Raw genomic sequence first — 72,089 nt, 5'->3', positions numbered from 1 at the left:
GTTGTAAGCCCAAGAACGCAAAGGTAAGTGCTTCTCACCTGCAGTAGGAGTAGTTTCGGACCTTTGTTCTTCTTGCATTCGAAGCATGAGAAGCGCTTATAGTGCAGATTTTTAATTAAGCCTATAGTGCAGATTTTTAATTAAGCTTATAGTGCAGATTTTTATATAGGCTTATAGTGCAGATTTTAATTAAGCTTGTAGTGCAGATTTTTAATTAAGCCTATAGTGCAGATTTTTAATTAAGCTTATAGTGCAGATTTTTATATAGACTTAAAGTGCAGATTGTAATTAAGCTTGTAGTGCAGATTTTTAATTAAGCCTATAGTGCAGATTTTAATTAAGCTTATAGTGCAGATTTTTATGTAGGCTTATAGAGCAGATTTTAATTAAACTTATAGTACAGATTTTTTATGTAGGCTTATAGTGCAGATTTTGATTAAGTTTGTAGGCAGATTTGATTAAGCTTATAGTGCAGATTTGATTAAGCTTATAGTGGAGAATTTTGATTAAACTTATAGTGCAGAATTTTGATTAAGCTTATAGTGCAGAATTTTGATTAAGTTTATAGTGTAGAATTTTGATTAAGTTTGTAGGCAGATTTGATTAAGCTTATAGTGCAAAATTTTGATTAAACTTATAGTGCAGAATTTTGATTAAACTTATAGTGCAGAATTTTGATTAAGTTTGTAGGCAGATTTGATTAAGCTTATAGTGCAGAATTTTGATTAAGTTTGTAGGCAGATTTGATTAAGCTTATAGTATAGAATTTTGATTAAGTTTGTAGGCAGATTTGATTACGCTTGTATGCATATTTAGTTTTAGTGCAGTTTCAATAAGCATTTCAGTACAGTTCTATTAAGTATTTCCATGCAATTCTGTTAAGCATTTTAGTGCAGAGTTAATAAGCATTTTAGTGCAGTTTTGTATGAGACACCTTTTTAATAGAGGTATTAACAAGTATAAGCAAGATAAAGAAAAGAAAGAAAAAGGCCAAGGCCTTAAGTAGATCCCAAAGTCAAGACTTTAGGGATTTTGGCACACAAGGTGCTTAAAGAAAATGCCAAGGCATTATATATTAAAAGTAATAAAAGATAACAAGTATTTTACTTTATTTGAAGAGGCTAGTACCCGACGTCCGAAGTTGTCGTTAAACAAATCTAGGTGTCCAATTCCGAGGTCTTGGCCCTGGTAGACCGAGGTCTGCTCTTTTAGGATTGGTGGCTCGCTACCCCAACCTATTAGGGAACGCGTATAAGATGGTACTATGCCTGGGCCCAAGAAGAAAGTTGATTATTATTTTGAAGTATTAAAGTATAAGTTTTTAAACAAGTGAAATAACTTTCAAAAAGTGTTTAAAATTTAGCAAGATTATGCTAGCATGATTGTATAGATTTGTTTTACACGTTTAGCATTTCAGTATGTTTCTTTTGCTTGTAGATGAGCATGAGTAGTTTTCCTTTTAAGCATTCAGCTTTTAGATTTCAGTATATTCACATGCATATTCGAGTTTTGTGAGTTAGATAGTGCTTACTAAGCAATTTTGCTTATAGATGCATTTTCCTCTTATTGCAGATAAAGGAAAGGAAAAGTTATAGCAAAGGAAGGCGACAAGGAGGTGCGGATGGATGTGTGATGCCCGGACTATAGAAGCCTTGGGACCTAGCATAAGAATTTATTAAGATTGTCATTTATTAAGAATGTATTAGATGAGTCATTTAGTTTTCCGCTGCTAGTTAATTGTAAGTTTTGAGTTCTCCGTGTAAAATACCGGAAATAGGCGAATATGATTAAGGGAATTTTCCGGAATTTTTGGAAATTTTTCGGGAATTTTTTGGAGCTCGTACGGATAAGTTCACGGGGATAAAAACAGGGTCCGGAAAAGCCTGTTTTGGCTACCCCAATTAAGTGAGGAAAAGTTGAATTTTTCTTAATTCTTTTCCTTTATTTATTTATTTTCTTTTTCCTGCATTTTTCGCCGTTTCCTCATTTCTTCTCCCCGACGCCGATCGCGCGCCGTCTCCTTGCCCTAACTGCCGGCGGCGGTTTCTCCTCGCCAAAGCTTTAAAACCCTCGGCCCAAGCTCGCTTTCTTCTTCTTCTCCTCTGCCCGAGCCTCACCCGACGCCACCACAGCGCCCGACGCCTCTGCCCTAGATCGGAGTTGAAGCCCTAGCCGCCGGCGACGCAATCGGCCACTTTCTCTTCCTTTCTCCCCTCCACCCGAAGCTGTTGCCTATTATCTTCTTCTCCAAGCGCCGGCGACTCTGCCACCGCCGATTTTCCCTTGTGCCCTAGCACTATCGCCGGCACAGTGGGTGCATCCCAGCCGCTGCCGCACCTTTGCATTCCGACCACCAGGTTCTGCCGAGCCCTAGTCCTGGTCTTCTTCTTGATATGTTTGATTTCAGCAGTGAGGGTTTATTTAACAGGATTGTGTGCTGTGGGTTGATACTGTGGTGTTGGAATTTTGATCGTGAGATGAAGTAGGACTTGTTGTGGGATTGCTTTTGGTTTCCAGCAGCTACTTCATCCTGTAGCAATCAGCTTTGACTGTGAATTGAGGTAAGATTTAGGGATTTGATGCATGATGTAGAGGATGGTTAGATAGGTAAATACATTGAATTAGGTTGGAATTGGATTATTATGATGATGGATATGAAATAGGTTTATGGGTTGATATTGGAATTAAGGATGAACTTATTATTTAATTGGATTAGAATTTAGTTTGGCTAATTGTTGTATGATAGAATTAGCTAAACTAGACATTATGTTGGATACAGGACTTTGACACGAGACGAGTATCTCGACGTCGTGTTCGGACCGGATTGGACCATTTTGTCGGAGGCGGGTACTTTTGACTTTTGTTGTCTTTGATATGCTTAGTAATGGAATTAACATGTTTCATTAATTATGTTTCTTATCTATCCTGGTTAATCACTACCCAAATCTTGGTACATGTTTGATTGATTGATTTGCTTTACATCCCATGTATACTTTACCTGTCTATACATGCTTATAGGGGGTAGTGATATACCATGTTTCACCATGTTCAGGACCTAGGTTTTATACCTTCTGTATACCTTTGGATTGTTTTGGATTCGTTGACCTTTGATGCATTTTTATATATATGTGGATTAGGTCAGGATATTCTTGTGGTTAGTGTCATGCACCATTTGCATGATTGCATGCTGTGCGATAGTCCGCTCCATTATTGTTGAGCACATCGCCAGTTACATGAATCTGCACACACCACCACTCATGGTTTAGTGGTCGATTCAGGCTGAGTGTGTTGCAGCAGGGACTCTGTTAGGCACCGTTGGTCCGCTCATGGGTAGTGTGACACAACGTGTTATCCGGCAGGGATTCCTCCTCGTCTTTGAGTCCCGGGAGTTGAGAGCATTGCGCTCCCCCATCTATGATTTGGGGTAGGAGGATAGGTGTACTCCGACAGCATCCCATCCACTCGGTCACTCATCAGGAGTAGTGACGACAGAGTGCACGGTTGTCACAGCCCTACCCACTCGGCCTCACTTTTGTATGAGATGATCGACTGGCGTCAGGGGTGACCAGGACGCATCATTGGCATCATATGCATGATGCATTTATTGCTTGTGTTTGTGTTTGCTGCATTTATATGCTGCATATTGTTTGGATACCTATGTTTGACATGCATACAGGATTTCCTTATCCCTCGGACTGTTTGACCTTATACTCAGGACCTGGTTAGTACAGTATTCTCCTGTTTATTTCAGATGCATTCTTATCTTTCTTATCAGGAGACTGTACGCATGATTAGTGCTAGGTGTTGTTTCTTTACTTTGCATATCAACTGTACCTGCTGAGTGTTGGACTCACCCCGCCTCCATTGTTGATATTTTCAGGTTGATGCTGTCAGGAGGGAGTTCCAGTCGCTAGTCCTCACTGCACGTAGTGCTGGTCCTGCAGACCTTCAGGATATGTTTGGTTTTCTTTGGTTTCTTTCTGTTCTAGACTGTTTGAACTCGTTATGTTCTGGATTTATTTGCTTATGGACATGATATAGATTTTATTATATTGATGGATTTGAATTTGGTTTTTATTCTACCACATGCCTGCCTGGATGGCAGAAGAGGTGAGTTCGTCGGTTTTGAGCTTTATGAGTGTAGATGAGTAGGGTGGTTTTTTGAGTCAGAGTATTATTACTGCGTAGTTGTGTCAGCCAGAGGCTGAATATATATATAAACTGCGTGGTGATTGATTTTTATTATTGTTATGATTCCAGCCGCCTGTGGCTGAGTATTTAGTGCTTGTAGAAAATTTTTGATTGTCCGCCGTACAGGGGAGATGCTGCCGAAATTTTCTCGGACAGGGACTCTTCTGGGGGCGTGACAATTTAGTGGTATCAGAGCCAGGTTATACGATCTTTTGTTTTCGTAATTTGGATGTTTGGGATAACCTGATACCAATTTATTTACTTGGTATCAGAGCGCCAAGTTTGACGATACTTGTTGGATTTTTGTATTATGGATTTTTGGGATTTATCTGATACCAATTTATTTGGTTTCAGAGCGGGTTATGATACCTGCTTTTGGTGTTCTGGAGATTTATCGGATACCTGTTGTTGGTATTCTGGATATTTGGGTTAGCCAGGTTTGCGAGTCAAACTGGGCATTATCGGATTTTCGATATGGTTATGTTTCGGATTTCCGTTTCGGATTTATTTGGATTTCCGGCGATATGTACGTTCGGAATTTTGAGGTCAAATTTGGGGACTGGACAGAGACGGAACATCTCCAGACGACAAATAGGTATGTTGTTATTTTATGTTGGTTATATTGGTATTGATATCTGTAATTTAATTTAACAAATATGAGACGATCTACTCGTATTGCTGCAAGACGTGGTGCTGGACGACCACGTGCGAGGACCACGGGATCTCTGGATATGCCAGAGATGCCCGCTGTTAGTGAGCCTGTCAGTCAGGGACAGACTCAGGATGCAGCGGGAGCATCGGGCTCTCAAATCCCGATAGCTCCTGTAGAGATACCTACTTTGGCCACACCGACGGTATCCACGCCTACCCTGTTTACAGTACCATCAGGGGTACCATTGGTGTACCCGACATCCGCCTCAGCAGCCTCACGACGATTGCCACCACCACTGGATCTACAAGGTATCCTATACCAAGGCACCCTGCCTCAAAGGCTCATAGAGCAACAATGCCCACATCCGTACCTTTTCCTACTGCACTCCAGCCACCACTTTTATTCCCTGTGCAATACCACCGACGCTTATGCTCCGATATATACAGCACACCGGGAGTTCTTCCTCCGGTTTATTCCGGTACCACCTGTAGTATCAGCCCAGAGAGCCTCAGTCCCGACATACCATCGATATTGTCGCACGAGCTAGGATTCCAAAGACCGCCGAGTCGATGAAGACTCGTTTCACTCTTTTCCGCGGAGATCTCGATCCGAGTATGGCTCTGTCATGGATAGAGACTATGGAGCAGACTTTCTTCTATATGGCTTGCTCCGAGTGGGAGAAAGCAGAGCTGGCTGCTTACCATTTACGGGATGAAGCTAATGCCTGGTGGGTTACTCAGCGTTCTATTATTGGTGAGCGCAACGTCACATGGATCAGGTTCAGAGAGGCTTTTGAGAGTCGTTTCTTTCCACTGTCCTATCAGATGGCTCGCCGACAGGATTTTATGAGTCTGAGGCAGAATAATCGCTCAGTGACCGAGTATAATACTGAATTCCTCCGGTTGGCTCAGTTTTGTCCAGAGTTAGTTGCGGAGGACAGAACTCGCATGATGCAGTTTATACAGGGATTGGATGGTTATCTGCATGTACAGCTTGCCGGATTAGGGATTTCATCTTACTCTGATGCATTGAATCGAGCTTTGATGATAGAGTTAGCTCGGCAGACAGCATATCCGGACAGGAAAAGGAAGCATACGGGTCAGACATCGGGGCAGGTCCAGCAGACTCAGGCGACAGGACAGCCTCAGAGTAGTCGCAGACAGTCAGGTCAGAGTTCTTCTGGGGCGTCTCGTAGGCCTCAGAAATCAGGGCGGTCTTCTTCAGGACGTTCCCGGTTTTCTCAGCAGAACCGGCAACCACCTTCCAGTGATACACATTGTTTCAGATGTGGATCCAGAGATCACCTCACCTCAGCTTGCTCTCTGGGACAGTCAGTTTGCTTTTATTGCAAACTGCCGGGGCACCAGAGCCGAGATTGTCAGCTGAAGGCTCAGCACACGGCTTCCGGAGGGTCAGGTCAAAGGGGACAGTCTAGTCAGTCAGGGGCATATCGAGGAGGGCAGAAAGCCCAATCTTCACAGCGTCAGCAGGGAGCAGCTCCCTCCGCAGCAGCATTTGGCATGCTTGGACAGGAGTACTCCAGTGCTTCTGTAGCACCCCAGAGTTTTGCTCCAGGACCTTATTATCCGACTCAGGGGCAGTATCAGACTCAGTCCCAGCCAGCTGCACAGTATCAGTCACCATCCTCTCAGTCTGCCTAGCCGCAGCAGCCGCAGCAGCCGCTGGCAGCATTACCACCTCCTCCTCCGCCAGAGACTGGTCGTGTTCATGCTATTACCAGAGAGGATGCTCAGCGGGCCGACGGATCCGTTTTCCGCGGTACGATTTCCATTTATGCATTTACTGCTGATATTTTGATTGATACTGGTAGTTCGCACTCTTTTATATCCCGTACCTTTATGCGGGAGATTGGTAGATTACCTACTGTTAGACTGCAGCGGTTGACGGTCTCCCTACCGTCCGGTGATACTTTAGACGTCACCCAAGAGATCAGAGGTTGCCCGTTAGACTTTGGCAACATGATACTTACGGTAGATCTTCTAGTATTGGAGATGGTCGAGTTTGATATCATTCTTGGTATGGATTGGCTATCAGTATATCATGCTACCGTTGATTGCCAGACGAGGGTGGTCACCTTTCGGCCTCCGAACCAACCCTCGTGGAGTTTCACCGCATCGAGACGACTGCATCTCGATTATTTCGCGATTCAGCGCAGGTGCCTCACTACCGTCATGGTTTTCTTGTCGCTGATCGACCGAGGATGAGTAGTTCGCAGCCTCCGACGCTCTGTCCGGAATACCGGATGTATTTCGAGGAGTCGCCAGTTTGCCTCCCAAGGCGATGGAGTTCGCTATTGAGTCGATTCCGGAACCGCACCGACATCGAAAGCTCCGTATCGATGGCACCAAAAGAGTTGAACGAGTTGAAGGTTCAACTCCGGGAGCTTTTAGACAGGGATTTATTCGCCTAGTGTTTCACCATGGGGTTCTCCATTCTTGTTTGTCAAGAAAAGGATGGTACCATGAGGTTGTGTATTGACTACAAACAGTTGACCGTCATAAATAAATATCCATTACCACGGATTGAGGATTTGTTTGATCACCTCGAGGTACTTCAGGTATTCTAAGATTGATCGCGATCCGGATATCATCGATTGAGAGTCGAGATTCGATATCCGTAAGAGCGACTTTCCGTACTCGGATACTGTTATTATGAGTTTTTGGTAATGCCATTTGGGCTTACCAATGCTCCAGCTGTTTATGGACTTGATGAACCGCATCTTTCCGAGTATCTGGATCAATTTGTTATCGCTTTCATTGATGACATATTGGTCTACTGCCCGAGGAGGAGCATGCACAGCATCTTCGCACAGCCTTGGAGATTCTTCGACGACATCAGCTGTACGTAAGTGTGCATTCTGGTTATCCTCAGTTGGTTTTCTGGGACACGTGGTTTCTAGCAGAGGTATTTCAGTTGATCCTCATAAGATCGAGGCTGTCACCGGTTGGGAGCAGCCGAAGTCAATTCAGGAGATCCGCAGTTTTCTGGGATTGGCCGGATTTGTCGAGGGCTTCTCGCGTATTGCTATGCCACTGACACGTCTTACCCGGAAAGGCGTGAAGTTCATATGGTCCGAGGATTGCGAGACCAGCTTCCAGGAGCTGAAGCGGAGATTAGTGTCGGCTCCTGTTTTGGTTTTACCTTCTGGAGAGGATGGATTTGTACTTTACACCGACGCGTCTCTACAGGGTTTGAGTGCTGTTCTGATGCAGCACGGCAGAGTAGTCTCTTATGCTTCTTGTCAGTTGAAGGAGCATGAGAAGAACTACCCAGTTCATGACTTGGAGTTAGCTGCCATCATCTTTGCTCTGAAGCTTTGGCGTCATCATTTATACGGTATCACATTTGAGATTCTCACTGATCATAAGAGTCTCAAATACATTTTTACTCAGAAGGAACTTAATCTCCGACAGAGGAGATGGATGGAGTTCCTGAAGGACTACGATTGTACCATTAGCTACCACCCGGGAAAAGCTAATGTGGTTGCCGATGCGCTCAGCAGGAAGTCCAGAGGGACTTTAGCTTGCCACCGGATTTCGGTTACGGATTTGATTCAGAGTTTTTCTGAGTTAGATCTTGAGGAGCAGGGACCGACAGAGCAGGGTATTCTGGTTACCATGGTTGCTCAGTCGTCGATCAGGACGAGGATCCGAGAGGCTCAGGCTGGTGATCAGCATTTGCAGTTCATTGGTAGTCAGATAGCTTCCGGGCAACAAACCGAGTTTACACGAGACGAGGAGGGTATCATATACTTCCGAGGCAGATTATGCGTACCTCAGTCTCATCCGGTCTTACAGGAGCTACTTCAGGAGGCACATCGTTCTCGATTTGCGATCCATCCAGGCGGGACCCGTATGTATTGAGACTTGAGACGTTCCTATTGGTGGAACGGTATGAAGAAAGACATCGCGGATTTCGTAGCTAGATGTCTTGTTTGTCAGCAGGTGAAGGCTGAGCACTAGAGACCTGCAAGATTACTTCAGCGGATTCCTATTCCTGAGTGGAAGTGGGATCACATTACCATGGACTTTGTGGTAGGGTTGCCGAGGACACGACGAGGCCATGACGCGATTTGGGTAATCGTTGATCGATTAACCAAATCAGCGCACTTCTTAGCGATTCGGAGGACTGATTCCCTGGATCGATTGGTAGATTTGTATTGCCGAGAGATTATCAGACTACATGGTGTTCCATTGAGTATCATTTCGGATAGAGATCCACGGTTCACGTCTCGTTTCTGGCAGAGTCTGCAGCAGGCCTTGGGCACACAGTTCCGTTTCAGTACAGCTTTCCATCCACAGATAGATGGACAGTCAGAGCGGACCATTCAGACTTTAGAGGACCTGCTGAGGTCATGTGTTATGAATTTTGGGAGAAGCTGGGAGGACCACCTGCCATTAGTAGAGTTTGCCTACAACAATGGCTATTATTCGGCTATCCAGATGGCACCGTTTGAAGTGTTGTATGGTAGACCTTGTCGGACACCCACCCTATGGGATGAGGTTGGAGAGGCTCAATTGTTAGAACCTCATAGAGTTCGGAGGATGCAGAGTTGGTCCTACTATCGACGGAGGATGTCGAGGCGCAGGATCGCCAGAAGAGTATGTTGATCGGAGACGCAGACCACTAGAGTTCTCTACTGGCGACCATGTATTTCTACGAGTTTTCACCCACAAAAGGGGTGAAGAGATTTGGCCTCCGAGGTAAACTAGCTCCATGATACATTGAGTCCTTCGAGATCTTGGAGAGGATCGAAGCGATAGCTTACCGACTGGCACTACCACCATCCCTGTCAGGCGTGCACGATGTATTTTATGTATCCATGCTGAGGAGATATGTACCCGATCCGACGCATGTGCTGGCAGATATCCCAGTTCCAGTTCAGCCTGACATTACCTATGAGGAGGTTCCGGTACGGATTCTCGACCGGAAGGAGCGTCAGTTGCGGAACAAGACCATCCGGCTGATAAAAGTTGGATGGCAGCATCATTCGGACGAGGAGGCTACTTGGGAGCTCGAGGACACTATCCGAGCTCGATATCCCCATCTTTTCACTTGAGGTATGTGATTTATTTACCGTTCAGCATTTATACTCTATATCTGTTGTTAGTACTTGCTGATGGTAGATAACGAAATTTGGGGACCAAATTTTTATAAGTGGGGGAGAATGTAAAATACCGGAAATAGGCGAATATGATTAAGGGAAATTTTCGAAATTTTTGGAAATTTTTCGGGAATTTTTCGGAGCTCGTACGGATAAGTTCACGGGGATAAAAACGGGGTCCGGAAAAGTCTGTTTTGGCTACCCCAATTAAGTGAGGAAAAGTTGAATTTTTCTTAATTCTTTTCCTTTATTTATTTATTTTCTTTTTCCTGCATTTTTCGCCGTTTCCTCATTTCTTCTCCCCGACGCCGATCGCGCGCCGTCTCTTTGCCCTAACCGCCGGCGGCGGTTTCTCCTCGCCAAAGCTTTAAAACCCTCGGCCCAAGCTCGCTTTCTTCTTCTTCTCCTCTGCCCGAGCCTCACCTGACGCCACCACAGCGCCCGACGCCTCTGCCCTAGATCGGAGTTGAAGCCCTAGCCGCCGGCGACGCAATCGGCCACTTTCTCTTCCTTTCTCCCCTCCACCGCCGATTTTCCCTTGTGCCCTAGCACTATTGCCGGCACAGTGGGTGCATCCCAGCCGCCGCCGCACCTTTGCATTCCGACCACCAGGTTCTGCCGAGCCCTAGTCCTGGTCTTCTTCTTGATATGTTTGATTTCAGCAGTGAGGGTTTATTTAACAGGATTGTGTGCTGTGGGTTGATACTGTGGTGTTGGAATTTTGATCGTGAGATGAAGTAGGACTTGTTGTGGGATTGCTTTTGGTTTCCAGCAGCTACTTCATCCTGTAGCAATCAGCTTTGACTGTGAATTGAGGTAAGATTTAGGGATTTGATGCATGATGTAGAGGATGGTTAGATAGGTAAATACATTGAATTAGGTTGGAATTGGATTATTATGATGATGGATATGAAATAGGTTTATGGGTTGATATTGGAATTAAGGATGAACTTATTATTTAATTGGATTAGAATTTAGTTTGGCTAATTGTTGTATGATAGAATTAGCTAAACTAGACATTATGTTGGATACAGGACTTTGACACGAGACGAGTATCTCGACGTAGTGTTCGGACCGGATTGAACATTTTGTCGGAGGCGGGTACTTTTGACTTTTGTTGTCTTTGATATGCTTAGTAATGGAATTAACATGTTTCATTAATTATGTTTCTTATCTATTCTGGTTAATCACTACCCAAATCTTGGTACATGTTTGATTGATTGATTTGCTTTACATCCCATGTATACTTTACCTGTCTATACATGCTTATAGGGGGTAGTGATATACCATGTTTCACCATGTTCAGGACCTAGGTTTTATACCTTCTGTATACCTTTGAATTATTTTGGATTCGTTGACCTTTGATGCATTTTTATATATATGTGGATTAGGTCTGGATATTCTTGTGGTTAGTGCCATGCACCATTTGCATGATTGCATGCTGTGCGATAGTCCGCTCCATTATTGTTGAGCACATCGCCAGTTACATGGATCTGCACACACCATCACTCATGGGTTAGTGGTCGATTCAGGCTGAGTGTGTTGCAGCAGGGACTCTGTTAGGCACCGTTGGTCCGCTCATGGGTAGTGTGACACAACGTGTTATCCGGCAGGGATTCCTCCCCGTCTTTGAGTACCGGGAGTTGAGAGCATTGCGCTCCCCCATCTATGATTTGGGGTAGGAGGATAGGTGTACTCCGACAGCATCCCGTCCACTCGGTCACTCATCAGGAGTAGTGACGACAGAGTGCACGGTTGTCACAGCCCTACCCACTCGGCCTCACTTTTGTATGAGATGATCGACTGGCGTCAGGGGTGACCAGGACGCATCATTGGCATCATATGCATGATGCATTTATTGCTTGTGTTTGTGTTTGCTGCATATATATGCTGCATATTGTTTGGATACCTATGTTTGACATGCATACAGGATTTCCTTATCCCTCGGACTGTTTGACCTTATACTCAGGACCTGGTTAGTACAGTATTCTCCTGTTTATTTCAGATGCATTCTTATCTTTCTTATCAGGAGACTGTACGCATGATTAGTGCTAGGTGTTGTTTCTTTACTTTGCATATCAACTGTACCTGCTGAGTGTTGGACTCACCCCGCCTCCATTGTTGTTATTTTCAGGTTGATGCTGTGTCGCTAGTCCTCACTGCACGTAGTGCTGGTCCTGCAGACCTCCAGGATATGTTTGGTTTTCTTTGGTTTCTTTCTGTTCTAGACTGTTTGAACTCGTTATGTTCTGGATTTATTTGCTTATGGACATGATATAGATTTTATTATATTGATGGATTTGAATTTGGTTTTTATTCTACCACATGCCTGCCTGGATGGCAGAAGAGGTGAGTTCGTCGGTTTTGAGCTTTACGAGTGTAGATGAGTAGGGTGGTTTCTTGAGTCAGAGTATTATTACTGCGTGGTTGTGTCAGCCAGAGGCTGAATATATATATAAACTGCGTGGTGATTGATTTTTATTATTGTTATGATTCCAGCCGCCTGTGGCTGAGTATTTAGTGCTTGTAGAAAATTTTTGATTGTCCGCCGTACAGGGGAGATGCTGCCGAAATTTTCTCGGACAGGGACTCTTCTAGGGCCTGACACTCCGTGTTAGGACCTTCGCATAGCGGCTAGAGAGGGGGGGTGTGAATAGCCAACCCCAAATTCTCGTTTCTTCCTACAATTTGAGTTAGCGCAGCGGAAATAAAGAGTAGAAACGAAAATGGAGAAGATCAAACCTCAAACACGACGATATAATGAGGTTCGGAGATGATACTCCTACTCCTCGGCGTGTCCGTAAGGTGGACGAATCCTATCTATCCGTCAGTGGATGAGACCCCGGAAAACCGGCTCATAAAAACTCCTTCTGGGTGGAGAAACCTCGCCACAATCTCTCTTGCAACATCAAAATCGGAGTACAAGAAATACAGCAAGAAGCCAAGAATAATATGAATGTAAAAACACTAGTTTGCTTGCCTTCTTGTCGACTGTTGATGAAGCAACAACTTCACGGATGCCAACCACAGCACAGCAGCAACTGTTCAGTTGGAAACTCAGCCGAGGGAAGCTCACACGAAGCTTCAGGGATGAAGAACTCAGCAAAGCTCAGATCGCAAGGAGGAAGAGTCAAGAAGCAGTCCCAACAGTAGAGGCCCTCCACCTTATATCAACCTACGAAGAAGACAACGAAGAAATCTAGCCGTTATGACTCAACGGCTAGACCTGGACCGATCAGGCTCCACCCTGATCGGTCCAGGGTGGATCTGATCGGTCAGGGGACCGATCAGGCCCTACGCTGATCGGTCCCCAGACCGATCCCAACTCTCACAGAGAGTTGGTTATGATCCCTGATCGGTCTGTGGACCGATCAGCCTTCTTACTGATCGGTCCCCAGACCGATCAGATAACTCACAGAAGCTTTCTGTGTGGTTACTGATCGGTTCATAGACCGATCAGATAACCCACAGAAGCTTTCTGTGTGGTTACTGATCGGTCCACAGACCGATCAGATAACCCAGTGTTTCACTGGATCGGTCAGCAGACCGATCCAATTACCCAGCCTTAAACCTAAAGCCTTCCTGATCTAGAGAACGAGCTACCGAGCCCTCTCTGACCTAGTCCGGAGAACGAGCTACCGATCCCTCTCCGACTTCCACGTCCGGTCTAGAGAACGAGCTACCGAGCCCTCTCCAACTTCGTCCGGTCCAGAGAACGAGCTACCGAGCCCTCTCTGACCTAGTCCGGAGAACGAGCTACCGAGCCCTCTCCAACTTCGTCTGGTCCAGAGAACGAGCTACCGAGCCCTCTCTGACCTAGTCCAGAGAACGAGCTATCGAGTCCTCTCCAACTTCGTCCGGTCCAGAGAACGAGCTACCGAGCCCTCTCTGACCTACCATGCCAAGCTTCCATACTTGTACTTTTCCCCGTGCTAAGCTCCCTGCTTGGACTTTTCCCGTGCCAAGCTCCCTGCTTGGACTTTTCCGTGCCAAGTCTCCATACTTGGACTTTTCCGTGCCAAGTCTCCATACTTGGAATTTCCCGTGCCAAGCTCCCTGCTTGGACTTTTCTCGTGCCAAGCTCCCTGCTTGGACTTTTCCGTGCCAAGTCTCCATACTTGGACTTTTCCCGAATTAGGTCAACTCAAGTCGGGTCAACCAGATCAACCTTGACCAAAGGTTACACCCACAATCCCCCAAGTTCCTATTCTTGTCAAACATCAAAATACAACTTCTCCATTCTTGTCAAACATCAAAATATACCTCGAGTCAGGTCAACTCGAGTCGGGTCACCCAGGTCAACCTTGACCTAAGGTTGCACCAACAATCTCCCCCTTTTTGATGTTTGACAAAAACCATAATCAAGTTAGGTTAACTCGATAACCTAACTCAGGTTTTCCAATAGTTCTCCAATGTTCTTCCTTGAACATTCTCCTCAAGCTCCAATGTTCTTCCTTGAACATTCTCTGGACATTCTCCCCCTTTTTGACACACATCAAAAAGAGTGAATCAAGGTCAAGAGTTTCTTTCTAATGAAAGTCCCATACCTTTCATTGAAACCCTTAATTTCCCCCTTGATACTAAAATCAACAATCAACTTAGTGATAATCCCATATCACTCATCCTCAGAAATCTTGACGAGTAAGAACTCCCCTAAAGGTCAACTCCCCCTTGACCATTAGGTAAAACTCCCCCTAAAGGTCAACTCCTCCTTGACCATTGCACCAACAATGTCTTGGAGAGTTTCAACCCTTTAGAAATTTAAAGCACCAACTTCCATAACTGAAATTTCAGACAACAGTCGAAAGTCAGCATTTTAGACACTGATCGGTCACCGACCGATCCACATTTCCTCGATCGGTCCAGGACCGATCCAGACTTCTGGACCGATCAGGATCCTCTCGATCGTCCACAACTTCGATAAGGATTTGATTTTCTCCCGAAATTCAGAAACCCCTAAAAAATCACAGAAAACTCCAAAAATTGTAAAATTTTGAGGATACATTCCTCATGACAAATATTATCATGGAAAAATAGTTTTCTATGAAAATAACTTCCATTTTTAAATCTTGATACAAAGTTCGAAAGACTTTGAAATAGCTCAAGGTTAATCCATCTTTGTATCAACTTGCTCAATGATGAATGCTATCACTAGAAAAGTTTCATCAAGGTTTTTCAAATCAATTTTGAAATGATTTTAAACCATTCAATTTAGGACCACAATCTTAGGACTAAATGTACATGACTTGTACACAAGTTTTCCCTATGGTCCTCAATTTCGAATTAGGCTCATCTAGGTACAAGAACTATGCATCTTGATCCTAACTCATCATCCTAATACCTCACACACATCTAAGGTGTATCAAACACATCCACGTCAATTTTGATGTGAGATATGGGTTTAGGTCATCTTAAGCTAAGTTCTTATGCATTTTCTAAACAACAATTTGATCTCCATATCAAATTGTGTTTCTATCCTTAAATCAATTTAATTGATCATAAATGCAAGAGATGATGACATGGCATAAAATAATATCATAAGTGAAAACATGTGTCAATGTCATGATGTCATGACATAAGGTATGAAACTTAAATAAGGCATGACATATAACTAACCTAAGCATTATCATGACATTTCAAATGATAATAAAATAAATATGATGTCATGACATGGCATATGACAAACAATATATGGCAAATAATATATAAAGGTATAGAAAATACCTAATTCTAGCCTTAGTTGTCATTTTTGATAATTTTGATCATTTTACCATAAATTCTATATTCCTAAGTGTAATAGACCTAAAGTCATATACTAAAGATTTTTAGATCAATATGTGTCAATTAGATTGACCCTAGAAAACTCCTCAAATGTGGTTGGCACATCCTAATCACCTTAGGAATAATTTTTAATTTCATTTTCAAGGCTTGATTACACCTTGAAAATTCCTAAAATGCCACATTTTGCCATGAGTAGGTTAACTACCTATCCAATTAAGGTTGGCACACTCTAAACCATCTAGCGTGAAGGAATCACGCTCCTAGGAACCCAATACCTATTTAAGCTCATTAGGTTCACTAAATATTCACTAGGGATGACTTCCGTAGCAACCCTCTTAATGACCCTCCTAGGCTTTAAAGCCTTGGTCATTTGGGACTCATCAAGATCAACTCTAGGGGTGACTCCCCTTGTGATCTTGGTGATGGTCTTCCTAGCCCTACGTCTTGTTCCATAATCGAATGGAACATTATAATACGTGGGCTTGACCACTTGAGACTTAGGTTTTTGCCATGAGTAGGTTAACTACCTATCCAATTAAGGTTGGCACACTCTAAACCATCTAGCGTGAAGGAATCACGCTCCTAGGAACCCAATACCTATTTGAGCTCATTGGGTTCACTAAATATTCACTAGGGATGACTTCCGTAGCAACCCTCTTAATGACCCTCCTAGGCTTTAAAGCCTTGGTCATTTGGGACTCATCAAGATCAACTCTAGGGGTGACTCCCCTTGTGATCTTGGTGATGGTCTTCCTAGCCCTACGTCTTGTTCCATAATCGAATGGAACATTATAATACGTGGGCTTGACCACTTGAGACTTAGGTTTATGACACAAACCTCTCATGTCCTTGGGCTTTGATTTTTGACCCTTAGACCCTAGAGTTGACTTCTCCAAATTCTTAAGAGCCTTTTCTAAAGTGTCAAGTCTTGACATTAAGACTTGATTTTCCTTCTTTAATACCTCAAGCTTTAATTTTCCATTTTTCTTTGAGGTATTCCTAGGCATATGTCTAGTTGTTTTGGGATTCCTATCTAGGTTTTCCTTAACCTTAGATGAGTTAACTCTAGGGTTGGCATTTCTAGCATTGTCCTTAGCTAGGCTAACATGTTTGGCACCTAAGCACATGTATCGATTTCTATGGTTCTCATGCTTATCATTATTGACAATTGCAATAAAACTACTAGCATGTGTCTTATTAGAATTGCAAGAATGTGCCTTAAAGGATATCTTAGGGTTTGCCATAGCTCCCCCCATAGATGAGCTTGGTCTCTTGTCCTTGTGAGGTTGCCTCCCCCTTGGACATTGACTCATATAATGTCCCCTTTGCTTGCATTGGAAGCACACCACGTGCTCCTTGCCCTTGCTATCGAGACTCCGGCTTCCTTGACTTTTGGTGCCGGTGGAGTCTTCCTAATCCTCTTTGGACATTTACTTTTGTAATGCCCATATTCCCTACACTCAAAGCACATTATATGTAATTTACTTGAAATTAAGTTGCTTGAGTTACTTAGGGTTGAGGATGGATATAAGCTCTCTCCTTCATCCCTTCCGGAGGTAGAGGCTTCTTCTTCTTGCTCCAGTCGTGAAGAAGAACTCTCCTCCTCTTTTTCCTTAGATGTTGAGTAGCCCTCAACTTCTAATTCCATACCTCTATGATGTGAGCTACTTGGCTCACTTGACTCCTCTTCATGACTTGAATTGGAGCTCTCCTCATGGAACTTAGCCAAGTTGTTCCACAACTCCTGGGCATTGTTGTATCTACCTATCTTACACAAGATATCATTAGGTAATGAAAATTCAAAGATTTTCGTTACCTCGTCGTTGATTATGGATTGGTGGATTTGTTCCTTCGTCCACTTCTTCTTTTCGAGAGGTTCTCCTTCTTTATCCACCGGAGGAATAAAACCTACTTGTACATAATTCCAATTTACTAGGTTAGTCATAAGAAAATACTTCATTCTTACCTTCCAAAACGCGAAGTCGTCGCGATCGTAGAAGGGTGGAATCGTGACGCCTTCTCCAAGTTGATCCATTCTCTAGCTCGTGCTCCCCCGGGTGTTAATCCGACGAAGAGCGACCTCGCTCTGATACCACTTGTTAGGACCTTCGGATAGCGGCTAGAGAGGGGGGGTGTGAATAGCCGACCCCAAATTCTCGTTTCTTCCTACAATTTGAGTTAGCGCAGCGGAAATAAACAGTAGAAACGAAAATGGAGAAGATCAAACCTCAAACGCGACGATATAACGAGGTTCGGAGATGATACTCCTACTCCTCGGCGTGTCCGTAAGGTGGACGAATCCTATCAATCCGTCAGTGGATGAGACCCCGGAAAATCGGCTAATAAAAACTCCTTCTGGGTGGAGAAACCTTGCCACAATCTCTCTTGCAACAGCAAGATCAGAGTACAAGAAATACAGCAAGAAGCCAAGAACAATATGAATGTAAAAACACTAGTTTGCTTGCCTTCTTGTCGACTGTTGATGAAGCAACAACTTCACGGATGTCAACCACAGCACAGCAGCAACTGTTCAGTTGGAAACTCAGCCGAGGGAAGCTCACATGAAGCTTCAGGGATGAAGAGCTCAGCAAAGCTCAGATCGCAAGGGGGAAGAGTCAAGAAGCAGTCCCAACAGTAGAGGTCCTCCACCTTATATCAACCTACGAAGAAGACAATGAAGAAATCTAGCCGTTGTGACTCAACGGCTAGACCTGGACCGATCAGGCTCCACCCTGATCGGTCAGGGGGACCGATCAGGCCCTACGCTGATCGGTCCCCAGATCGATCCCAACTCTCACAGAGAGTTGGTTGCGATCCCTGATCGGTCTGTGGACCGATCAGCCTTCTTACTGATCGGTCCCCAGACCGATCAGATAACTCACAGAAGCTTTCTGTGGATCCAGATACCCATAGTATCATTGGATCGGTCAGCAGACCGATCCAATTTCCTAGCCTTAAACCTAAAGCCTTCCTGATCTAGAGAACGAGCTACCGAGCCCTCTCTGACCTAGTCCGGAGAACGAGCTACCGAGCCCTCTCCGACTTCCACGTCCGGTCCAGAGAACGAGCTACCGAGCCCTCTCTGACCTAATCTAGAGAACGAGCTACCGAGCCCTCTCTGACCTAGTCCGGAGAACGAGCTACCGAGCCCTCTCCAACTTCGTCCGGTCCAGAGAACGAGCTACCGAGCCCTCTCTGACCTAGTCCAGAGAACGAGCTATCGAGCCCTCTCCAACTTTGTTCGGTCCAGAGAACGAGCTACCGAGCCCTCTCTGACCTACCATGCCAAGCTTCCATACTTGGACTTTTCCCCGTGCCAAGCTCCCTGCTTGGACTTTTCCCGTGCCAAGCTCCCTGCTTGGACTTTTCCGTGCCAAGTCTCCATACTTGGACTTTTCCGTGCCAAGTCTCCATACTTGGACTTTTCCCGTGCCAAGCTCCCTGCTTGGACTTTTCCCGTGCCAAGCTCCCTGCTTGGACTTTTCCGTGTCAAGTCTCCATACTTGGACTTTTCCCGAATCAGGTCAACTCAAGTCGGGTCAACCAGATCAACCTTGACCAAAGGTTGCACCCACAATCCCCCAAGTTCCTATTCTTGTCAAACATCAAAATATAACTTCTCCATTCTTGTCAAACATCAAAATACAACTTCTCTATTCTTGTCAAACATCAAAATATACCTCGAGTCAGGTGAACTCGAGTCGGGTCACCCAGGTCAACCTTGACCTAAGGTTGCACCAACACTCTGAGAGTTTTAGGAATTACTATCAACATGTGTGCAATGTTAGTTAAGATAAATTAGTAGTCCAGTAGCGCCCCGTCCTCACAAACTAGTAGTGAGGAGGGTGGGGTGTTACAATATATGTATTCTCCCAAGTCCTTCATATCGAATTATATTGGACAACCATACCCTTACTTCTGACAACACTTTGATATTGTTTCCAACTACCAAAAATGTTATCTACGTATAGTATAAGAAATACCACCATATTTCCATCACACTTTTTGTATACACAAAACTCATTCGGTTATAAAATAAATCCAAAGGTCTGGATTATTTTATTAAACCGAATGTACCAAGACCTTGAAGCTTTACTTCAGTCCATACACTGATTGAGCTTACACACAAGATGCTCTTTGTTCTTTGCAATGAACCCTTCTGGTTGCTTTATATGGATGTTTTCTTCAAGACTTCCATTAAGGAAAGTTGTCTTGACATCCACTTGCTAAATCTCATAGATAAAAGAATCTGGATAGACTTAAGCATGATTATCGGTAAAAAAGTTTCCTTTTTCAACAAACCTTGCTTTGAAAGTTTCTACCTTCCTGTCTATCCCTCTTTTCCTATTGTAGACTTATTTTCACCCAATGGCTTTTACACTATTTGGTGATTTTATAAGCTCCCAGACTCTACATATATTCTAATTCTGTATTCTTTGCAAAGATGCTACATCTTTATCTTGGAGTGTTTCATCATATGTCCAGGGATCAGGTTCATGTCTACCAAGGATCAAGTCCAAAGACTCTTCCAAAACATGAATCTTTTAGGTTGCCTAACAACTCTCCCACAATGACGAGACACTTTCTGCAATTGTGTATCATTTGTGATACGTGTTGTAGTTTCTTGTGATATTTCATCTTGTATAGTTGGTACTAGATTAGACGTGTCCTTTATTATTTTCTTAAGAATAAATTTACTTATGGGCTTGTGGTTTATTATATAGTCCTCTTCTAAAAATCGATCATTGATGCTAACAATGACCTTCTGATTTTTAAGACTATAAACCTACTTTTGTTTATCTAGGATAACCCACAAACAAGTGAACTCCTGTCCAGCTTATCATTGTCTCTCTTCAACATATGTGCTGGACTACCCGAATCCGAATATGCTTCAAAATAGGTTTACACCTATTTAGCAATTCTATATGAGTAGAGAGTTCTGACTTGGAAGGTACTATGTTCACTTTCGTTTCCAGTGTATATCCTTAAAACAAATTTGATAATTTTCTGAATAACTCATCATCGATCTAATTATTCCATAAGAGCCTTATACCTTCTTTCTACTACACCATTATGTTGGGGTGTACCAGGTGCAGTTAGTTGAGATTAAATCCCGACTTCTGATAAGTGACTCCTAAACTCTCCTAAGAGGTACTCATTACTACGATTTCACCGTAGTGTCTTGATACTTTTACTTTGACGTTACTCCTCATCAGCCTAGTACTCTTTGAACTAATCCAAGCACTTAGACTTGTGGCACGTCAAGTAAATGTATCCTTATCTCGAATAGTCATCTATAAAAGAGATGAAATATTCGAAACAACCTCTTGCCTGGATAGTCAAAGGTCTACACAAATCAGAATGAACCAATTTCAACATATCTTTGGCTCTAAACCCCTTAGACTTAAAAGCTTCTTGGTTATTTTAACTTTCAAGTAAGACTCACAGGTTGGAAAGTTTTCCACTACCAATGAACCCAAGAGTTTATTGGTTATTATCCTTTGAATCCTACTTAAGTTAATATAACCTAGCTTTAGATGCCAAAAATATGATTGGCTCATTTCCGAAGGTTGCTTTCTCTTAAAGTTAGAAGATGTGTTATTAATTTCCATTTATTGCATCATGAGTGTTATTAAATTGCCAACCAACGTACCAGAACAGATATCTTTCCTATTTTCTCGATAACAACTTTGTTATCAAAATAGATACAATATCTATTCTTTAATAGTTTAGAAACTGAAATCAGGTTCTTTCTAAACTTAGTACGTAAAGATAATTTCTGAAAATCCATATTTTATTCCTATCAGAGGATAAACATCTCCACTACAACAACTAATACTTTTATAGTAGTGCCCATATAGACAGTGATTTCCCCTTCATATAGTTGTCGGGTTTCCTGGAACCCCTGCAATGAATTGCAGACATGATCAGTGACTCCCGTATCGACACAATAGGTACCAATAGATAATTCCACTAAACATGTAACAACTAATAAATAAAATACACCTGAATTGTTCTTAGTTCTAAGAAGACAGTCCACCTAAATGTCCAAGTCTTATTTCCAATCATTATAAATAGGACTACTAAGTCTTTTCTATAGTATAACAACTAGGGGATTGACTAACATTTGAAAACCTAAGAATCACAAAAATATTTGGTCAAGACCAACTGCATAAATCCCCGTGAATTTTGTATGCCACGATAGTGTGGACGTATACAAAATCAAAGAGGAGATTTTATCCATTAATTTTATTATCTCATCAACCTTACTTTATGACGAATAAAATTAATAGTTGGTCTGTCTTTGATCAAATATTTGGTCAAAACTTAAAATAACATTGATTCCTTAAACAATATTATTTAAATTCACCAACACCTCAAATACCGAGAATTTTTCATGCCACGATAGTGTGGACGTATACAAAATTGAACATTTGTAAGAGGAGGGTTATACCCATTAATGACCTTGTCAACCTATCTTTATGACAAATAAAATTACCTCAAACACCGTGAATATTGTATGCCACGATAGTGTGGACGTATACAAATTCAAACATTTGTAAGATGGATTTTACCCATTAATTTTATTATCTTGTCAACCTGACAAATAAAATTTCCTCAAATACCGTGAATTTTGTATGCTACGATAGTGTGGACGTACAAAATCTCAACATTTGTATGAGGAGGGTTATAATTTTATTATCTTGTCAACCTATCTTTATGATAAATTAATAGTTGGTTTTCCTTCGGTCACACAAATAATAACAGTGTCTCCGATGGGGAGGATACTATTAAATGAGCCTAAGTGTATACCATTACTTGATACTTAGTCCATTAAATAAGATTATGCCCCTTCCGATGGGGAAGATCACACGCTCTTAATTAATTTCCTATAACCATCTAAAGTGGAAGTTTGATCTAGTGATCCATAAACAAACTCATCCGATATGGAGGAAGGCACTCAGAGCCAACGCGCAAACTTGTTGCATCACTTACAAACCAGTAATGGAGACCATGGGATTCATATACTAATCCCTCTCCCACTTAGTTATTTATGGCGAGGAATTTTAACCTATGCTAGCATACATCACATGCACACACACATCACAGTAAATAAAAGCAATAAATATGGAAATTAATTTTCCAACTATTATGGCATTTTCATCACTGTCCGCCGTGTGCTCCAACCCTAGTTGCTGCCATCTTTAGCCACCGCCATCGAGTCGAGTTGTCGCATCTATCTTGCTTCTTATTCCACTGCGCCTCTGGTCCTCCGATAGCACCACGCCTCGCAAGGATACAATCCGCGATAAAAATAGAATTTGACATATATCGATCCTATATTCCATAAAGGAATGTACATGTAATCTAGATCGAAACAAAAAATGTAAAATTCTAATAACTAATACAGCTCCTGCTGTATTTAATTTTACAATCATGCACACACAATAAAATACTCTTGACATGTCCAAGGGTCCAATCACACACAATATCTATATGTCATAATAGTTGGAGCCTGTAACCACAAAGTTAGCACATCTTACTATTATCCTGCCTAAATTATGTATGACATATGCATAATCTATTTAAAAACCAAACACACAGAGGCAAACCCTAGCTCTGATACCAATTGCTGATTAGTCCTAGGAAAACGTACCGGTTCCACTGTACAAAAAATTTTTGTACAAGTGTTGAAACTTTCCTTAAATAACCTATTGTATTCTTTAGAAGTTAAATTAGGAATCGCAGACGGAACTTAACATCATTGATTCCAAATTTAATTTATCTGTTCTTAATGGTTTAGATTTGAATCACAAGCGAAACTTAACACTATTGATTCAAATCCGCCTATGTTATTAATTTCATTAAATATTAATTTCCAAAATTGGCTTACAGGACTGCATGGCGAGTTACATGGCCTTCTTGGATATGGGAGCAACCACCACCGTCTCCATAAGTCAAATCCACAGATCTAGGGTATACAAGTCTCTATGGTATAACAACCTAGGTCCTGAACATATCCACCTCCATAAAATATGTACCAACAATATACATGGATCAAAGCAAAAGGGTCTAGGTACACAGATCAAATATGATATAAAAATATAGGTACACATGCCAGATAATAAAAATCCAGAATCTAATCCTAAACTCAGTAAAGCATGGTATGTCACTTACTCTAGGAATTAAGGAACTCATGGCAATAATCACGAGGTATAAACCTGGATGCATAACAAGCGACAAAACATAACATGCTATGGGTATCAAACCGTGACATACCAAAGGCAAACATGATCATTGCTTGTAGCTATAAAATACTATGCATATCCAATTGACAATATCATAAAAGATAAGTCAAGAGGTACTCGCCTTTATACATAGTATGTATCACAATAAATCTCGTATCCAGACGTTTGTCTCCAAACAACGTCCTGCAAACACATAACGCAGGGTACAACTAGGTCAAATATGAACTAGTGAGCTAAATATATCATAAACCAAATAGCTAACTTAACCTTAATCCGATTAGGAATCCATTCTCGGTAGTCCAATTAAATTTAACTAAATCCATGAACCCTTATCATCCTACAAACTCACCAAATTTGTCGTAGCAAATGGTGGCTCACAACTGAAAGGGTTTCACCATCAAAAGATGATCTACTGGTGTCCACTCTTTTCCTGCTAACATAATAATTCCCAAATCAACTAATCCAAATTCGAAATATTTACATCCTCAAATTTGGATTTTAAGCTACAGCAAGAAACAAATGACTCCTTACCCTCAATCCGGAACCTCTCCTGTTGGTCCATTGCCAACTAGAGCTGCTGCCGAAAATTGCTTGCCGGAACTATTATGACCACAGATCTGTTGCCGACACTGCAAAGAACCACTACTCTCTATGTGTCAACATCCCAGTCAAAAACCTAATACCAAATATGTCTTACCTGCAATGGAGCCAAGTTCTTCCTCTCTGCCGGAGACTTGATAGAAGGAGGAGCCTAGGGCACGAGAGGATAAAAACTAAGGCTTAGATTCCCTGCACTTGGTCGCAGATCAGCCCGTGTAGATTGGCGGGCGACACTGCTGCTCGGCGCAAGACGGCGGCGTCGGGATCGCTCCGCGAGGGCGGCTGTCGGCAGAGGAGAGTGGCGTTGGGTTCCTGGTGTCCATGAAGAGAGGGAAGTAGACGATCAGAGTTGGCGCCGGCTGTGAAGTCGGCGTCGGCAGAAGAGAGGAAGAGGGAAAGTGGCAGTGGGGGAGATGGCTAGGGCAAGAGGGAGACGGGGTCAGCAATCGGGCGGCGCCGGCACTCTATAGTCGGTGTCGGTTGTTGGGGTCAGCGGCAGCACAGAGGAGAGGAGGAGAAAGGCGGTTAGGGCAGATCGGCGTCGATTCGGCGGGGAAGAGGAGAAGGATCGGGTGGAGAAACGGCGAGGAAAGAAATAGAAAAAGGAAATAAAATAAAATAAAATAAAAATTTTCCTCGTTACATGGGGTAGCCTAAACAGGCTTTCCCGGAGCCCAGTTTTTTATCCCCATAAACTCGTCCATACGAGCTTCGAAAAGTTCCTGAAAAATTTCCGAAAATTCTAAAAAAATTCCCTTATTATTATCTGACCCTTTTTTTCCGATATTTTACACTAGAAGTCAAGTCAAAATTATAAGGGGAGCTATCCCTAAAGTTGACTTTGAGAAGACTTGTGTGACTAAGGCTTTTAAGAAGCCTATGAATGTCATTAGGAAGGTTTCTAGGGAAGTTCTCTCTAGTGAGCACCTAGAATACTCAAAGAGCACCGATAGATTTTGGGTTTCTAAGAGTGTGTGCTTTACACACAAAATGAGTTTAGTGTGTCAATTCTTATTGAAAGGGTAATTAACTCAACCATAGTGAAGTTGACACTTTAGGATATTTTTAAGATATTATTACACCTTAAAAATGAGAAGTTGATGTGTACTCTTGAAGAGTAAAAGTGTGCCAATAAAATTATAAAAGTATTGAGATTATAAAATTGGCACAAATAGGTTAGAATACAAAGAAATGTCAAGTTGGGACCTTTGGTATTTTCTAGGGAGATGCTAGGCAATGTAAGTCCTAAATCTTGACTTCTTGAACAAAGATAATATAGTAAATATTAAACTAAATTATACACCAAAACCTCCAAATCTAAGGTTGAACCAAACACAATTATAACTTGAATCAAATACACCTTATATATTATCATGTCATTTTAGTGTTACATTTTATCTCCCTATTTAATGGGATAACATGATATTTTGTAATATACCGATTTATATCATTAAAAAACAAACCCATTAAGTGATCTAATCAATTTTATTGTGAGTTTATATTATTGGATGTGAGTTTACATGTATATAACCCGTTAATCCGTGCAATTATTATTGATACCCGGATCTAAATTTCATGGCCGCGCAGAGACAATGACAATTCCACTACTGGTCATTTTTATTTTGATCATCATCGTTTCAATTTTTTTGTTGCTGCCGTAATTTTCAATGTTACTAGATGCTGTACGTGTTCTTCGTTGAGTTCATGAGATTTTAAAACTCTGATTAAGAAAACAATCCATCACTCATAAGATGAACAAATCAACCATAGCCATGTTGATTGGAGTACTATAGCATCAAGTAGTAATCCATAATCGATGAACAAAGTAATATCTAATGAGGACTATAAATATCATCACTCTTTTATAGAACTTATAAATTATTGACTAAATATTTTATAATGTAATTTAATTTATCATATTTTAAAATAGAAATACTTACCTGCAATTGGTAGTTTGTGCGGGCATTCCACTATCTGAGTTATCTGCTATGATTTGTCATTCAATGTGGCAATGCTTCCAATGTCACAATAGCAAAGCAGTATCAGCAGTGTATTAAAACAAAACTTAATTCTCCCAAAATGTAGAATACACTATCTCCTCCTCACCTCGATACCACTTCGCAAAGAAAAGTAAACAAATAAGTTCCTCCAAAAATCATCACTAGGACTATTGATGTATTCGGTGACGACGGGCTCTAGATGACACTCTTGTAGAACTTCTTAAACTTCTAATCCGATCTTCTATTTTGAACCCAGCGAACCGCCTTGCTCTGTGGAGCTTGAGCCGAATTGCTGGCACTTTTCTGGCCACTGCTTGCCATATCATTTGAACCGCGTCATCTTTCTTTGATGGGTACTGGAACTCGAAGTAGCCTTGGACCTCCTTCAACCTTTGCCACATTTTGGTCCAGGCCTCTCGGCTTATACCTCTGATCAACTTGATCAGAAATCTTTTCTTGATAGCATCAGAAGTGCGCACAAATATGCAGAAACTGGAATAGTCGAGGACATCTTCATATGGAAGCTCAATCTCGTCACTGATGATAACAGGGATGCAGTGGCTAGCTATGGCATCAAAGAGTCTGTTGGAAGATGGAGTATCTCCGGCGATGTTCAGACAGAATTTTGATCCATGCATTCCTCGACTGGCTCCACTGATCCCGTTCTTACTTATGCTTCCAAATGAAAAATGCACATCTTTCTCATGTCTTAGAAGATAGAACAGCTCTTGTCGCACTGATCCACCCTAAAACCAATCCACAAAAAGAAATTATCAGCTACTTCATGAACTATCAAGTTGAATGTATTGCTTTACAATGACATGGTTCATTTGGTTCTATTTACCAACTCAAGTATATTTCATTCAGGAAAATATTGTGTTCAAAATGTAAAACAAAAAATGTAGAGAACAGTTTTATCCTAGTCTTCATCGAATGTAAGTATTTGTGTGGATTGAAGTGTTACCCGGCAAGGGTGTGGATGCAAGTGTTTGATGAGGCTAATTATAAATTTTTTTACAAATGAAGCATGATCTTTAGACAAATCCATTGGTAAACAAGGTTCAGTTTACTTGATATACTCTTGGTAGAATACAAGTATCTTTCCGGTGCAGCACTTGGTAACCAAATCTGATTTCAACTGAGGTGATAACAGTTTCACAAGTCAAATGTAATGCAGGAAAACTTAAAGTACTTCAAAGAAAAACCTAACTGCAAGAAGTTGGGACATCAGGACTAAAGGAACTAACAGAAAAGAGAGTGAAACTTACAGCACATCCGAAGCCCTCCCTTGAACTATAATCCATATTATGTGCCATAACTATCTTTTATATTAACTTATGTTCCTATCACAAAGCTAAAATAAGTGAGGGAAGGCTGGTAGTTTAACTCACAAATACGATAATAGTTTCCATTAAAGCCAGAGATGCTTCTCTAGTCATAGTCATGTCTTTGTGCATCTACCAAAAACAAACAAAATAGTACTAGATGTCATTAAGCATATAGAACACACTTATAATGCCAATCTGCAAAAGAGAAGCAGCTAATGCTCTTTCACAAATAACTTCTGTGGTGTGCTTACTCAGTAGACGAATAGGACAGGAGAGGAAAGTAAAAAAGGAACAAAAACAAACACCTGAATGAAATGTTTTCATGTGTTTTCTATGTTTATTTCCTTCTCTGTCCCCTTCTCCTTTTCCCTTCTATCCATCAAGCCAAGTAAACAAGAAATAAGAGTTCTAATAGTCAGCCCACTCTCTATGGTATCCATCAAGACTAAACTATTATCCAACCACTATTGTACTAATTGTTCTGTTTGGAATTTAACTGTTTACTATTCATTCTCTTTAGAATTTCATCACTAACGTAACTCATGTTTTAATTCTCTATCGATTTTCAAGTATATAGACAAAGCTGTTCATAAATAGATTTGTTATTTCACTTGTCCCTAATGATTTTAGCTAAGGAAGGTCAAAACTTCCAGGGTTATGACAAGTTCAGCATCTCCCGACTCAAAGAACACACCATGGGTGCAAACAAATTGAATTGACTCGCGAGTTTTTCGAGCTGACTCAAAAATTATTTAATTCGTAATCAAAATTATTGAATTCAAGCCAAACTCGAACATGTTCGATAATTTTTCGTGACAAATTCAAATCTATAATATTTTATTCGACTTTTTGCGAGCTTTTATTTAATTTTATTATATATTTATTATTTTCTAATCCAATAAATATATTTTAAATATCACCGATTAACCCTATTAATAGGTTTCCACATTGGTGGAATTTGTTCGGTGTTATAACACTCAATTGGTGTTAAAACCAATATGAGTGGGTGTTATAACACCCACAAAACACCATCGCTGAACGCATTCAAAAAAAAATTTTATAAAAAAAATCTCAATTTGGTGCGTGCATGCACGCGCTAGAGAGAGAAACTCATCGTGTGCTTTGCACGCTCGATGGGAGGGTGTGAGGGTGGGCATAGGGCTGGCCCACCCCACATGGGTTCAAAGCACGAGATGGAAAGGCCACATGGGTGCATTCCCATGTTTTTTTATAAAAAAATTATAAATTATAAATTTTAAAATTAAAAACCAACCGAACAAAATTGAATTGATGGTTTTTTCTTATTTTACGTAATAAATATATTTTAAAATAATATTATTATTTATTTTAAATAATAATCATTTAAATTGTATAAATAAAATTAAAATTGTATTTATTTAATATAAAATAAGAATAAAGATGAATGAGTGGACAATGGAACCGCAAATAATAAGTGTTAATGTTAAAATGAATGTGAAAAAATGAAGTTGTTAATATACTATGTTGCGGACCCATACTTTTTGACGAGGTGGTGGGTGTTATAACACTCACCAATGTGGATGCCCTAATAGGTTATATTTTAAGATATAATCCATTAATCCTTTTACTAACCCTAATCTTTTCACAAACCCTAACAGAGTGCTTCAGATGATGGCTGAAATCCTACCGAGGCCATCAACTGAGCAGAAGGAAGGTTGAAGGCAACAACAAAAAACTTAGGGTAGAGTCACATCGGGATCATGCGATTGTGTTTCTGGTGGTCAAGATCTGGAGAGCGGAGACATGCAAGCTTCTGTCCGCCTACACGTCCTTTTGCTTGGAAGCTTCTATTTCACATTGTGGTTTGACGTGTCACGGATGTCTCCTTTTGCTCCTTAATTCTTGTTTGTTGTTGAATTGGTTGATTATCAAAGGGAAAATCTAAGATTGACATATATAATTGTAAGTCTCTCCTTTCTCTCCTCAAGCTCTTTTTTTTTTTAAGTACAGAATTAATTCAACATCATTCTTAGTTTCTTTTTTTTTAGAAGAAATTATTTTCTTTTTTGCTTTAATATTTCTATTCATTTTATTTTTTTGAAGAAATAGAAGTTGTTAAATATTGATTTTGAGTGGAATGGTTGTTGAATTTGATAACTTTTGTGGAGTTTAGCAATAATAAAATAAGATAAAATTTATTTAAATATAAATAATGATACAATAGGGGATAAAGTCCAATGGCATAGAAGGATCTATATAGTCGACCCCACCTAGTGGGATAAAGTTTGATAGTGGTTGTTGTTGTGGAGTTTACAATTTTGCACATTTAAGTACAATAATGTTTCCATGAAATTTATTTGAGTGATTTATTCCTTGTTTTGTCCTTGAAGATATGTTGATTCCAAAGGATACCATGAAATATATTTAAATAATTTATTGTATTACTAATATTTTTTAGCTATAATTTCTCTTTCGATTTTCAAAGAATATGGTTGATTATGCTCCAATAGCAAATTTAGTTATTCAAGCTTCGTTAGATTCAAATGAGATCCCAAAACAAATAATAGATAAAGGGAATAGTATGAATAACAATTGGACGGGTGATGATAATTCATTTCATAAGTTAAAGAAACAAAAAGATCTCAAGTATGGTCAGAAATTGGTGTTGACGATCTAAAAGGTGACAAGTATAAGTGCAAACATTATCATCCATTCCTCACAAAAAATGAAGTCAGGTGCTACAACACTTAAAACGATACTTGGATCATTGTACTAAACACTTGGAATCTAAAAAGAAACTTGAAGATAAACTCAAACGACAACAACATCAAGAGTGTTGATACAATTATATCACCTTTGTTACTTGTTGAAAAATTTTGTATGGAACACATGAAAGAAGCAGTTGCCTCATGGATCTTAATGCATGAGCATTCATTTACATTATTAGAAGAAGCAGGTTTTAATATGATTGGTAAATGTGGAATGCCTGAGTCGACTCATATATCACGAACAACAATAAAAAAAGAGATATTTTGCAATATATGAAACTGAGCAGAAAAAATTACATGGTTTGCAAAAAAATATAACAAAGCTTAGCCTCACAACAAATTTATGAAAGTCAAAGAATCAAAAAATAGAGTACATGGTTATCACTGGTCACTGAAATGAGTCTTCTTGGAAATTGAATAAACATATTCTCAACATTTTTTTATATTCATCCTCCTCATGGTGGTCCTTAAATTTCATATACCTTCTAAAGTGTGCAAGGGCATGGGAAATTGAAAATAAGGTGTATATTATTTACGTTGATAATGTGAGTACTAATGATGCTGCAATTAAATATATGAAGGAATATATCGTGAAAATAAATAAAAATCTAGTTTGTGGGGGAAAATAATTTCATGTTCAGTGTTGTGCACATATTTTAAATCTTATAGCTCAAGATGGTTTCAATGAAATTAAGAATAGTATTCATGTAATTCATGAGAGCGTGGATTTCATTAGAAGAACGTATGCTAGACTCATTCGATTTTCTGAAATTGTGAAGCAATTGAAGTTACAAGAAGATTGGTTGATGCTTATAAGACAAGATGGAATTCAACTTATGAGATGTTGAGAACAACAATTGCTTTCAAAGAAGTTTATCCAAGATTTAAAGATCGGGAACCTAACTACATTCATTGTCCAACAAAAGATGATTGGGAGAAATTGCATAAAGTATTTTTAGTCTTGAAAGTATTTTATAAAACAACCAAAATAAAATCTAAAAGTGAGTATTGTAGAGCCAACCTTTTTCCAAATGCAGTTTATCGAGTAAATCTAATCTTGGATGAGAAATCTTGTGATGAAGAAAGTTTGTTAGAAAAATGGTGCAAAAAATGAAGGGAAAGTTTGATAAATATTAGGGTGAGTGCAATTTATTAATGGTTGTTGGTTTAGTTTTGGATCCTTAATGCAAAATGCGTGTAATTGAATTCACTTTTCCTAAACTTTATAACTCATTTGAATCAGAGAGTAATATTAAAGAGGGCCAATAGCTTTTGTATGTAATTTATAAAGAATATTCAGATGCTGTTGAAAAGCTTCAAGGAACAAGAACCAACTCTGAAACTCAAGATAGCAACAACTCAACTTAAAGTAATAGAGAACATACTACCTTTTCTTTTGGATGGTCTGGATCTCTTCATATTTAAAAGAAATTGAAATGGTACAACTTGAAAAATCTAAGGTAGATGTGTATCTAGAGAAAGGGTGTCATATGCATATTCCAAATGATGCATTTGATGCTCTTGATTGGTGGAAGCTCAATGCATACAAATTTCTGATCTTGCCAACTATGGCTAGAGATATATTAGCAATACCCATTACCATAGTAGCTTCAGAGGCAACCGTTAGCGTTGGAAGTCATGTTATTGACAAATATCATTTTTCTTTAGCTCCTACAACAGTAGAAATGTTGATGTGCGGTGGACATTGGTGCTGAAAATGGCATGGAGTGACTACAAAGACTAAGGTATGACGCTAAAGCGTTTTTCTTATGTTTTTTGCTTCCAATCAGAAAGTAGTATTTGAAAAATAAATGATACAATTTATCCTTATTATTGTAGGTTGAAAACAACATTTGACAATTGATTTGCCTATAGATTAAATTGATCATTGGAAGTTGAAACTTGAAAATCAATTGTGCCATTGAGGTATAAATTTAATTTAATTTTTAGCATTTTATATTTGAATTCACTAACATGTGTAATCACTCATACATTTTATCTTTTGATTTTCACACAGATTGACGAGGTGGAAGTATAGAACTTTTTTTATTTTCTGGAATTCAATGGCAGCTATAATTGGGATGTAGCAAGAGATAAAGCTTCTAGCAATTAGTTTTTGCCCATCAATCTCATTTTAGTTCAATTTTGTACGAGTTGCATATTTCACAAACCAGTAAACTTTTAGTTTGTCTACTTTGATTTATTTTGGTATCACTCTGTTATAACCAGTAAACTTCTTATAACTTTTACTTTGTCTACTTTTAGTCTGTCTAGGTTTTATTTTGTCTCCAAATTATTATGAAATTTTTATTCAGTTTTCAAATTATTAGTGAATTTTTTATTCTACTTTGATGATGTTTCGGATCATTGTTTATTTTTATTTTGTTGTACACAATTTTAATGTGAATGTATTCAAATTAAGGTTCAAATAATTCAAATCCAGCTTGAATTTGAGTCATTTCGAGGCAAAATTCGATTGTGCTTGAATCAAAGTTCGAACAATTCGAATTGAATTTGAGCTCGAATTTCATTTCGAATCGAGCTTGAGTCAAAATTATCTGTATCATCGAACTTCAAATCAAATTCGAATACCATATATATTTTTCATGCTCAAATTTGAATATCAATATTTTCATACTATTTGGTTTGATTTGGTTCATTTGCACCCCTAGAACACATGCACACACATGTACGAATTTGCAGTTTATATTGGTTTTGACCACAAACATAATGAATATTCAATAATATTTCAGTAGTAAATGTATTTCTCTTATAACTTGAGAAGAACTCAACCTTCCCAACGCAATGTAAAAGAAGTACCTATTCACATCTTTCTAGATTAAAATATTTCATAATGGGTAACTAAAGAAGAGCCACTAAAGTGTCATGAACTAATATTGCTTATGATCCTCCTTTCATATATCAAGACATGCATGCACAAAATGAATGAGTAAAAATGTCATAGAACACAATGAATGACACCCTCAAGTATAGTAATTAAGTCAAACTTAAGTAGGGAAAAAGACTATTGATCAAGGAATGCTTCTATAAGTAGCATTTCAGAAATCAATCATTTTGGGGGAAAAAATGAATTGATGTTAGTAAGAATGTCTTTCACTCATAATTCCTTACATATAATTAATCCCAGATGGGGTGAAGATTGACAGAGTTTACCACTATCACATCAATATGATGTTTGATCTACTAAGGAACAAGATGACCTTCACTTAAAATGTTCAAGAAAAACATCAAGATAATGTCAAAATTTCAACACATGAAGGTCAATGTTCAATCATGAGCAGAAAAGCAGCTGAATTTTCCAGTTATCTAGAGTTGGAAAATTTGCACATAAGAATTTCATGATATTAAGAAGTCAGTAAGTCACTGCTTAGTGTAATCATTCTTTTTGTCTGACTTCCTGATTTATAAATGTGGTAGTTGCAAATTGTGCATATGTGAACCAATAAGAACATAAAGAATTTATACATCTCTCAAAAAGCATCCTAAAGTCAATATGAGCTAAATTTAAGGGAAAGTTGAATTGACTTTGATGTGGTTTGTGATGAAGTTTTCCCAATTATTTAACAGAGCTATCTGCCTACCTAGACTAAATTGCAAACACTTCTCTGACTTTCAAACTAAAATGGTTTAGTACATGCATTTAACCACTTTCACGTTGATTCATTAAGTAAATAAAGTGTCAAGAAGATGCTTGCAATTGGTTAACCAATTGATGTATCAAAAATATGTTACTAAGTGATGAATGAACATATATAAAAGGAAACTTAATAGAGGTTCAAGGAATATGTATGATATGCTATAAAACAAATGACAATCATCAAGTAGCATCAATACAAATAATAATAGTAAAACTTACATCTTTCCTGTAGATAGCTCCTTGAAAGTACAACAAAGTAGGACGATCATCGAAACCAGATGAGTCATTGACGAATGTCCTGATCATATGCTTGTAGGGAGCAATTATGTCTTTCTCCACATTAGCAACATGGGGAACATATCGTCCAAAATCTGCAAGAATGAATGTGCAACGCCACAACTTCGTTCTAGCACCTAGCATGCTATTGGGATGGTGTGCCATTACAATGTGATCAAGCCCCCCTGACCTTTTCCACTCCTGTTGAGCTGTTAAATACTCCACCAATTTCTTCTGCAGTGCTTTGTTTCTACTAATTTTTTCCGGTGGTTTAACATTAGAATGGCGGTTGTAGCTCAAAGAAGAAAAGAAAGGCACAAACACAACATCAGCTTCACGAGAATCATCAACCCTTACAGCTGTGCAAGGGCCACTCCGGTCAGAGAATCTTGAGGATAGAAGATCCAATGTCAGCCAGTACTCAATGCTGTGTTGAAGATTCAAGCCACCAGGATGATCTGGAATTTCGGTCTGGATATCCGGCCACACACTCTTTCCATCTCCTTTCCAATCTAAAAGACCAAAGTGAAACTCAGGAGGCATATCATACATGAAAACCTTCAACATTGCCTTGCTCAGATCACACTGCTTGAGATCTTCATCTGCCGGTCCACTTTGAACGCGGAAAGTCGATTCCATAGACAACGAGGGCTCTTCTTCATGGTCTTTCAAAGGGAGTCTTCGGTTCTCAATCATGGAAAAGAACTTCTCTTTTGGATCATTGTAATCCAAGAAAAACAGATAGGGGAGAGCCAGGACTATTGCAAAACCAAGACAGAACAATAAAGGAAGCCGGCATCCAGGCCAACATGGCTGTGTATTCTTGTTAGCCATACTACACCAATGCTTCAATAAACGTCAATGGAAATTGCCTAATTTTGCAACAAACTTTATCATCCTAAGAACAAAGTGCAGGGGTCATAGCTAAGAACCAGGTAGCCCGAGATGAAGAATTCGTTTGACAAACAAGAACTACCACAGCATAATCCCCAAGTGTCGACACTTCCAATCCATACACATCAAAGAGAAAGCGGCCAATAGAGAGGGGAAAAAATTGCCGGAACCAATCACATGCCAAACCAAACGCCATCACCGTAACTTTCGAACCAAAACCAACACCCTCTCAGCCAAAAGGCGCCATTTTGGTGTTCCAACCGAAACAAAAGAAACCTAGAAAGAGCGAAACAACTCCCGATCTAAAAGAAAAAAAAACTCTCGCACCAACCATGAAATGGGCGACTGGAGAAGACGGAGGAAGGGACAAGATGAAGATTTGAACCTTGCGTCGCAGGGGAGGGTGAGGAAGTCGAATTACTCGCGCTTTATCGCTGGATTCGCGGGAGTGTCGGAGGGTTCTCTCTGTGGAGTGGAGCTGAGTCTTCGGGCTTCCGCTCACTTCTCAATGACCATGAGATTTGAATGGAATGGAAGAGAGAAGAGCATCATTAGACTTCTTAAACATTATTGTTCCTTTATGGAGTAATTTTGAAGGATTTTTTTTAATAATAATAATAATTTATCATGTATTTATTTTTAAAAATACTCCTTCACTTTAATTCAATTTATTATAGTCTAATAATTTCGGTTAGTACCAAAAAAAATTGAAATGTAAATAATAAATTATAAGTAAATTATTATTATTTTAATATTAATTAAGTTAATATTTTATTATTAATATCTACTTAGCAAATCCTATTGTATTTAATAATTTAATATCAATCAGAGTGGCGCAGCGGAAGCGTGGTGGGCCCATAACCCACAGGTCCCAAGATCGAAACTTGGCTCTGATAATTTTATTTAAAAAATAATTTAAACTTTTTAAAAATTAAAATAGTAGATAATTTGAACTTTTTTTCCCTTCTTCTCTGCACTAATTTCTTCTCCTCCTCAATGTCTGAGCAGCTGCATTGAAGCTACTTCTTCCCCTTCCTCCTCTGTTTCAATGGACCCCATCACTTAAATAGATGGGGTCCATCATAGTCCATCAATCATAAGTAGTGGACCATACTCTGGTCCGTAAATTGTGGACCAGAGGATCCCGCCTGCTTCTCCCCCTTCCCCTTCTTCCTCCTCCCAATCAAAGTTGTTGTCATTGAAGCTGCTTCTCACCCTTCTTCCTCCTCCCAACCAAAGCTGCTCCCCATTGAAGCTGCTTAAAGCTCTTCTCTTCCTCCTCCCTACCGAAACTTCCTCCTCCCAACTGAAGCTGTTGCCATCGAAAGAAACTGTAATCTGTAATTAAATATTTTATCCAAATGGTTTTTTTGAAATTATGATTTTTCCTAAGTGAATGACTTCTGATTTTGAAATTGTACTTAATTTGTCATTAGTTGTTATGTGATGTAGATAAACATGACACGACCGCGATTTAACCATAGAAGACATAGATTAGTGTGTACTTTGTCTAATATGTATGGAATACTCATGATTTGTTTGGTTGTCGTACTTTATCAAATTGTAATACTTGCATATCGTCAAAGTAGGATTCGTCAAATAAAAAGTAGGGAGGACAAACGGATTTGCGTGTGTGGAATGGATGTTTAGCCTTACGAAAGAGAGTAATGAAATAAGTATTAGTGAACTTCGAATAGATAGGACACCATTCAGGATATTGTGTGATATGGTACAAGACATTGGGGGTTTAAAAGCCACAAAAAATGCCACCATTGATAAAATTGTCACCTTATTTGTCTATGTGTTGGTACATCATAAAAAAATTGAACGATGAGTCTCCTTTTTAAATGAAGTCGTGAGATAGTTGTAAGTACCCCGTAATAGTTTTAGTGTGATCAACCAAGTTAAGTTATGTCCTATTGTATTTGAGTCTGATGTCTAAGTATGCAGGAGCTTAGGAATATAAGAAGTCGAGCAGAAGACGCAGCTAGCGAGAATGGTGGCATGGGAAGGGAGCCGACTAGTTCGATGCATCCAAGAGACGCGGTGCTACAGAAGAGTACACCTGGTGAACAAGAAAAACGTGCACATAGTTCGAGGGATGAGAAGCTAGGAGGACACCTGCTCCAGGAAAAGTCGGAGTTGAGTTTGGGTGAGCTCAACTTCGGTTGATTGGAGCATCACCCACAAGCAGAAGATCAGCTAAGGAGCTGATCTGTCTCAGGCAAGGTGCCTTCTGTAACACCCACGATATGCTAAGCTATACCTAAGAGTATTTTCCTTAGGATAAAAGGAAAATAGAATAAAATAAAATAGGGAAATGGGAATGGAAACCAAAATGAAAGAAAAAGAAGGTGAGGTTGAGGTTTGAACCTTGAACCTCCCACTAATAATAGAATTAAATTTATGAATGATAACCACTAGGATAAGGAATAATAGATGGATAGAAAAGAAGTAAAATTCATGTTAAAGGTAAGAGAATAATTTAGTAAAGGAGCAAGAAAAGAACAAGTAGTCTTCTTCCTCTTTTTCATGGTTAAGAGAGGGAGCAAGAAAAAGGCAAATTTCCTTCCTTTCCCCCTCCTCCATTTCATGGGGGATGAATGAGGACATGGCCTCATTAAAGATAAACATGAGAATGGTAAATTTTCCTTAGAAAAATATTAGTGGAATATTGAACCAAAAAGAAATGAAAAGAAATAAAAATAGGGAGTGGTCAAGGATTGAACCTTGAACCTCTCATGAAGTGAATGATAGGATTAATGGGTAATAACCAGTTGGGATAAGAATAATATATTGATAGCAAAGGAGGGAAACTCATGATAAGGATGAGAGTAAAAGCTAGCCAAAAGAAAGCAAGAAAAGAGCAAGAGAAAGGCAAATTGCCTTCCTTCTTTCTCTCCCTCTTCCTCTTTGGTTTTGCCGAAATCTTAAAGAGGAATTAAGGGGATTCATTCCCCCTTATTTTATCATGAATGGTGAGAATAAAAAGAAAATGAAATAAATAAAATAAAATAGAAAAAAAAAGCTAAGGGAGAAGGAAAGCAAAAATCAAGTTTGCTACCTCTTCCCCCTTAACATAAAAGGGAGCAAGAAAAGAGAGAATTATTTTTCTCTCATTTTCTTTCACTCATCCTCTCCCTCACCGAAACCACAGTCCCCTCTCCTCCACCTTCAGCCCCAAAGCCAAGGTTTTTCCCCTAAGAAGCCTAAGATACAAGGAGGACTAAGCAAAGGAATTAAGGGAAAGGAACTAGAAGAAGAGGCTACTTCTTCTTCACCATACCTTAGATCCACAAGCGAAAAAGGATGTAAGCTTCCCCTCACCTGTGGTACAAGGCTTTTATGTGTTTTTTCGGATTTTATGAGGATCTTAAAACCTAGAAACAAGTTTGAGAAAATTCGGCTAAGAAGAGCTTTCAAAAATCTAGTGATATTTAACTAGTCTTCACTACATGATAGATTTTCTATGCCATGGAAAAGGGTTCTTCTTCATGTTTTTATACCTATATGATGCTTGATCAGAGAAGTACTTAACCCTAGAATTTCGGCCAAAAATATTTTTAAGAGGCTAGGAAAATTTATTGTTTTACCCAACTAGTACAAGGTTCTCCCTATGAAATATTAAGGATCATGTATTAGTTTTCTTGCTTAGAAGATATTTGAAACTAAAAGAAAACCCACTCATATGTTTCGGCCAAGAAAGGGTTTAGGGTTAGGAAGACCCTTAAATTTAAACAAACATGCTCATGTGATAGAATACAAAGATCTTAAAAGATTTGTATGTTTGAATATTGCTAGAACTTCATGAACTCTTCTTAGGGTTTTTCGGCCATGATGAGATGGATAGCTTAGAAAAGCTTAAACAAAATTTTAATATGCTCAAGACCTCTGTAATGTTTAGATATGAGAGTTTTCTAATGCCCTCATGCTTAATTAGGGTTTAGAAAAATTTGTTATATGACATATGACATGTATGATCACAAGAGTCCAAGTTTGTTCATGAACCAAATTTATACATATGTTTCTTAGTAAATTTTACCATGAAACTTACTTAGGTTTTTCATGCTTTAGGCCACTTAAAAACCTAGCTAAAGAATGGTAGGTTTCGGCCATGAGAAAAAAATAAAAGAAAAAGAGAAAAAGAAACCTAGAAAGCCTAAGACACAATTCATATGTATGCTCATTATGCTTGTCTTTACACATGCTATGAAACTTGTATGACTTCATATGTTTTTATGTAACTTGAAGCAAGTTTAAACACTGATGAGTTTCTGCCAAGTAGGATTTAAATGACCTAGAGGCCCTAGAATTTAAACCAAAGGTGTTAAAATGCTTCTTATGAAAATATGATAACCTATTGATTGTGTCACATGCTTGTATGATTTTTCCATGACCTAAATGGACCTTTGTAAGTCTCGGCCATGGAGGTTTAGAGGCCTTAGAAACCCTAGTACTTAAATTAATTATGCTCATGTCACTCTACATGAAAAATGATAAGTAGAAAGCCAAGGTTCAATTGCTATATGTTGTTTTATGACCTAAAATGATGCTAGGGTATGTTTCGGCCATAACTATTGGATGATGCCTTGTATGAATTTATACATAATATTAGTCCAAGTTCACATACTTGTATGCTTGTTTGTAGCCCTAATGAGAACTTGTTAAATTTTGACCATGACATATGTTAAGGGCTTAAAGAACTTAGGAACTAATTCAAATGTGTCAAATGTGTTTACCTTGTTCCTTGGTAAAAATGTTATAAATATGATTTAAAGTTGTCCATGCTTTTATGTCATATGGAACCTTGTTTCACACCTTAAGGTTTCGGCCATATGAAATTAGGGACTTGAGGAACTTAGAAACTAAGTTAATCATGTTTATAATGCTTCCTATGAAAATGTTATGATGATAATTTAGGTGCCACATGCTTGGATGTTGTGTTTAACCTAAATTGAGCTCTAAAGGGTTTCGGCCACAAGGGTTTAGGAAGCTTAAAACCAAGATAAATATGATACCATGTTTCCTATGATAGGATAATCACAAGATACACCCTTATGCTTAATATGTATGCTTGTGATTTATGACTTATGATATGATATGCATGCTTTTATGATATGATATGCTTTGTGCTCAAAATATGCATGCTTATGTTATGATATGTGGTTAAATTATGCATGCTTTGATGCTATGTTTAGTGCTTAAAATATGCATGCTTTCATGATATGATATGTGGTTAAATTATGCATGCTTGATGATATGCTTTATGCTTAAGATATGCATGTTTTTATGATCTATGCCTAAGTGATGCATATTGTTATGACATGATGTATGCCTAAGTGATGCATACCTTTATGATATGATGTATGCCTAAGTGATGCATACCTTTATGACATGATGTGTGCCTAAGTGATGCATACCTTTATGATATGATGTATGCCTAAGTGATGCATACTTTTATGACATGATGTATGCCTAAGTGATGCATACTTTTATGATATGATGTGTGCCTAAGTGATGCATGCTTTTATGATACATGATATGTATGACATGTACTTTACTTTATATGTGAGTGGCTAGTACCAAGGGTGGGCTCCATAAGCGCACCGGGGACTAAGGACCTCGTTAGGGATGAGCTCCTAAGTGCCCCTAGGACTAAGGGCCTAGTATGTTTGCCTCGTAGGGTTCAAGACTTGCTACCTTGGACCTACAAGGTTGCGCGCAATATGTAAGTGGTACATAGCCGGGATCCCCCCTTATGTTGAGATTATTTTCAAGTATATATGTAAAAGAAAATGGTTTTAAAGATCATGAGACATACACATGTTTTTCGGATACATGTTTTCCAAAATCATATTGCATACACCTTATGATTATGCTATGTTTCATGTTATGCTCTTGATTATGATATGCCATGATAAGGTATGATTACGTTATGTTCATGCTATACCTTATAGACATGTTTCGGCCATTGATTTGTTGATGCTTGGTATATAGATTTCGGCCATGGATATGATGATGCCTTGAGGTACATGTTTCGGCCATAGTATGATGCTTTGATATACATGTTTCGGCCATGCTTTGATATACCATGATACTTGTTTGTTATGCCATGTCTAGCTATGTTTTATGCAATTCACTATGTATATGTTTCGGCCATGGTGATGCTTGATATGCTATGACTAGTTGTGATTATATTATGATGCATGATATGCTTGAATAGAATGCTATGTTATGCCATGATTAGTTGAGATTATGACTTGTTGATGCATTCTTGATTATGTGCTGATTGTTGGTTTTAGTAAGTAGGAAAGGAACTTACTGAGCCATGAGTGCTCGTAGCTTACTTTTCTTGTACCACAGATAAAGGAAAAAGCTGGATGAGTTAGAGGAGCAGCAGGAGGGGCAATGAAGATGTGTGTGGCAGTGGCTAGGCAACCAAATAAATAAGAACCTGCTTAAAGTTTCTTTAAAGAACTATGCATTGGTATTTTATGACTTGTGATACCTAAACATGTGTGGCTTGACATTATGATTCTACTAGATTTGATGTTATGATTTTGATGCCATGTGATAGTATAGTTTAAAAGAAATTTAAAAGAAAAGTTTTATTAAAACTATCAAAATTATTTTAACTCTTCCGCTGTTTTAAAAAGAAAAATTTATACGTAGAGTATCGTAGCCCCGTCCCTTAGGGTAGCAGGGAGGGCGGGCGTTATAGGTTGGTATCAGAGCCAGGTTATTGCCAGCTCACTACACACACATCAAGCCTCCTACCTGCCGCTTCATGTAAGAATGTTTATGCTTAATTTTCTTGTTATATGTTTATGCTTTGCTATATGCTTATGCTTAGTTTCATGTTGTATGACTTATGCTTTATTTTTCTATATTTTTCTTTGCTATATGGCTTATACTTTATTTCCTTATGTTATATTGTTGTCACTCTATTCTTTATTTTTCCTTATGTTACTTATGCTTTAGTTTCATGTTTTGCTTGCTTATGTATGATGCTTTAGTTCTATGCTTATTTTTATGATGCTTTCATAGTATGCATGTTGACTTATTCTTTTGGAATTAGTTAGGTATGCATGATGGTAGGATAGGGATGATAATAACCTTATGCTAGCCTTGTTGTCATTAGACAAAGGAATTAGAGGAAGCTTAAGACCTAACTAAACTTTCACACCATGATATGTATCTCATGTTAAGATGTTTGTCTACTGTTTTTATGTTTACATGTTGGATTAGAACTTAAGATCATGTTCTCAAATTTTCGCCAAAAAAAAAAATAAAAAATAATAATAATAAATAAATAAATAAATAAATAAAAGGCTTAGTAAAGTTAAGACCTAAACTAAACATGCTCGCTATGTTCTTATGATTTGTACCCTATGGTAGAGGACTAGTTTATTGTTCTTATGCTTGTAGGATGCTTAAAACTTGAGTATATATTCCTAGAACTTTTAGCCATGATAGAAATTAAGGCTTAAAGGAACTCAAAACTCAACTACACATGCTCAAGATACCTCTTATAATATATGATATGATAGTGAATTAGGGTTTCTTGTTTCCATGTGTATATGTTATTTTAACCTAATTTGGTACAAGTGGTTTTTATGGTTTTATATGCATTTAAAAGATTTAGAAACCTAGGAAGGTTTTATGACAAGTCTAAGATACTCATGAACTCCTTGATGAAAGAGTATGAAACTAACTTGATGTTTTGTTTATGTTGCTTGAGACTAAGATTATTTCTCCTCTTTGTAACTCTCGGCCATGAAGGAATCAAGGGCCTAGGAGAACTTAAACCTAACACTAAGCATGCCATGATTTCTTTAAGACAAGATATGAAGAGTACTTAGGGTTTTCACACTTGTATGTTGATTTGAAACCTAAACATGTTTATTTATGATACATGATTTATTACATGTTGGTAGTTAAGTTTTCATACTACATGTGGCATAAAAAGAACCTAGAACTCACCTTAGGTTTCGGCCAAAATAGAAAATGAGGTTTAGATTAAAGTGTTGAAACCTATACATGCTTGTTATGCTCCTTCATGATACATGACTTACTACATGTTGATAGCTAAGTTTTCTTGCTACATGTTATACAAATAAAACCTAGAGACTTACCTTAGGTTTCGGCCAAGGGCTGGAAATTTGGATTAGGAACTCATCTATACTTGCTCACTTGCTAGGTTATATATGATTATGGATGGTGTTAGTTTATTTCAAGTTCAAATGCCATTTAACCTAGAATCATGACTTGAAATATCTCGGCCAAGATAATAATTTAGGGCTAAAGAGTTTTCTTATGATTTAAAGGACTCACCTGCTAGGCTAATTACCATGAGACATTAGGTTAATGATTGCATGATGTTATGTTGCCAAAACCTAGGATTTATGCCTACCTGTTTTGGCTAAGTAAGGATAAAAGGGTTAGAAGAAGTTGAAAACCAAACAATGCTTGTTATGATTCTTCATTATGTATAACCCACTATATGATTCATGCTTTAGGTTGTTGAAAGAAAACTATAATCATGCCTTCATATTCGGCCAAGACAAGAGAATGAGGTTAAGGAGCTACCTAGGTTATTCAAAGGCTTCACATGTTATGTATCATAAGGACTCAGGTATTTGATTTCCAAGTTTGATGAAAACCTAGGAATTATACTCTTGAAGGTTCGGCCAAGATAGGTTTTAGGGCTTGTGGGAAGTTCAAAACCCTAACAACGCATGACAATGACTCTATATGATATGGTATGAACTTTTATGTCATGATATGTTTTATGCTAGGTACACACATGCCATCATGTTATGAATCCTTACGCTATGCTTTATGTTATGTACACCTAAGCCATTATGTTATGATCCCTTATAATATGTTTTATGCTATACGAGTAATTGTGAACAAATAGGAAGGGTGAGTTAAGTATTAGAAGATATAAAAGTACCCAGAGTTATTTTAAGTTCGAGGACGAACTTTTTATGAGGTATGAGGTACTGTAACACCCACGATATGCTAAGCTATACCTAAGAGTATTTTCCTTAGGATAAAAGGAAAATCGAATAAAATAAAATAGGGAAATGGGAATGGAAACCAAAATGAAAGAAAAAGAAGGTGAGGTTGAGGTTTGAACCTTGAACCTCCCACTAATAATAGAATTAAATTTATGAATGATAACCACTAGGATAAGGAATAATAGATGGATAGAAAAGAAGTAAAATTCATGTTAAAGGTAAGAGAATAATTTAGTAAAGGAGCAAGAAAAGAACAAGTAGTCTTCTTCCTCTTTTTCATGGTTAAGAGAGGGAGCAAGAAAAAGGCAAATTTCCTTCCTTTCCCCCTCCTCCATTTCATGGGGGATGAATGAGGACATGGCCTCATTAAAGATAAACATGAGAATGGTAAATTTGCCTTAGAAAAATATTAGTGTAATATTGAACCAAAAGGAAATGAAAAGAAATAAAAATAGGGAGTGGTCAAGGATTGAACCTTGAACCTCTCATGAAGTGAATGATAGGATTAATGGGTAATAACAAGTTGGGATAAGAATAATATATTGATAGAAAAGGAGGGAAACTCATGATAAGGATGACAGTAAAAGCTAGCCAAAAGAAAGCAAGAAAAGAGCAAGAGAAAGGCAAATTGACTTCCTTCTTTCTCTCCCTCTTCCTCTTTGGTTTTGCCGAAATCTTAAAGAGGAATTAAGGGGATTCATTCCCCCTTATTTTATCATGAATGGTGAGAATAAATAGAAAATGAAATAAATAAAATAAAATAGAAAAAAAAGGCTAAGGGAGAAGGAAAGCAAAAATCAAGTTTGCTACCTCTTCCCCCTTAACATAAAAGGGAGCAAGAAAAGAGAGAATTATTTTTCTCTCATTTTCTTTCACTCATCCTCTCCCTCACCGAAACCACAGTCCCCTCTCCTCCACCTTCAGCCCCAAAGCCAAGGTTTTTCCCCTAAGAAGCCTAAGATACAAGGAGGACTAAGCAAAGGAATTAAGGGAAAGGAACTAGAAGAAGAGGCTACTTCTTCTTCACCATACCTTAGATCCACAAGCGAAAAAGGATGTAAGCTTCCCCTCACCTGTGGTACAAGGCTTTTATGTGTTTTTTCGGATTTTATGAGGATCTTAAAACCTAGAAACAAGTTTGAGAAAATTCGGCTAAGAAGAGCTTTCAAAAATCTAGTGATGTTTAACTAGTCTTCACTACATGATAGATTTTCTATGCCATGGAAAAGGGTTCTTCTTCATGTTTTTATACCTATATGATGCTTGATCAGAGAAGTACTTAACCCTAGAATTTCGGCCAAAAATATTTTTAAGAGGCTAGGAAAATTTATTGTTTTACCCAACTAGTACAAGGTTCTCCCTATGAAATATTAAGGATCATGTATTAGTTTTCTTGCTTAGAAGATATTTGAAACTAAAAGAAAACCCACTCATATGTTTCGGCCAAGAAAGGGTTTAGGGTTAGGAAGACCCTTAAATTTAAACAAACATGCTCATGTGATAGAATACAAAGATCTTAAAAGATTTGTATGTTTGAATATTGCTAGAACTTCATGAACTCTTCTTAGGGTTTTTCGGCCATGATGAGATGGATAGCTTAGAAAAGCTTAAACAAAATTTTAATATGCTCAAGACCTCTGTAATGTTTAGATATGAGAGTTTTCTAATGCCCTCATGCTTAATTAGGGTTTAGAAAAATTTGTTATATGACATATGACATGTATGATCACAAGAGTCCAAGTTTGTTCATGAACCAAATTTATACATATGTTTCTTAGTAAATTTTACCATGAAACTTACTTAGGTTTTTCATGCTTTAGGCCACTTAAAAACCTAGCTAAAGAATGGTAGGTTTCGGCCATGAGAAAAAAATAAAAGAAAAAGAGAAAAAGAAACCTAGAAAGCCTAAGACACAATTCATATGTATGCTCATTATGCTTGTCTTTACACATGCTATGAAACTTGTATGACTTCATATGTTTTTATGTAACTTGAAGCAAGTTTAAACACTGATGAGTTTCTGCCAAGTAGGATTTAAATGACCTAGAGGCCCTAGAATTTAAACCAAAGGTGTTAAAATGCTTCTTATGAAAATATGATAACCTATTGATTGTGTCACATGCTTGTATGATTTTTCCATGACCTAAATGGACCTTTGTAAGTCTCGGCCATGGAGGTTTAGAGGCCTTAGAAACCCTAGTACTTAAATTAATTATGCTCATGTCACTCTACATGAAAAATGATAAGTAGAAAGCCAAGGTTCAATTGCTATATGTTGTTTTATGACCTAAAATGATGCTAGGGTATGTTTCGGCCATAACTATTGGATGATGCCTTGTATGAATTTATACATAATATTAGTCCAAGTTCACATACTTGTATGCTTGTTTGTAGCCCTAATGAGAACTTGTTAAATTTTGACCATGACATATGTTAAGGGCTTAAAGAACTTAGGAACTAATTCAAATGTGTCAAATGTGTTTACCTTGTTCCTTGGTAAAAATGTTATAAATATGATTTAAAGTTGTCCATGCTTTTATGTCATATGGAACCTTGTTTCACACCTTAAGGTTTCGGCCATATGAAATTAGGGACTTGAGGAACTTAGAAACTAAGTTAATCATGTTTATAATGCTTCCTATGAAAATGTTATGATGATAATTTAGGTGCCACATGCTTGGATGTTGTGTTTAACCTAAATTGAGCTCTAAAGGGTTTCGGCCACAAGGGTTTAGGAAGCTTAAAACCAAGATAAATATGATACCATGTTTCCTATGATAGGATAATCACAAGATACACCCTTATGCTTAATATGTATGCTTGTGATTTATGACTTATGATATGATATGCATGCTTTTATGATATGATATGCTTTGTGCTCAAAATATGCATGCTTATGTTATGATATGTGGTTAAATTATGCATGCTTTGATGCTATGTTTAGTGCTTAAAATATGCATGCTTTCATGATATGATATGTGGTTAAATTATGCATGCTTGATGATATGCTTTATGCTTAAGATATGCATGTTTTTATGATCTATGCCTAAGTGATGCATATTGTTATGACATGATGTATGCCTAAGTGATGCATACCTTTATGATATGATGTATGCCTAAGTGATGCATACCTTTATGACATGATGTGTGCCTAAGTGATGCATACCTTTATGATATGATGTATGCCTAAGTGATGCATACTTTTATGACATGATGTATGCCTAAGTGATGCATACTTTTATGATATGATGTGTGCCTAAGTGATGCATGCTTTTATGATACATGATATGTATGACATGTACTTTACTTTATATGTGAGTGGCTAGTACCAAGGGTGGGCTCCATAAGCGCACCGGGGACTAAGGACCTCGTTAGGGATGAGCTCCTAAGTGCCCCTAGGACTAAGGGCCTAGTATGTTTGCCTCGTAGGGTTCAAGACTTGCTACCTTGGACCTACAAGGTTGCGCGCAATATGTAAGTGGTACATAGCCGGGATCCCCCCTTATGTTGAGATTATTTTCAAGTATATATGTAAAAGAAAATGGTTTTAAAGATCATGAGACATACACATGTTTTTCGGATACATGTTTTCCAAAATCATATTGCATACACCTTATGATTATGCTATGTTTCATGTTATGCTCTTGATTATGATATGCCATGATAAGGTATGATTACGTTATGTTCATGCTATACCTTATAGACATGTTTCGGCCATTGATTTGTTGATGCTTGGTATATAGATTTCGGCCATGGATATGATGATGCCTTGAGGTACATGTTTCGGCCATAGTATGATGCTTTGATATACATGTTTCGGCCATGCTTTGATATACCATGATACTTGTTTGTTATGCCATGTCTAGCTATGTTTTATGCAATTCACTATGTATATGTTTCGGCCATGGTGATGCTTGATATGCTATGACTAGTTGTGATTATATTATGATGCATGATATGCTTGAATAGAATGCTATGTTATGCCATGATTAGTTGAGATTATGACTTGTTGATGCATTCTTGATTATGTGCTGATTGTTGGTTTTAGTAAGTAGGAAAGGAACTTACTGAGCCATGAGTGCTCGTAGCTTACTTTTCTTGTACCACAGATAAAGGAAAAAGCTGGATGAGTTAGAGGAGCAGCAGGAGGGGCAATGAAGATGTGTGTGGCAGTGGCTAGGCAACCAAATAAATAAGAACCTGCTTAAAGTTTCTTTAAAGAACTATGCATTGGTATTTTATGACTTGTGATACCTAAACATGTGTGGCTTGACATTATGATTCTACTAGATTTGATGTTATGATTTTGATGCCATGTGATAGTATAGTTTAAAAGAAATTTAAAAGAAAAGTTTTATTAAAACTATCAAAATTATTTTAACTCTTCCGCTGTTTTAAAAAGAAAAATTTATACGTAGAGTATCGTAGCCCCGTCCCTTAGGGTAGCAGGGAGGGCGGGCGTTATAGGTTGGTATCAGAGCCAGGTTATTGCCAGCTCACTACACACACATCAAGCCTCCTACCTGCCGCTTCATGTAAGAATGTTTATGCTTAATTTTCTTGTTATATGTTTATGCTTTGCTATATGCTTATGCTTAGTTTCATGTTGTATGACTTATGCTTTATTTTTCTATATTTTTCTTTGCTATATGGCTTATACTTTATTTCCTTATGTTATATTGTTGTCACTCTATTCTTTATTTTTCCTTATGTTACTTATGCTTTAGTTTCATGTTTTGCTTGCTTATGTATGATGCTTTAGTTCTATGCTTATTTTTATGATGCTTTCATAGTATGCATGTTGACTTATTCTTTTGGAATTAGTTAGGTATGCATGATGGTAGGATAGGGATGATAATAACCTTATGCTAGCCTTGTTGTCATTAGACAAAGGAATTAGAGGAAGCTTAAGACCTAACTAAACTTTCACACCATGATATGTATCTCATGTTAAGATGTTTGTCTACTGTTTTTATGTTTACATGTTGGATTAGAACTTAAGATCATGTTCTCAAATTTTCGGCCAAAAAAAATAAAAATAAAAAATAATAATAATAAATAAATAAATAAATAAATAAAAGGCTTAGTAAAGTTAAGACCTAAACTAAACATGCTCGCTATGTTCTTATGATTTGTACCCTATGGTAGAGGACTAGTTTATTGTTCTTATGCTTGTAGGATGCTTAAAACTTGAGTATATATTCCTAGAACTTTTAGCCATGATAGAAATTAAGGCTTAAAGGAACTCAAAACTCAACTACACATGCTCAAGATACCTCTTATAATATATGATATGATAGTGAATTAGGGTTTCTTGTTTCCATGTGTATATGTTATTTTAACCTAATTTGGTACAAGTGGTTTTTATGGTTTTATATGCATTTAAAAGATTTAGAAACCTAGGAAGGTTTTATGACAAGTCTAAGATACTCATGAACTCCTTGATGAAAGAGTATGAAACTAACTTGATGTTTTGTTTATGTTGCTTGAGACTAAGATTATTTCTCCTCTTTGTAACTCTCGGCCATGAAGGAATCAAGGGCCTAGGAGAACTTAAACCTAACACTAAGCATGCCATGATTTCTTTAAGACAAGATATGAAGAGTACTTAGGGTTTTCACACTTGTATGTTGATTTGAAACCTAAACATGTTTATTTATGATACATGATTTATTACATGTTGGTAGTTAAGTTTTCATACTACATGTGGCATAAAAAGAACCTAGAACTCACCTTAGGTTTCGGCCAAAATAGAAAATGAGGTTTAGATTAAAGTGTTGAAACCTATACATGCTTGTTATGCTCCTTCATGATACATGACTTACTACATGTTGATAGCTAAGTTTTCTTGCTACATGTTATACAAATAAAAACCTAGAGACTTACCTTAGGTTTCGGCCAAGGGCTGGAAATTTGGATTAGGAACTCATCTATACTTGCTCACTTGCTAGGTTATATATGATTATGGATGGTGTTAGTTTATTTCAAGTTCAAATGCCATTTAGCCTAGAATCATGACTTGAAATATCTCGGCCAAGATAATAATTTAGGGCTAAAGAGTTTTCTTATGATTTAAAGGACTCACCTGCTAGGCTAATTACCATGAGACATTAGGTTAATGATTGCATGATGTTATGTTGCCAAAACCTAGGATTTATGCCTACCTGTTTTGGCTAAGTAAGGATAAAAGGGTTAGAAGAAGTTGAAAACCAAACAATGCTTGTTATGATTCTTCATTATGTATAACCCACTATATGATTCATGCTTTAGGTTGTTGAAAGAAAACTATAATCATGCCTTCATATTCGGCCAAGACAAGAGAATGAGGTTAAGGAGCTACCTAGGTTATTCAAAGGCTTCACATGTTATGTATCATAAGGACTTGGGTATTTGATTTCCAAGTTTGATGAAAACCTAGGAATTATACTCTTGAAGGTTCGGCCAAGATAGGTTTTAGGGCTTGTGGGAAGTTCAAAACCCTAACAACGCATGACAATGACTCTATATGATATGGTATGAACTTTTATGTCATGATATGTTTTATGCTAGGTACACACATGCCATCATGTTATGAATCCTTACGCTATGCTTTATGTTATGTACACCTAAGCCATTATGTTATGATCCCTTATAATATGTTTTATGCTATACGAGTAATTGTGAACAAATAGGAAGGGTGAGTTAAGTATTAGAAGATATAAAAGTACCCAGAGTTATTTTAAGTTCGAGGATGAACTTTTTATGAGGTATGAGGTACTGTAACACCCACGATATGCTAAGCTATACCTAAGAGTATTTTCCTTAGGATAAAAGGAAAATAGAATAAAATAAAATAGGGAAATGGGAATGGAAACCAAAATGAAAGAAAAAGAAGGTGAGGTTGAGGTTTGAACCTTGAACCTCCCACTAATAATAGAATTAAATTTATGAATGATAACCACTAGGATAAGGAATAATAGATGGATAGAAAAGAAGTAAAATTCATGTTAAAGGTAAGAGAATAATTTAGTAAAGGAGCAAGAAAAGAACAAGTAGTCTTCTTCCTCTTTTTCATGGTTAAGAGAGGGAGCAAGAAAAAGGCAAATTTCCTTCCTTTCCCCCTCCTCCATTTCATGGGGGATGAATGAGGACATGGCCTCATTAAAGATAAACATGAGAATGGTAAATTTGCCTTAGAAAAATATTAGTGTAATATTGAACCAAAAGGAAATGAAAAGAAATAAAAATAGGGAGTGGTCAAGGATTGAACCTTGAACCTCTCATGAAGTGAATGATAGGATTAATGGGTAATAACAAGTTGGGATAAGAATAATATATTGATAGAAAAGGAGGGAAACTCATGATAAGGATGACAGTAAAAGCTAGCCAAAAGAAAGCAAGAAAAGAGCAAGAGAAAGGCAAATTGACTTCCTTCTTTCTCTCCCTCTTCCTCTTTGGTTTTGCGAAATCTTAAAGAGGAATTAAGGATTCATTCCCCTTATTTTATCATGAATGGTGAGAATAAATAGAAAATGAAATAAATAAAATAAAATAGAAAAAAAAGGCTAAGGGAGAAGGAAAGCAAAAATCAAGTTTGCTACCTCTTTCCCCTTAACATAAAGGAGAGCATGTGAAGAGAGAATTCTATTTTCTCTCATTTTTCTCATTCTCTCCTCTCCCTCACCGAAACCACAGTCCCTCTCCTCCACCTTCAGCCCCAAAGCCAAGGTTTTCCCCTAAGAAGCCTAAGATACAAGGAGGACTAAGCAAAGGAATTAAGGGAAAAGGAACTAGAAGAAGAGGCTACTTCTTCTTCACCATACCTTAGATCCACAAGCGAAAAGGATGTAAGCTTCCCCTCACCTGTGGTACAAGGCTTTTATGTGTTTTTCAGATTTTATGAGGATCTTAAAACCTAGAAACAAGTTTGAGAAAATTCGGCTAAGAAGAGCTTTCAAAAATCTAGTGATGTTTAACTAGTCTTCACTACATGATAGATTTTCTATGCCATGGAAAAGGGTTCTTCTTCATGTTTTTATACCTATATGATGCTTGATCAGAGAAGTACTTAACCCTAGAATTTCGGCCAAAAATATTTTTAAGAGGCTAGGAAAATTTATTGTTTTACCCAACTAGTACAAGGTTCTCCCTATGAAATATTAAGGATCATGTATTAGTTTTCTTGCTTAGAAGATATTTGAAACTAAAAGAAAACCCACTCATATGTTTCGGCCAAGAAAGGGTTTAGGGTTAGGAAGACCCTTAAATTTAAACAAACATGCTCATGTGATAGAATACAAAGATCTTAAAAAATTTGTATGTTTGAATATTGCTAGAACTTCATGAACTCTTCTTAGGGTTTTTCGGCCATGATGAGATGGAAAGCTTAGAAAAGCTTAAACAAAATTTTAATATGCTCAAGACCTCTGTGATGTTTAGATATGAGAGTTGTCTAATGCCCTCATGCTTAATTAGGGTCTAGAAAAATTTGTTATATGACATATGACATGTATGATCACAAGAGTCCAAGTTTGTTCATGAACCAAATTTATACATATGTTTCTTAGTAAATTTTACCATGAAACTTACTTAGGTTTTTCATGCTTTAGGCCACTTAAAAACCTAGCTAAAGAATGGTAGGTTTCGGCCATGAGAAAAAAATAAAAGAAAAAGAGAAAAAGAAACCTAGAAAGCCTAAGACACAATTCATATGTATGCTCATTATGCTTGTCTTTACACATGCTATGAAACTTGTATGACTTCATATGTTTTTATGTAACTTGAAGCAAGTTTAAACACTGATGAGTTTCTGCCAAGTAGGATTTAAATGACCTAGAGGCCCTAGAATTTAAACCAAAGGTGTTAAAATGCTTCTTATGAAAATATGATAACCTATTGATTGTGTCACATGCTTGTATGATTTTTCCATGACCTAAATGGACCTTTGTAAGTCTCGGTCATGGAGGTTTAGAGGCCTTAGAAACCCTAGGACTTAAATTAATTATGCTCATGTCACTCTACATGAAAAATGATAAGTAGAAAGCCAAGGTTCAATTGCTATATGTTGTTTTATGACCTAAAATGATGCTAGGGTATGTTTCGGCCATAACTATTGGATGATGCCTTGTATGAATTTATACATAATATTAGTCCAAGTTCACATACTTGTATGCTTGTTTGTAGCCCTAATGAGAACTTGTTAAATTTTGACCATGACATATGTTAAGGGCTTAAAGAACTTAGGAACTAATTCAAATGTGTCAAATGTGTTTACCTTGTTCCTTGGTAAAAATGTTATAAATATGATTTAAAGTTGTCCATGCTTTTATGTCATATGGAACCTTGTTTCACACCTTAAGGTTTCGGCCATATGAAATTAGGGACTTGAGGAACTTAGAAACTAAGTTAATCATGTTTATAATGCTTCCTATGAAAATGTTATGATGATAATTTAGGTGCCACATGCTTGGATGTTGTGTTTAACCTAAATTGAGCTCTAAAGGGTTCCGGCCACAAGGGTTTAGGAAGCTTAAAACCAAGATAAATATGATATCATGTTTCCTATGATAGGATAATCACAAGATACACCCTTATGCTTAATATGTATGCTTGTGATTTATGACTTATGATATGATATGCATGCTTTTATGATATGATATGCTTTGTGCTCAAAATATGCATGCTTATGTTATGATATGTGGTTAAATTATGCATGCTTTGATGCTATGTTTAGTGCTTAAAATATGCATGCTTTCATGATATGATATGTGGTTAAATTATGCATGCTTGATGATATGCTTTATGCTTAAGATATGCATGTTTTTATGATCTATGCCTAAGTGATGCATATTGTTATGACATGATGTATGCCTAAGTGATGCATACCTTTATGATATGATGTATGCCTAAGTGATGCATACCTTTATGACATGATGTATGCCTAAGTGATGCATACCTTTATGATATGATGTATGCCTAAGTGATGCATACTTTTATGACATGATGTATGCCTAAGTGATGCATACTTTTATGATATGATGTGTGCCTAAGTGATGCATGCTTTTATGATACATGATATGTATGACATGTACTTTATTTTATATGTGAGTGGCTTGTACCAAGGGTGGGCTCCATAAGCGCCCCGGGGACTAAGGACCTCGTTAGGGATGGGCTCCTAAGTGCCCCTAGGACTAAGGGCCTAGTATGTTTGCCTCGTAGGGTTCAAGACTTGCTACCTTGGACCTACAAGGTTGCGCGCAATATGTAAGTGGTACATAGCCGGGATCCCCCTTATGTTGAGATTATTTTCAAGTATGTGTATGTAAAAGAAAATGGTTTTAAAGATCATGAGACATACACATGTTTTTCGGATACATGTTTTCCAAAATCATATTGCATACACCTTATGATTATGCTATGTTTCATGTTATGCTCTTGATTATGATATGCCATGATAAGGTATGATTACGTTATGTTCATGCTATACCTTATAGACATGTTTCGGCCATTGATTTGTTGATGCTTGGTATATAGATTTCGGCCATGGATATGATGATGCCTTGAGGTACATGTTTCGGCCATAGTATGATGCTTTGATATACATGTTTCGGCCATGCTTTGATATACCATGATACTTGTTTGTTATGCCATGTCTAGCTATGTTTTATGTAATTCACTATGTATATGTTTCGGCCATGGTGATGCTTGATATGCTATGACTAGTTGTGATTATATTATGATGCATGATATGCTTGAATAGAATGCTATGTTATGTCATGATTAGTTGAGATTATGACTTGTTGATGCATTCTTGATTATGTGCTGATTGTTGGTTTTAGTGAGTAGGAAAGGAACTTACTGAGCCATGAGTTCTCATAGCTTACTTTCCTTGTACCACAGATAAAGGAAAAAGCTGGATGAGTTAGAGGAGCAGCAGCAGGGGCAATGAAGATGTGTGTGGCAGTGGCTAGGCAACCAAATAAATAAGAACCTGCTTAAAGTTTCTTTAAAGAACTATGCATTGATATTTTATGACTTGTGATACCTAAACATGTGTGGCTTGACATTATGATTCTACTAGATTTGATATTATGATTTTGATGCCATGTGATAGTATAGTTCAAAAGAAATTTAAAAGAAAAGTTTTATTAAAACTATCAAAATTATTTTAAGTCTTCCGCTGTTTTAAAAAGCAAAATTTATACGTAGAGTATCGTAGCCCCGTCCCTTAGGGTAGCAGGGAGGGCGGGCGTTACACCTTCCATGAATAGTGTCGAATGTGCATTCTATCCTGTTGAAGGTGCCTTCTAGTAACCATTATCCAAAGTAAAGGCTTATCTTTGACGATAAAACTTCTCTGATTGAAGACACCCTGAACCCTAATGAAGGCACATTCGAGTTTCAGATAAAGTTTTTCAGAGGCTATAAAATAACCCCTGGAGCTAAGAAATAAATAGCAACTCATGTATTCATTTCCTAGTTTATTTCTGAGCTTTCAAAGAGTATAAGAGGTTTCTCCACCTTCAACGAAGGAGATTTTTCTAGTGCAACTACCTAGGTTATAACCAAGTAAATTTTGGCTTTCTTACTTATTTCTTTTTAAGTTGTTCAATTTATTTCTACTTTAATGTAATTATGCTATGTAATGAAATTGAAAAGATTGAGAAAGGGTTATCCCCCCCCCCCCCCCTCTTGCTGGTTGCATCGGGACCAACAACAGTGAGTCATCATTTTAATCTGTGTCTTCGAGCAATTTTACAACTATACAATATATTGCTCAAAAAACCTAAATCGATATGCGATGACTACGAAAAAGATAAATTAAAATCATTTAAGGTAAGAATATTAACATCACCTATTATTCTTTAGTTTAATTGTATTTTTTATTTCAGTATATAATTCTTTAGTTTAATTGCATTTTTTAACTTTATCACACAAGAAAAGGGAGAGTTGCAACAAATGTGTTGGGATTGTGTTGCCCACAAATGCAATTTATACATATGTTACCTGGGTGGAAAGGTTCTGCACATGATGGTTGGGTACTTTGTGATACCATCAGTAGACCATCTGGTGTTAAAGTTCCTTAAGGTAAATAATAAATACTTTTTACTTTGAAGCTGGAATTATGATGAAGTTTAAATTCTTAGAATATTTACATTTATTAATTTTATTATTATCCTTGGTTTATTAATTTAACTATTATCCTTGGTTTAGACGGTTATTATTGGGTCGATGCTAGATATTGCAACTCAGATGGATTTCTGGCACCTTATTGCAGGCACAGGTATCACCTCAATGAATGAGAAGATCGTTGTCCCGAGACCAAAGAATATTTTAACATGAAACACTCTAAATCTAGGGATGTTGTTAAGAGATGTTTCGGATTATTGAAGGGCCATTAGAAAATCTTAGCTTCTCCATTTTTTCCAATGCAAACCCAAGTTTCTATTATCATTGCTTGTTGTTTGCTTCATAACTTGATCCATAACTTCATGAGCTATGATCCTCAGGAGTGTATTCCAAATGAAGATGAACAAAGTGAAGATGATGACAGTGAACGTGAGACTGAGATGGACTACATACGGACAATTGCCTCAACTAATCAGTGGATTGCATTTAGGAATAATTTATTACTCCAAATGTTTAATAATTGGAAAAATGAAGTATTTGATATGGAATGACTTTCATTATTTTGATTATCTTGGTAGATGTTTTGATTATGAAAAAACTATTGACAGAATTTTTTAATATATGATGATAGTTTATTTTGAAGATAATTATTGTGTTCTATTATGTCTTTTGTATATTGGAAAAATATATAGGATCGTTTACGCTAAAGGGGGTGAATAACGCTCATGACTTTCATGTTCATTTAAAATCAATCTGAGTAAAATATGCAGCGGAGTAAAGAAAGAAATGAGAAGAAACAATACTAACAATTTCAAGTTTTACTTGGTTCGGAGCCTATGACGACTCTTACTCTAAGGCTCGCGATCGTTGATCACTTTTGTTGGGAAATCACTATAATTTTAAAAAATCTTTACAAATAACAAAATTACAAGTGCAGTAATTTAATTACAATATACTGACAATGATGGTGTTGAAATTGTGAGCTTCTGTTTGTCGGAGCAACACTATAGCTTCGTCAGATAGTCTTCTGAGTAGCGCGCAAGAGAGTAGACATGAATTCAAGTTGTGTTCAGCCCTTTGTTAGAACCATCCATTTATGGACTGCTGAAGGCACCTTCAACACCATTCGAGGTGCCTCCAGCTCGGATTTCTATCCCCAAATCCATAAACTTGATAATTTCCACAATCTGTGAAGTTCATCCATCCGAAAGTGCCTTCAAACTCATGGAAAACGCCTTCCATCTAGTCTCCAAGACACCTTCATGTGCATGGAAGGCACCTCCATGCCTCTCCACGTGATCCTTTGGCCAAGGTGCTCGAGGAGCCTCCAGTACCATGGGAGGCGCCTTAAGCATTGTTCATCCGAGAGCAACTTTTGTGTTTTAGCTCTTGCAAAACATGTTAGTCTAAATATGCGTAGATACCCGATAAAATAGAGTTAGCATAATAAAATATGATTAATAAATTATTTAGCAGTCTCCAGACTATCCTGTTCTAACTTTCAGATTTCCTGAAAACCCTAGGTTGAACAAACGTCTATTGTTCCCTCAAAAGGGAACACGTCCTCACCTACTCTTCACAGGAGAAATTACCTTTTGCCAGACTGGTCCTCTAGATCTTTTGGACTTTTGCTCAACGTCGAAAACTTCAGGACTTCATGTTGAATGTTCAATCTATAACCCGTCCAGTCTGCCATCTGGTGTCTGTGACCCCTAGGATTTTCACCTAGAGTCCTCGACTCTAGAATTTCACCCAAAGTCCTCAACTCTCCAAGACTTTGCCTAGTCCCTCGGACTAGGACTTCATTGTCTAACCATAGATAGGACTTTTCACCTGCCTAACCTCAACTAGGACTTTCTTGCATACTCAGTCACACTTGTTAGATCACAAGACAACTTAATTATGATCAACACTTAGATTTAATCATCTGGTGATTTCTGCACCAACAATCTCCCATTTTTTTATTATGACAACACAATTCAAAGTTAAGTTAAAACAAGTAAAACTAGATAAATGACAAGTAAAACTAAGTAAGTATTTTTCCAAGTAGATAAAACTTTTTCAAAAGACTAAGTTTTTAAGTTTTGAAATAGAACTAAGAATTTTTTAAAGAGTTCAAAAACTCCTCCTAAAATATAGTATTTTCTTAAATTTTTCCTTAAAAAAAAACTTAGCTACATTTTCATATTTGAAGAAACTTTGTTAAGTACTGAGTTTTTTTTTTTTTTAAAAAAAAACTTAGTTAAGATCTTTAGTTTTGAAAAGGTTTTTATAAAACTTAGTAGTACATAGTTTTGAAAAGGATTTTTATAAAAACTTGGTTAAGTACTTAGCTTAAAAAGATTTGTATAAAAACTTAGTTAAAAACTTAGTTAAGTATTTAACTTTTAAAAAGATTTTGATAAAAACTTTAGTTAAGCACTTAGCTTTAAAAAGATTTTTATAAAAACCTTAGTTAAGTACTTAACTTTAAAATGAGTTAAGTATTTAGCTTTAAAAAAATTATAAAAACTTAGTTAAGTACTTAGCTTTAAAAATTTTTTTATAAAACTTAGTTAGGTAAAAAAAATATTAATTAAAAACTTAATTTTTATTACTCCCCCTTTGACATATATCAAAAAGAATTTTAGAAATAGAGAGAAGAAAAGAAAATTTTAATGATTAATGCCTTAAAAAGACTTTAAGTGAATGCTTTTAAGTTGAGGGGGAAGTAAATGATTCTTATCCTAGAGTCCAAGCATATAAAGTTCAAAGTAAAAGGAATTTTTAAAAAATCTTTAAAAACATTTATTGACTTTCTTTAAAATAAATATCTAACATTTAGCTACTAGCTGTTTATCATAAGGTAGTAGCGTTCACTTGGTTAGTCAAGTTAAGTATGTGATCTAGTTAGTTTGACTAAAAATGATGACTCAACTTGATTAATTTGAATTGGTATTTATAGCCCAGGCTTATGTTAATGCACAGACATAAGTATTCTAAAGTCCAAGCAGTACCCTATGCATCTCACACCATTCTAAATATTTTTTTCATACATAATCAAGGTATTCCTGGTGTGCTTGTGAGATGTTATGGTTGAAACCAATAGCTACATGCTTTCTAGGGGAAAGACCTAGGCTAAGTCCAATCTTTGAAAGCACTAGTAAAGTTGGGAGTTTTGAAGAAAACAAAATGATTTTATCCTAAAATTTTAAAACCAAACTGATTTTGAAAAACTATAACTTTTGAAAACACAACACAATAAAAGAATGATTTTAAAAATTTTAGAATCTATTCTACTAAGCACATAACTGACTGTCTTCTAAGTGTACTGAACTCGAGTTTAGGTAAGGGTTTTGTAAAAATATCCACTAGGTTTGATTTGGACTCAACATAGTCAAGTTCAATAACACTCCTAGCTACATGATCCCTTACAAAGTGATGCTTAACCTCTATGCGTTTAGTCCTTGAGTGGTGTATTGGATTTTTAGTTAAATTAATAGAACTTATATTATCAATTAAAAATTTTATATTTTTAAATTCTAATTGATAATATTTTAAAGTGTACATCATCCATAATAGTTGAGATGCAAATTCACCTATGGCTATGTACTCTGCTTCAGTAGTAGATAAAGCAATACAGTATTACTTTCTGCTGGACCAACTTACTAAGCACTGACCAAGAAATTGACATCTTCTATTTGTACTTTTTCTATCTAGTTTACACCTAGCATAGTCGGAGTCAGAGTACCTAACTAAGTCAAATGTGCTAGTCCTAAAGTACCAAAGTCCTACACTTATGATTTCCTTAATGTATCTAAGTATTCTTTTTATATTAGTTAAGTGTGATTCTTTTGCACAAGATTGATACCTAGCACACATACCTACTATAAATAAAATATCAAATTAACTTGTAGTTAGGTATAGTAGACTTCCTATTATACTTCTATAATATTTTAAGTCTACTGGTTTTTCTTCTAAATCAGAGTCAATTTTAACATTAGTTGTCATTGGGGTATTTATATTTTTAGAATTTTCTATTCTATACTTTTTAATTAATTCCTTATCGTATTTCATTTGAAAAACATAAATTTTCTCTTTTATTTGTTTTATCTGTAATCCTAACAAAAAAAAATTAAGTTCTCCTACTAGGCTCATTTCAAATTTATTTTTCATTAATTTAGTGAATTCTTTTAAAAATTTAGTATTAATTGAACCAAAAATGATGTTGTCTACATAAATTTGAGCTATAAAAATATCTTTACTTAGGTTTTAACAAAAAAAGATTTGGTCTATTGTATAAAAGTTATTTTTTTCTAATTCCCTTAAGTATAATTTTAGGAATTTCAATATTTTTAACTAAGCATTCAGATTTAGAGAACACTACTAAGTATCTAGAGTCACACAGTTGACTTATGCTAAGTTAAAATAAAATTTATCAACTAGTAATACTTTTCGAATACTAAAATCGAAACTTAGTTCGATATTACATATTTTGATTATCTTAAGTTTTCCATCGTTGTCAAATGCAACTGACCCTAAGTTCTTGAGTCTTATCTTGGTGTCCCATCGGGATGGTCTAGTGGCTAGCACATGAGATGTTGTCACCATGAGGTATGGGGTTCGAATCTCAGCATAGATGAGGTAAATGCCTCTCTCATGCACCAGCCACTATTCCAAAGGCAAGTAGACACCCATGATTTACCTCCTCTATGTTGGCCCTAGGACGGGTTGGCGGGGGCACTGGGGGTGAGCGTAGTTGCCTTTTTCCACCTTTAGTCTTTGCTTGGTGAATTTTAATCGGTCTCCAGTCATGTGCCTGGAGCATCCACTATCTAACATCCATTGATCCAAATCATAATATTCCTACACATAAAGTATTTAATTTGGATCCAATTTAAATGGATTATGATCCTGTCCGAAAGCTGAATCAACGGACGCTGGGCACGTGGCGCTCTCCGAGTCGCTGATGTAGATCTCCGTCGGGTTGTACGAACTTCCGGCGAACCTGCACAGAAGTCGGGCCGGGAAGGGGTTCCCGGCGGCGACCCTCCGACGCTCAAGTCAGGCAAGCTAACAATGAAGAAATGGCTCCCAAAATTGTATCACGCGTACCTCCGGCAAAGTATAAGGCTCCTTATATAGAGCGGTGAAAGGGCTCACGCACACCTATCGAGGCACATACGTGTCCTTAGCCCATACCTCGGTATGTGTTTGTCAGAAAGCTTACCTGACACCATACTGCTACAGTCCAGGCACGTCTTCGATGGGACAGCAGAACACCTTGCCGCCAGATTTGGAGTATGGCCTAGTCATAGGACTTGACAGCTGTCATAAGATGTTCCTTATCCTTCTCTCCCTACTCCATGCCGGGGCGTCCGGCCGGCCGACACTCATCTCCCGTTCGGCCGGCCGACACTCATCTCCCGTCCGGCCGGCCAACACTCACCTCACGTCCGGCCCTCCGTATGCATCGATATGCTGGGGAGATCCTCAGTAAGGTGCTATGTGGGGACTGCTAGCAATATGTTACCTTATGTCTACGGCCGAGCATGACTTCCGCTTGGCCCTTTGTTACTGTTCAATCGAGCACCGGAACCCCGACTGTAACGACCCGCCTTCTGGGTACTAAGCTGTAAGGCGAATCGCTACAATACTGCTAAGCTATACTGCGCGGAAAGCTGGGCTAATTAAAATTTTTGCTAACTAATTGATTCTTATAAACTAATCGCCTTACGCCGATCTCGTCGCGGTCACAAGACCACGATCGTTCTGCTGTCCGATCCTGAAGCTTCATTGCTTTTCTGGCTGGATCGGTCTGGGCATCGATCCAGAGTGCTGATCGGTCGGTGACCGATCGCAGTCTCATCGTTACCTGGATCGGTCGGTGACCGATCCTTAAACCCGCAGTAACTGGTTCGCTCGTCCGTCGATCGGTCGGCGGCATCGATCCAGCGGCTGATCGGCCGATCCAGTATAGAATCGGATCGGTGGCCGATCCGTGTACCTAATCTCTTCGAGGCTATCGTCTTGCCGATCGGTCGATCGATCCGGAGGAACTGATATCTCTGATTCTCCGATCGGTCGGTTGGCGATCCGATGCTGCTTCTCGATCGTGTTCGGAGACCGATCGATTCAGCCGGAACTCGATTTCGGGACTCCGGGTGCCAAAATACAATCCAACAACTACCTACTGCATAATAAACTATTCTAATAACAGGTAGTGGCAATTCTAAACTAGTTCATGGCATTTCACTCACTAAAACACATTTTAACAACTTAACGTGCATGAAAACGACAGTATCAAACTAATAAACTGAAAGTGCTGAAAGTAAATGCTAAAGAGATCTAATGTATAAATGAAGCTCGTTAGATCCCTAAGATCTTTCATTCCAGTTCTGCCACACACACCATCTTCGCATTGCCCTCCAGCCTTCGCTAGTCCATCTTTCCTTTACCCTTATCTGCAGTATAAGGAAAATAGAATCTGTAAGCTTAAAGCTTAGTAAGAAACCATCTACCTCACAAAACATGCAACGATGCAATCATGGATTTAAATCATGCTATTTGAAAACATGCACTGAAAAGCTAAACCATGGCATTCTTATAGCTAATGGTATAATATATAAGCATGGCATATACTCTGTAATCATTGCTTAGCAATTAATATCTCTAAGCTAATCATAAGTTAAGCTAACTGGAACTAAAGCAGTATCTGAAAACAAACTCCACTAGCATATCTGATTTTGAGTTTGAAACTAATACATAATAAGTGAAAATAATAAACATCTTTGTTGGGCGAATCGTACTTTTTGTCGCAGCATCCCTACTAGACCCGGTTGCAAGTCCGAATTTAGGGGTTTACTAGGTTGTTCGAACCTAGGGACGATCAGGAGTCCAACCCAATGGATATCTAATCCGATACAGCCACTGAAAATAAAATACTAATATCTTTAGCTAACCGATATAACATGCTGATTCTAGGTTATCTGAACCTAGAGCTAGGTTATCTGAACCTAGAGGCGACTGTGGGAGCCTACCCATTGGACCATAGTCCCATATAAGCTGTAGTGAGCAAAGTTACTAATTTAAATGCTACTAATGCATTTAACTGGGCTAATAAACATAACTGAAGGGTAATTAGCTAAACTAACCCCTTTTTCGAACACTTGGTGTGCTTCAACCCCTCTCTGCATTAGGAAAGACACCTCTAGGCACCCAACCGCGTCTATGATCTCCAACTGAAGGAGAATAAACGTGTCCGGCCCATCTAAAGGTGCTAACTAAATTCCTAATCTTCGAGAAGGGTTAAAACACATCCTAGGTGCCGGAAACTACACATATAGCTAATAACTAATGCATATAAACGAACGGAGCTATTATACCGCAGGTGAGGGGTTTCTTACCTTCTAATCGTAATTTCTTACGATTCTATTCGCTAGAACTCCGGTGGAGGTGGTCCTCTCGACGATCCGCTCACGTCTTCGCGTTCCTCTGGTGGAGGAGAGCCTCTTTCGTGTAGGAGTCGTCGCCGGAAGATGGCCCTAGGGACCTTGGGGCTTGGTGTGCCGTGCGTGAGGGAGAGGAGAGGGTGGCGTCGGCGTTGAGGGTTTGGAGAGGGAGAAGGTTGTCGAACCAAGCAAAAATAAACCAAACCCACTTAAACCTTCTATTTATATTAAGTGGTTAATTCGGCTAAACCCAACTTAAATATAATCGTTCCCCTCCTCTTTCAGCACAGCCCTGCTGGGTCAACTGGTTATGACATTGTCCCTCTAAATCATAGGTCTCGGGTTCAATCCCCGCCTAGGCCGTTTTACGCTTATATTTCTTTTGCTACTTCCGCTACTCGGAAAATTCGGAAAATATCTAAAATTCCAGAAAAATCCTAGAATATTTCTAAAATAAATTTGGGAATTTTTTGGCTTTACAATCCCCATACCTTATAAAAGTTCGTCCCCGAACTTAAAATCTGGGTACTTCGTCTCATGCCGGCCTCTGTCTCCCAAGTCGCCTCTGCTGCGTGATTTTGCCAGTGACTTTAACTAATGGTACTTCCTTGTTCCGTAATTTCTTTCTCGCTCGGTCTATTATCCGAATAGGCCGATTGTCATAGCTAAGATCATCACGGACTGTACCAACGGGGCTCAATCACCTGGGTGGCGTCTGAAATATGCTTCTTCACATGGAGACATGGAATACGTTGTGGACCGCTGACATCTCCCGAGGTAGCTCTAGCTCATATGCTACCTTGCCCACTCTCTTCGTGATAAGGTATGGTCCCACATATCTCGGAGCTAGCTTGCCTTCTTCCCAAAGCATGACTCCTTCATGGGAGCTACTCACGAGGAAAACCGTATCCCCAATCGAGAACTCTAGGGGTCTGCGTGCTGTATCAAGATAGCTCTTCGGACGGCTCTGCTCGCTCTCTATCCTCTCGCGAATCAGATGGGCTGTGTGGTAGCCTGCTACTAGATCATCTCAAGTTCTAGTTCCTTCCTGCTCACCACTCATACCGAGTAGTTGGTGATCCGCACCTCCGCCCATAGGTGCCTCATAAGGTGCCATGCCGATAGTGGCCTGATAACTGTTGTTGTATGCAAATTCCGCTAGACTCAGATATTTGCACCAACTTCCCTTGAAATCTAGGGCACAAGGCTCGGAGCATATCTTCGATACGGATTTACTCCGCCCGTCGACCATCCGTGCGAGGATGGAAAGCATCTTGAATTTTAGCGTGCCCATAGTCGGCGAACACACTTCGGAGTGTGATGTAAATCGCCTCATCGAAATGATGGTTCGTGGGACTCCATGTAGTCCGACGATCTCGAGATACAACCGAGCTAGCTTCTCCATGGAGTAGGATATCTTGATAGCTAGAAAGTGGGCTGATTTAGTCAGTCAACTATTACCCGATGGCATCAAAACCATTTGTGGTTCTGTAGCCCCACTATGAAGTCCATCGAGATATCCTCCCACTTCCATTCTGAATCAGTATAGGCTGCAGAACTCCTCCTGGTCGCCGATGTTCCGCCTTGACCCTCCGACAGGTGAGGCGGATGCTAACATATCTGGCGATGTCTCGCTTCATCCCGGCCACCAAAACGCTTCTTCAGGTCTTGATACATTTTGGTGGAGCCTGGATGCATCGCATAGGGAGTCCTGTGAGCCTCATCTAAAATCTGCTCGTAGCTCCTCCCGATCTGGAACACAGTCTGCCGCCAAATACAACACCTATTGCCGGACACTCAATTCTCCACTCTGATTACGCTAGCCCTTGCTTGATTTTCTGAATCTCGGTCCCGATCTGGATCGAAATATCACCAAGCAAGGTAGACTCTAAGGTCATAGTAGAGAGCTGTCCTCGATGAGCTCGAGACCGAAATCCACGATCTCCTTCCGCTAGGGGTAGTAAGGTAGCACTGGATTTTCTGCTAAGTTCGTCTGCTACCTTATTGGCTTTCCTCGATGGTAGAGGATGTCTATATCGTAGTCCTTGACCAGCTCAAGCCATCTGCTTTGTCTCGAGATCCTTCCGAGTGAAGAAGTACTTGAGACTCGATGATCTACACTCTGCACCGAGCTCCATATAAGTAATGTCTCCAAATTTTGAGAGAGAAGACTGCTGTAAGCTCAAGGTCATGAGTAGGGTAATTCTTCTCATAATCCTTGTCTGGAGGCATAGGCGATCACCTTGCCGTTTTGCATCAGTACTGCTCCTAGTCCCAACTTAGAGGCATCACTATAGATGTCAAAGCTGGTGTCGTCTCGCGAGCCAAAATAGGAGCACCGGTCAATCTCCTTTAGCTCATTGGCTTCTCACGCCCCTCCGTCCAATCGGAATTTCCTGTTCTTTCCGTAAGAGCCGTCTGGGAGGCTACCGAGAAATCCTCTACAAACTTCCCGTAATATCCTCTAATCCCGAGCTCCCGATTTCAGGCGTTCTTCGGTACGCTTCGATTACTTACTACTTCTATCTTCTTTGGGATCCACCATAATACCATCCTTTGAGATGATGTGACCCAGAAGGACACTGGAGCCAAAATTCGCATTTCGTGAACTTGGCGTAAAGGTTCGGTTCTGTGAAGTGTCCGCAATACTAGTTTCAGGTGCTCTGATGTTCTTCCTGAGTTCTGAGTAGATAAGAATGTCATCGATAAACACAATAACAAACTTATCTAAATACTCCCTGAATACTCTGTTCATGAGATCCATGAATGTAGCTGGAGCATTGGTCACGCCAAAGGGCATGACCACGAACTCGTAGTGTCCGTATCTGGTTCTGAATGCTGTCTTTGGTATATCCCCTTCTTTAACCTTTACTTGATGATAACCTGATCTGAGATCTACCTTAGAGAACACTGATGCCCCCTTCAGCTGATCGAATAGGTCATCTATTCTGGGAAGAGGATACCTGTTTTTGATTGTGACCTGGTTCAGTGATCTGTAGTTTATGCACAATCGCATGCTTCCATCCTTCTTCTTCACGAACAACACAGGCGCTTCCCATGGTGAGTGACTCGGGCGTATGAAACCCTTGTCAAGGAGCTCCTGTAATTGCTCCTGAAGTTCCTTCAGTTCTGCTGGAGCCATGCGGTATGGTGCCTTGGAAATTGGATTTGTGCCGGGAATAAGCTCTATCTCAAATTCAATCTCCTCCGTGTGCTAAGCTGGTAGCTCTTCAGGAAGACTGGTAGTCACAAACGACTCGGACCTCTCGCTAGCTGGTCCTCTGCCCCGACTGGTGTTGACTACGTGTGCTAGGAATCCTGCATCCTGAATCCAGTAACTTCGTGCCTTCATAGCTGAGAGAAACCTCTTGGCCTTTCTCCTTGGTTCCCCGTGATTCAAATTGCACTTCCGCTTCAGGTTGGAAGTGACTTTATGTTTACGATTTGACCAAAAAGTCCATTCCGAAGATAATGTCATAGTCGGTCATTTCTAGCACTATCGGATCGCAAAAGAGCTCCTGCTATAATGACCAAGCGCCTCGAGCCAATCGTGGGCGCCATGATCTCTGAAGGTAGCGTCGTCAAAAACCGACCACTGAGTATCTCTGGAGGTACCTCTAATTTTTGGAACATCCTGGCTATATATGAATGGGTTGCCCAGTATCAAATAGACAGTAACTATCTTGATGCTAAGTTTGTCCTTCGAGGCATTGACACGCTCGTCCTCTACGGTGAGTGCGTAGATCCTCGCATTCGCTAAATGGGAGGGCTTCTGCCCTGGGCGATAAGTGGACCTTCTAGGAGCGGCGTCCGATGTGAGCTGGCTGCATACTGAATCACGTGGTCGAGGAAGACTGGTCTTGCTCGGGCCTTTGGCCATGTGCCCTTCTTGTCCACATTCAAAGCATCCTCGTGTGCCAAACCCCTGGGTGGAATTTCCCACAAGTGACACACTTTGGATAACTGGGTCGCTTGCTAGATGGTCCTCCTTTTGAGTCACTCCCCGATTTGCGCTTTTGTTGGAGTTCCCTTTCCAGTTGGACTGTGGCCTCGCTGTTTCGAGTGTGAGAGCTTCCTTGGCCTTTGAACTCGAGGAGACTTGCTCGCTGCTTCATCTTCTCGTAATGCTCGTGGTCAAGGCCGCTCACTAGCTCCTCCGTGGTGCATGGCCTGAATGCCACCGGCCCGCGTTCATCGCGATCTCGGGCCTCGGCATCTTGAGCATCAACCGGACTCGTTCCTTCTCCTGTCTTGACTAACTCCGGACATGGGCAGGCCAACTGTTGAATTTCTTCACGGCCTCCTCCAGAAGCCCAGACGAAACTCAGTGAACTCGTCGTGAGTGGCGGTTTGTAACCCGCATGTGAAAGAACTCCTCAAAGAATTCCTTAAGTCCCCCATGACATCCGATTCACTGGGCGCTTCGTTACGATTCTTTCCCACCACATGCGTCTCGGCAGAAGAAGGCACACTTCACCTTCTCGTGTTCCGGCCAGTCCGAAGCTCCATCTCTCCAGTGTTTTGAACCATGCTTGTGCATCCCATGGTTCACTAGTGCCCGAGAAGTTCTCCGGCTTGACTCAGCCGCCTGGATCGATAGGCTTCCTTCCTTGGCTCATTCGACTGGCTTGGGTCTCTTTGCTGGTGAGTGGAACCTCTAAAACCACGGAGTCAGTTTGGCTCCGGGTGACGGGGGTGTTCACTGGCGTTAGCCTTTAAGGTGGCTATTTCTGTTCTCAGCTGTGTGCGAGCCACTAATGTCAGAAGATGGAGGAGGCACTGCACGCACTGCCTCTTCTTTGGGGCTCATGGCTAGTGCCCTTTTTTTTGGTCCTCGTGCCATTTCTAATGACATAGAGAACATATGTATAACTAATACTATCACGGTTATAAAATTTCGATATCATGATTAAACTACCATGTACTAACAAGCACAAGCATATAACATGAACTGTAATTATAAGCAAGAAACATATAACATGAACTGTAGCTATAAACAAGAACATTAAGGAGAGTAGAGGTATCCTTACTGCAGGTACAATCTTGATGTGTGTGTAGGAAGTATGGAACACGGCTCGATACCACTCTTAACGTGCCATATACGGGTACTAATTCGTAAGGCGAATCGCTACAATCTTGCTAAGCTATCTTTGCGGAAAGCGGGCTAATTAAAATTTTGCTAACTAATTGATTCTTATAAACTAATCGCCTTACTGCATCGATCTCATCGTCATGGTATGGTCACAAGACCGGATCGGTCTGCTGTCCGATCCAAACTTCATTGCTTACATTCTGGCTCGGATCGGTCTGAGCCGATCGAGTGCCCCTGATCGTCGGTAGACCGATCGGTGCTTTCGGTGCTTCTATTACCGCTGATCGGTCGGTGACCGATCCTTAAACTTCGTAATCGGGTTCGCTCGTTGTCCCGTCTTTGGATCGGGTCGACAGCGAATCGTCGAGCAGCTGAATCGATCGGCGGCAATCGATCCGAGTATAAGATGGTCGGTGGCCGATCCGTAATCTCTTGAGGCTATCGTCTTTGGGTCGGTCGGCTGGCCGATCGATCTGTGAGGATGATATTCTCTGTATCTCATCGGATCGGTCGGTGGACCGATCCATGGCATGCGTACTGTGCAGCGATCGTGTCTGATTTCGGCCGGGAACTCTGATTTCAGGACTCCGGTGTGCCAAAATACAATCCAACAACTACCTACTGCATAATAAACTATTCTAATAACAGGTAGTGGCAATTCTAAACTGGTTCATGGCATTTCACTCACTAAAACACATTTTAACAACTTAACGTGCATGAAAACGACAGTATCAAACTAATAAACTGAAAGTGCTGAAAGTAAATGCTAAAGAGTTCTAATGTATAAATGAAGCTCGTTAGATCCCTAAGATCTTTCATTCCAGTTCCTGCCACACACACCATCTTCGCATTGCCCTCCAGCTTCCTCTGCTAGTCCATCTTTCCTTTACCCTTATCTGCAGTATAAGGAAAAATAGAATCTGTAAGCTTAAAGCTTAGTAAGAAACCATCTACCTCACAAAAACATGCAACGATGCAATCATGGATTTAAATCATGCTATTTGAAAACATGCACTGAAAAGCTAAACCATGGCATACTGAAATCTAATGGCATAACATATAAGCATGGCATATACACTGGAATCATGGCATAGCAAGTAATAACACTAAGCTAATCATAAGTTAAGCTAACTGGAACTAAAGCTGTAACTGAAAACAAACTCCACTAGCATATCTGATTTTGAGTTTGAAACTAATACATAATAAGTGAAAATAATAAACATGCTGTTGGGCCCGGCAACTGTACTTGCTGTGCGCGCATCCCTACTAGACCCGGGGTTGCAAGTCCCGAATTTAGCAGGGTTACTAGGTTGTCTGAACCTAGGGACGACTGTGGGAGTCCAACCCAATGGATATCTAATCCATACAGTGCCACTGAAAATAAAATACTAATATCTTTAGCTAACTGCTATAATATGCTGATTCTAGGTTATCTGAACCTAGAGCTAGGTTATCTGAACCTAGAGGCGACTGTGGGAGCCTACCCATTGGACCATAGTCCCATATAAGCTGTAGTGAGCAAAGTTACTAATTTAAATGCTACTAATGCATTTAACTGGGCTAATAAACATAACTGAAGGGTAATTAGCTAAACTAACCCCTTTTTCGAACACTTGGTGTGCTTCAACCCCTCTCTGCATTAGGAAAGACACCTCTAGGCACCCAACCGCGTCTATGATCTCCAACTGAAGGAGAATAAACGTGTCCGGCCCATCTAAAGGTGCTAACTAAATTCCTAATCTTCGAGAAGGGTTAAAACACATCCTAGGTGCCGGAAACTACACATATAGCTAATAACTAATGCATATAAACGAACGGAGCTATTATACCGCAGGTGAGGGGTTTCTTACCTTCTAATCGTAATTTCTTACGATTCTATTCGCTAGAACTCCGGTGGAGGTGGTCCTCTCGACGATCCGCTCACGTCTTCGCGTTCCTCTCGCGGAGGAGAGCCTCTTTCGTGTAGGAGTCGTCGCCGGAAGATGGCCCTAGGGACCTTGGGGCTTGGTGTGCCGTGCGTGAGGGAGAGGAGAGGGTGGCGTCGGCGTTGAGGGTTTGGAGAGGGAGAAGGTTGTCGAACCAAGCAAAAATAAACCAAACCCACTTAAACCTTCTATTTATATTAAGTGGTTAATTCGGCTAAACCCAACTTAAATATAATCGTTCCCCTCCTCTTTCAGCACAGCCCTGCTGGGTCAACTGGTTATGACATTGTCCCTCTAAATCATAGGTCTCGGGTTCAATCCCCGCCTAGCCGTTTTACTTTTCTAATATTTTTTGCTACTTCGCTACTCGGAAAATTCCGGAAAAATATCTAAAATTCCAGAAAAATCCTAGAATATTTCTAAAATAAATTTGGGAATTTTTCGGACTTTACAATCCCCATACCTTATAAAAGTTCGTCCGAACTTAAAATTCTGGTACTTGCCTCATCTTGGCCTCTGTCTCCCAAGTCGCTCCTGCTTGTGTGATTTTGCCGGTGACTTTAACTAATGGTACTTCCTTGTTCCGTAATTTCTTTATTGCTCGGTCTATTACGAATAGGCCGACTGTCATAGCTAAGATCATCACGGACCTGTACCAACCTGGGGCTCAATCACCTGGTGGCGCCTGGAATATGCTTCTTCACATGGAGACATGGAATACGTTGTGGACCGTGACATCTCCCGAGGTAGCTCTAGCTCATATGCTACCTTGCCCACTCTCTTCGTGATAAGGTATGGTCCCACATATCGGGGAGCTAGCTTGCCCTCCTAAACGCATGACTCCTTCATGGGAGCTACTCGAGAAAATCTGATCCCATCGAGAACTCTAGGGTTAAGTGGGTGTATCGGATAGCTCTTACGGCCTCAGGCTGTCCTCTATCCTCTGGCGAACTGCATATGGGCTTTGTGGTAGCGCTACTAGATCTTCAAGTTCTAGTTCCTTCTTCACC

General features: G+C 39.0%; 1 protein-coding gene and 1 non-coding gene across 2 annotated transcripts; one reads left to right on the top strand and one right to left on the bottom strand.

The window, feature by feature from the left end:
* Positions 1-26,579: 26,579 nt before the first annotated feature.
* LOC121996280 (probable arabinosyltransferase ARAD1) lies at positions 26,580-36,027 on the bottom strand. Its single transcript, XM_042550194.1, has 2 exons — positions 34,551-36,027; positions 26,580-27,344 (listed from the first exon to the last, which is right to left on the bottom strand). The coding sequence occupies exons 1-2, from the start codon at positions 35,439-35,441 to the stop codon at positions 26,766-26,768; spliced, it is 1,470 nt and encodes a 489-aa protein (XP_042406128.1). The 5' UTR covers positions 35,442-36,027; the 3' UTR covers positions 26,580-26,765.
* Positions 36,028-36,325: 298 nt separating this feature from the next.
* Positions 36,326-36,397, top strand: TRNAM-CAU. The gene has a single exon. It is a non-coding gene; the product is annotated as a tRNA-Met (tRNA).
* The last annotated feature ends 35,692 nt before the right edge of the window (positions 36,398-72,089 follow it).

This window comes from Zingiber officinale, chromosome 6A (genome assembly GCF_018446385.1).
Source record: "Zingiber officinale cultivar Zhangliang chromosome 6A, Zo_v1.1, whole genome shotgun sequence".
Classification (NCBI taxonomy): domain Eukaryota; kingdom Viridiplantae; phylum Streptophyta; class Magnoliopsida; order Zingiberales; family Zingiberaceae; genus Zingiber; species Zingiber officinale.
The sequence above is the reverse complement of the archived record's forward strand: the minus strand, read 5'-3'. Positions and strand labels throughout refer to the sequence as shown.

Coding starts and splice junctions, on each gene's coding strand:
- LOC121996280 (XM_042550194.1), bottom strand. CDS start 35,441: ATGGCTAACAAGAATACACAGCCATGTTGGCCTGGATGCCGGCTTCCT. Junction 27,345..34,550: donor GAGCTATCTACAGGAAAGAT/GTAAGTTTTACT, acceptor GATTGGTTTTAG/GGTGGATCAGTGCGACAAGA.